Source organism: Solanum stenotomum, chromosome 10, assembly GCF_019186545.1.
Source record: "Solanum stenotomum isolate F172 chromosome 10, ASM1918654v1, whole genome shotgun sequence".
Classification (NCBI taxonomy): Eukaryota; Viridiplantae; Streptophyta; class Magnoliopsida; order Solanales; family Solanaceae; genus Solanum; species Solanum stenotomum.
The window spans coordinates 55705253-55777341 of NC_064291.1; the positions used below are offsets into that span (position 1 = coordinate 55705253).

General features: G+C 31.4%; 7 protein-coding genes and 1 pseudogene across 9 annotated transcripts in view; 4 read left to right on the top strand and 4 right to left on the bottom strand.

Moving 5' to 3' along the window:
• LOC125841309 (uncharacterized) overlaps positions 1 to 1569 on the bottom strand; it is a 4395-nt gene extending 2826 nt beyond the window's left edge. The window contains exon 1 of the mRNA XM_049520417.1: positions 1276 to 1569. Within this exon, the coding sequence (XP_049376374.1) occupies positions 1276 to 1389 (114 nt within the window). The 5' untranslated portion in view covers positions 1390 to 1569. The remainder of the gene's footprint in view (positions 1 to 1275) is intronic.
• Positions 1570 to 7324: 5755 nt separating this feature from the next.
• LOC125843215 (uncharacterized) lies at positions 7325 to 9461 on the top strand (annotated as a pseudogene).
• Positions 9462 to 11831: 2370 nt separating this feature from the next.
• Positions 11832 to 14535, top strand: LOC125843216 (uncharacterized). Its single transcript, XM_049522427.1, has 8 exons — positions 11832 to 11993; positions 12062 to 12154; positions 12246 to 12440; positions 12639 to 12692; positions 13457 to 13612; positions 13729 to 13782; positions 13907 to 14047; positions 14164 to 14535. Exons 1-8 carry the CDS (start codon positions 11832 to 11834, stop codon positions 14533 to 14535), a joined length of 1227 nt encoding a protein of 408 aa, XP_049378384.1.
• Positions 14536 to 16237: 1702 nt separating this feature from the next.
• On the bottom strand, positions 16238 to 25006 carry LOC125843362 (puromycin-sensitive aminopeptidase). Its single transcript, XM_049522609.1, has 31 exons — positions 24508 to 25006; positions 23975 to 24052; positions 23795 to 23839; positions 22840 to 22980; positions 22681 to 22756; positions 22379 to 22455; positions 22152 to 22265; positions 21968 to 22042; positions 21774 to 21881; positions 21466 to 21678; positions 21312 to 21373; positions 21157 to 21184; positions 20980 to 21066; positions 20853 to 20878; positions 20435 to 20498; positions 20270 to 20350; positions 20081 to 20128; positions 19943 to 19978; positions 19486 to 19542; positions 19277 to 19386; positions 19112 to 19192; positions 18700 to 18883; positions 18383 to 18531; positions 18158 to 18296; positions 17926 to 18072; positions 17753 to 17834; positions 17497 to 17669; positions 17211 to 17321; positions 16913 to 17029; positions 16546 to 16617; positions 16238 to 16443 (listed from the first exon to the last, which is right to left on the bottom strand). The coding sequence occupies exons 1-31, from the start codon at positions 24583 to 24585 to the stop codon at positions 16363 to 16365; spliced, it is 2940 nt and encodes a 979-aa protein (XP_049378566.1). The 5' UTR covers positions 24586 to 25006; the 3' UTR covers positions 16238 to 16362.
• Positions 25007 to 35982: 10976 nt separating this feature from the next.
• LOC125841856 (uncharacterized) lies at positions 35983 to 40477 on the top strand. 3 transcript variants are annotated; one of them, XM_049521040.1, is made up of 4 exons: positions 35988 to 36344; positions 36447 to 36545; positions 36587 to 36673; positions 37182 to 40477. In XM_049521040.1, the coding sequence occupies exon 4, from the start codon at positions 37246 to 37248 to the stop codon at positions 40237 to 40239; it is 2994 nt and encodes a 997-aa protein (XP_049376997.1). In that variant the 5' UTR covers positions 35988 to 36344; positions 36447 to 36545; positions 36587 to 36673; positions 37182 to 37245; the 3' UTR covers positions 40240 to 40477. The 3 variants fall into 3 exon arrangements, with proteins under 3 accessions (XP_049376995.1, XP_049376997.1, XP_049376996.1); XM_049521038.1 differs by having other exon boundaries at positions 35983 to 36191; positions 36447 to 36673; XM_049521039.1 differs by having other exon boundaries at positions 36286 to 36369; positions 36447 to 36673.
• A 2516-nt stretch (positions 40478 to 42993) lies between these two features.
• On the bottom strand, positions 42994 to 48485 carry LOC125842576 (ubiquitin-conjugating enzyme E2 5). Its single transcript, XM_049521884.1, has 6 exons — positions 48348 to 48485; positions 47944 to 48023; positions 47126 to 47240; positions 46964 to 47016; positions 46727 to 46855; positions 42994 to 43309 (listed from the first exon to the last, which is right to left on the bottom strand). The coding sequence occupies exons 1-6, from the start codon at positions 48389 to 48391 to the stop codon at positions 43179 to 43181; spliced, it is 552 nt and encodes a 183-aa protein (XP_049377841.1). The 5' UTR covers positions 48392 to 48485; the 3' UTR covers positions 42994 to 43178.
• Positions 48486 to 59975: 11490 nt separating this feature from the next.
• On the top strand, positions 59976 to 68047 carry LOC125842440 (cyclin-dependent kinase D-3-like). The gene is made up of 8 exons (XM_049521732.1): positions 59976 to 60274; positions 64037 to 64335; positions 64418 to 64526; positions 65328 to 65453; positions 65932 to 66167; positions 66242 to 66553; positions 67476 to 67590; positions 67692 to 68047. The coding sequence occupies exons 1-7, from the start codon at positions 60158 to 60160 to the stop codon at positions 67534 to 67536; spliced, it is 1260 nt and encodes a 419-aa protein (XP_049377689.1). The 5' UTR covers positions 59976 to 60157; the 3' UTR covers positions 67537 to 67590; positions 67692 to 68047.
• A 2567-nt stretch (positions 68048 to 70614) lies between these two features.
• The window catches only part of LOC125842635 (AT-rich interactive domain-containing protein 2-like), a 5306-nt gene continuing 3831 nt past the window's right edge, over positions 70615 to 72089 (bottom strand). The window contains exon 3 of the mRNA XM_049521957.1: positions 70615 to 71860. Within this exon, the coding sequence (XP_049377914.1) occupies positions 70982 to 71860 (879 nt within the window). The 3' untranslated portion in view covers positions 70615 to 70981. The remainder of the gene's footprint in view (positions 71861 to 72089) is intronic.

Below are 72089 nucleotides of genomic sequence, written 5' to 3' on the forward strand. Positions count from 1 at the left end.
GAGTCGAGCAAATTCATTATTTTGGAATAAAATGATATCTGCATCTGTTGAATCTGGAACTTCTGAAATCTTATTATGCTAACTTGAAAACGACAAATAACTCAACCGGTCAACCCTCTGAAACGCATAACAGAGTATTGCATTACTGCATCCATTTAAGAAAGAAAGAATAACTTCTAACAACACTTTTGGCTAGATAGCATTTGGAAAATACATTCAGAAAATCACTCCAGTTAGACATGGCTGCAGATGCTTAGATAAGAAGGAAAGTGGCACTACCTCAAAAGTGACATATTTTCCAGAGTTCGGATCGATTCAGAAAAGAAAGAAAGCAAATGATTTATGTATTACATCACTGTCTTTACTAGAACTCTTGTTTCTCACACCAGCGAGTAGCATTTTACCGGTTCATCGGAAGAGGTTAAAAACATTCATTGCTTTATCTCCTTGTCCTTTTCTTCCCCACTTCAAACATAATTCAAGCATTTGCAACCATATCTCTCTGAGTCCCTACTCTCTCACTCACTTGGTCAAACAAGTCATATGTACACGCGTTGACAGCACACGTATCAGGAGCAGTGAACCAAATTATCCAACTTCCTGGTAATTACCTGATGATATATCATCACACCGCTTTCCAACAGGGCACAAAATTACTAACACACTTTCTCCATGATAACACTAACTTTCTCAAAAAGTTCTACTATTTGCTATACAGGATGAAAAGTGCAGATTTATCCCAAATCCAGGCAGCGGAGACAGAATTCATAACAATTACAACCTCACACCAGGATGATACCAAGCAATTTCCAACCCAAAAATGAAATATGCAACATCACTCTTCGTTAAACGTAGCACACATCTCTGCTCTTAATACAAGGAACAAAAACTATACACAAAGTTCCGTGATCTATGAATCTCACTTGCAATTCTAGCTAAAAGCTTCAATTAAGTCAACTCTGAGTACAAAAATACTAATCACAATTTACAAATTCCACAAAAGGAAGAAAAAAAACTGTAACCAGATTCAAATCAAATTAAATCACCAAAACGATCTACATATTCCACAAAGAAGCAACAAAAAACTATAACTAGATTCAAATCAAAGTCAAACTCCAAAACTATAACCTGATTCAGATCAAAGTAAAACACAAAATAATTCTCAAATTCCTAAAAAAATGTAACTAGATTCAAATCGAAATATACCACAAAACGATCTATGTATTCCAAAAAAAACAAAAGTTTTAACCAAAATCAAATCGAAATGAATTATACCTGAATCGAGGCTTGAGGAACACGATTTTCAACCGAAGCGATTGCAGTAGCAGCAGCGTTTATAGTCTCCAAAGTGCTATCAACTCCTCTCTGCTCTCCGTTCACTCTACTCATCTTCTCCTTGCTTTTACACAACGAATCACCTCAAAATTTCTACACTCCGACGACTCCTCCTCAGCTCTATAGCATCGCCGGAACTCACTTTTCCGATCGAAAATCACAAACTTTTTCCGGTAACCGAACAAATTTACAGAAGAAGAAATCAATAACTATAATATATAGCTCTGTAAATACATATATATTAATAGATTTATTTTTATATATAGTATGAATTTATATGGTGGCTTTGGAGGTCAAACACGGCAATGACTTATAATAGGGTTATTATTATTGGTAAAAGGTAATTAAAAGGTACTTTATTAAAGGTTAAATTATAATTAATCATTTTTAAGGATTGTGAAATTACCATAATGGGCTTCTTCTTTTGGAATTGAATAAGGGCATGATGAATTGGGTGGTGTTTCACCTGAATTTTGCTAGCCACATTTAATGTAATTTAAGTTATTGTTTTTTTTTATATATAGAAAAAACTTCCAATTTTATTTAAGATTTTGGTTTTCATTCTTAATTATAGGAGTAATTATTAGTTGTTGTATATGGTTTGATTCATTTAATTTAGTAATGATACCTTGAAAGAGATAATATATTTTTTATTTACTTCGAGAACTATTTTAATTACATTTTTATTAATCGAGGGAATGTCAAAAACAATTTGTTTATCCTTCTTCCAACACCATTTATGAATTTACTCTTGTTGTTCTTGTTGCTATTATGACAAAATAATTCAGTATCTTTTGTTATTTTGTTAGGTTTAAACTTTAATGTAACAAAAATAGTAGTAATATTTTATTATTGTCGAGTTATCTTGTTAAACCGATTAAATTACAGTAAATTCTAAAATTTAAGTTTGAGAGTGAATTTAGTGTTATATGTATATTTTATATCTTGGGTGCCGCGTATAAATTAAAATGAAGTCCTTTTGATTATAATTACACTATATCTTGAATTGATCATAAAAGAAGCAAGCTATTCAGAAACATTTGATCGTATAAATTATATTAACTTATTTTAATTGAGTAATACAATAAAATGACAAAATATATCATGTACTAGTTAGGATTTGATGCAAACACTAATATAAGTCTTTTCTTTAACCCTTACATGCTTCATTTTAGAAAGAAAAATTAGTAATATATTTCAAAATTTGAATATTCTTTGATATCTTTTAATTTAAAATGGATCAAATGCATGATAAAAATCAATTCCACCTTATAGTTGAATTATACAACCCGTCACAATTTTGACATGAACTTATTAAATAATGACTATCTCATGGGATTCATATGACATTAATAGCAAAAAATTCACTTCAATATAGAAAAATTATTAAAGACCAAAAATATAAGTAGAAAATAATTTTTTTGATGGTGACAATTCTAGAATTAAAAGAACTATATTAAAATATTAGTGTGCTACTAAAAAAATGCTATCCTTAACTCAAAATATACTCTCTTCACTTTTTTTATTGGTCCATAATAATAATAAAAATATTTTTTGCTTATTCATTTTAATAAAAAAAAAAATCTATCTTTAAATAATTACCTAAAATACTAGTTAGAGTGTTGTTATTGTTTTCCCCCCATAAACCTACATCGAAAGTGTTTCTCTTAAATTGAACAGAGTTTGTTTGAAGCAACATCTTTATCGTACAAAAATAAGAATATAATCTGCGTATATTATTTTTTTAGATCTCGTTTTGATTATTATTGTTGTTGTTCTATATATTGAACCATATTATTGAGGGTAATTTGGTCTTTATGTGGACCACACGTTATTGACTAAATATAATAAAGGAAAAATAGACTATAATATTATAAATTTATTATAAGTAGTTTAATTTACCGATGAATACTTTTTGTTAGGGGCAATGAGTGCGCACGTGTGCACATCTATTTACTCGATGGCTTTTTAATTAATTTATCATGCGCACCCTTCCTTGTTCCTTCCGCGTAGGTTAGGGACCCACCTTGAAAATTCCTCTCTCTTTTACTCTTTGAACTAACGTGCACGCTTGGCTCATCGTTTTCTGCATATTTTTTTAATAACAATAAAGTCGATATTATTATTTCCTTCTTTTACTAACTACTCTTTCTTTATTATATTTATCATAGACGTTAACGAAAGTTACTTAGCTTGTAATGGAATAAGCGATATTCACTTACTCGATTAATTTAAATTAGAAAGATATATATTAATAAAAAATAAAATTATTTTTCATTTGGTGTTCGATATTTAAACTGGAGTCCTAATTTTGAATTCACGCTAAAAATCTTAGTGAGGAGTAAAGTACTCCCTAACAAAGGTGATTTCGTACCTAACGGAATTTGAACTCAAAACTTTTAATTAAGAATGAATAAGTACTTATTAGTTTAGCAAAATCTTCGATATGATTTGACAAAGTTAAGAGACACTTGGGGATAATAAAGAACCTTTTTCAAAACTATAGTTTCACCTTTTCAATCAGATCTTTTCAGTATGATTTTACACATAAAGATTTAAAGCTACTTTTCAAGATTACTACAACTTTTTTTCTAGGAAAAGCTTCTAGGGGTCATCAATAGAGATGTGCTTTAAAGAAGAAGAAAAAACTTTCTTATGTTTGTTTGGAAAATAAATGTTTTCTGATGTATAACACTAGTTGTATTTGATAAAACAAATTTACATAATAATAATAATAATAATAATAGTAATACAAGTGTTAGTTGGAACGTGAATATATATATATAAAGAGCGACGTTATTTTTCTCTTCTTGATGAAAACACCAAAAAATGACTTTCTTCGAAAATAATATTTTGTGTAAAAATGTATTGTACCAAACGCACTCTAAATAGGAAAAGCTAGTTTTATTCTTTAATACACTACAACTGAAGAGTAAATTGTGATTATTGTCCAAATCTAATTATGATGACCATCATTTTTAATAAAAGAGCAGATCGTTAATTAAAAGTTTCAAATTTAAGTACTGAATATGAAATTATAGTGTCTTTAATAAAAAACGTTTTACTCCTTAAATTGATACTTTTTGATGCGGACCAAAAATATGTATCGAACATTGAATAGAAATCAACAAAAGAAAATGAGCAAATCTGAATTATTGTCCTAACCTAAATATGACTATCATTCGAATATTATTTTAAATGTATCTTTAACTTTTAAATTTGCCCTCGTCATAGAAAAGAAGGATATATTATTATTTCGTCCTTATTATATAGAAAGAGACAATAAAATTATATATGATATCTTTAATTAAGTCGATATCATCCTGTCATCTTATAAAATTCTATCTTATTCACAACTACACGAGGAAAATGAAATATATATTATTCATCAAAATAGTAAATTCATTTTTTGTTCTTATTTTTCCTTTTGTCCGCTTTTTTTCAAGGACAAAAGGAGGACCACTATAAGGAGTGTGATTAAATGATTTGGAATCTCTCCGTCTCTAATTAGAGATTTCTATTTTAAATTTTAATGATAAGCAAATTAAATATTAATTCGAATTAGTCGAGTCGACATATTTCAAAATGATTTATTTTATTTTATTTTTAAAAGGAGGAATATGTCACAATTTAAAGTTTTGCTTTTTTTCCCCTCATGTATATTTTTAAAAAAATTAATTTCTCTTCTAATAAGCCAAGTGTCAAAAGCTAGTTAATATTATTATTAAGAAAACAATTAATTAAGAGATATTATAGAAAGTTGGTGGAGGAGGATGAGTATGTAGACCTAAATTTAGGCAATTGATTATGACTTTACCCATTTTTTATTCATTTAGACTCAGTAAACCATTTAAAGTGAAATTTGAAATTTATGGTTCGAAATGTTAATTATCATTATTTTTTTTATTTTAATTTATGTGATATTTTATTTATTGTTAAAAAAATGATAAATTTAAAATTTTAATTTTTTATTTGACCATTAATTTTTTTAATAACATAAATATTAATTTAATATTAGAAATATTATTTTAAAAAAATTAAATACGATGTTGATCAAACTATATCATATCGATAAAATAGAAGGAATAATTTATAGTACAAACAACTGCTACTTGTTCAAAGGCAGCTCTTTGGTTTCAATATTAGACCAAAATATTTGAAAGCAAAGTTAATCCGTAATCGATACTCATGATAAAATATATATATATATACTCGATAAAATAATTGATATGCGAAGAAGTTAGTCTATAGACCACGACTAAAAATGAGGAACTTCACAAAAAGTAACAAATATATTCTTGAAAACCAATTCCTATTTGAAACAAAAAAAAAATCTCTAAAAAGGTCATATAAATTAAACACACAATTGTTAATTCCCCAAATTTTAAAAGATTTTCTAAATTTTTATATTCCAAAGATTTTAATAAATTCACAAAAATATATTGTACAACTGTGTAGGATCCTAGAGAATTTGTTTCCTAGGATGCCCACTATTTGCAGTTTGCTGTCATTATAGTGTACTTTATTATCCACGAATCAATGTTTGATATCTGTATTGAAATTTGATTATGTTCGTAATGTGCACTGCAAAGCCTATTATAGAGATCATTTTCATAATCAAGACTCAAATTCGGTTTTTAATTAAAAATAAAGAGATCGTAATCATCTTACCACAAACTTTTATTGATGTTATTTTAGTAAATATCTAAGATAATAATTGAACTTTCTTGTCAAGGATGAAATTTCTTGTATCATTCTGTAATTACTAGATGTCACTTTCTTTCTTTTTTTTCTTTATTGACAATTATGACTACTTCAAACTGTAAATAGGCAAATCGAGATGTAAATTCCTCGATTCGATAATTCAAAATTCAATTCAAATAATTTGATAATGGGCAAATTAAATCGAATTTACATAATTTGATAGCAAATTTCGAACTTTGAGGACTTTATTGATAAAATAAATCTCAGTATGACAATTTATAACTCCAACTGTCATAAATTTTTCTATTTTTTTTTTAAAAAAATTGTAGTAAAATAGTTGCATATTTTATACTCCAGCAAATAACCTCATCCAAAATTGTAATTTTAATCAAACGGAAAATTTACGTGTACATTTTGTTATTAAGTAAAAGAAAATATATTTTTTCGAGAAAATTTATCCTGAAATTATCAAAAACTATTTATTCATACGTACTTTTATAATCTTTTAAGTTTTAACTCCTCTTCACTATATTGGTTTTACTTCACTTTTAACTTTTAAGTCATATCACTTGCTCCCTTCGTTCGAATTTACTTGTCAAAATTTTTATTTGACACATCTATTAAGAACATGATAATTAGTATAGTGAGTTTACTATTTTATCGCTATTATTTGATAGTGTTTCAAATATATTTACTCACTAAAATTTTTCATCAAATTAACTCAATATTAATAAATTGAATGTATAATAAGGAATTAATTTTTTTTTATCCTTTCTTGATATAATGACAAGTAAAAATAAAATCAAATTAGAAAATATTTGATCTATAGTCAAAAATTATTTTTGGATTTTACTTGGAAATGAGCAGTCAACATTTATATATAAAAAAAAGTCTTTTTGTGGATTCTAATGATCATAATTATAAAATTACATTAAATTCCTCACCTAATTTCTATACAACACCTTCATACATAAGATTAGCAAAGGTGAGATGTGCTTATGTAGCTCAACATTCTTACATCTAATTAATCAGGTTAGTACTTTGTTTAGTGTTCTTTTTTTTTTTACCCACCCTAGGAGCTTCCACCCCTTTTTGCTCTTTTGGTGACTTGAACTCGCAATATTTGGGTTGGAAGTGAGGGGTGCTTACCATCCAAGCAACTCCCTCTCGTCTTTGTTTAGTGTTCTCATTTCATGTTAATTAATTTGGTTAATTAAACATTAGTCTTGTGTATATCAACATGTTCATACTTATAAATAAGTTTTATTAAATTTAGGTAATATTGATGCATCAAAGAATTTTTGGAGGATTTTTGTTGGCGCTGTATTTTCTTCTGGATTACAATGGGGTTCAAGGAGAAATAAAGTTGTCTAAATTAGAAGACTTAGAGATAGAGAGACAATTCAAACTTTTGAACAAACACGTCGTCCAAACAATTAAGGTATATCTTTGAAAAATAGAAAAAATTTATGCATAGAATTTTGTTGAGTGATTTTGATTTATAATCAGTGTTTGGTTCACAGACTATATATGGAGATATATATGATTGTGTGGATTTTTATAAACAATCTGCATTCGATCATCTATTACTGAAGAATCATAATTTTCATCCCAAGGTATGTCTCTTGAATGCCCATTTTATGTCAAGCCTTCTAGAAATGTGTATACAACATTGTGAATTGCAATACTTATTTAAGTTTTTAATTGTACAGATGAAACTTACTTTAGAAGGAACAAAGCAAAATGTTGTTAACTCATCAACTAGTTCATTATCAAGGATAAGGTTAAAAGATAACAGTTGTCCCCCGGGAACAGTTCCAATAAAAAGAATTACAAAAGATGATCTTATCATACAAATAAATATGCCACCTCCTAAAGATGTTACATTTAATGCTCAATTGACTGCGGTAAGATAATGTAACACCAATTTAATGTTTTAACTAGAACAATTATACTTACATAAATAGAATTCATAATTTAATTTAAAGAATATAACAATCTAAAAACACAAAATTTACAAAAATTTTTTTGAAGATATTGCATATAAAGATCAAACATGTTTAGCTTTTCATCATTTCAAAAATCTCATATATATTTTGTTGCCTCTTTACAGGATAACAACAATAGTGAGCTAAAAGGAATATACATAGCTTCACAAGGATACAAGGTACATGAATATGAATACTCACTTTCTCATTTTCAAGTTCATTTTTTATTTTTGATTTTGATTCCACCCCCCCCCCCCCCCCCCCCCCCCCCCACCACTTTTACCATGTATTTATTGTTTATCTAAAGATAAATAAATAAAAATCAAGATTTAACAATAAAATATTTCTAATGTGTTGACAAAAAATCATTTACTACATACAGGTTGTAATAGTTTGAACTGAAAATAATTCAGATAATGAATTTGCGGGAGCCGGAATGGTAGCTAGTTTATGGAATCCTCATGTTTATGGTCAACAACATAGTGCGTGTCGATTAAAAAAATTCAAAAAGAATCAGATATTATACAAGTTGGTTGGAGAGTAAGTCTAAAGTCTTCAATAATTCAATTAATTATTTTATTTTAATTGTGATATCTTCAAGTGTGTTAGAATAACTATCAACTCAATCATCATAAAATATATATTTCGAATTCTAGGCGGACCCAACACTCTATGGGGATACCAAAACTAGGCGCTTTATACATTTTCAAGTAAGTTTTCTTATAATTTACTTCAATGATTTATATGTCAATTTTGTGAAGCTAGTATTATTATTATTTTGTTTATTTATGTCAATTTACATATTTAACTTATATATGATATATTTATGTATGTTTTGTAGGCCGGTATTAAGCAATGTTTCATTATGTCTTGGTTTTGTTATAGTGAATACTGAAATATATATTGATATATTATATGAGCGTGTGACACGTCGTGAAGCTATAGTTTCATGGGAAGACACAAAGTTCATCAGTAATGTATATTCTATATTTCTTTTCTAGTGGTTCTTTCAATTTATTTCAACAAAATATTAACTAAGACATTTCTTTTTATAAAAAATATAAGGATCCCGTCAATGAAAACTGGTGGCTTCTTAAAAAAGAACACATACAAATTGGTTTCTCGCCTCAATGGATCTTCACTGACTTGGGTAACTTTGCTTCAAATGTTGTATGGGGAGGAGTGGTATATAGCCCTCCGGGTGTACCTGAACCTCAAATGGGTTCCAGTTATTTTCCTATTCAAAACAATTATTATGATGCTTACTGTAGAGGACTTCAACTTTTAAATGTCCAAGGTGAAACTACAGACGTAGATAGAATAACTATACATGTCGACAATGTTAATTTGTACAAGGTTATTGACATACCACATGCCAGACCTGGAATTTTTCAACATTTTGTGTACTATGGGGGACCTGGTGAGCTTGCATAAATTCAAGTCTTGTAAATTACCACTATCATGGTATTTAATTTCTAGGCCAATGAAATATATAAATTAAGCTCTTTTTCTAGTTATGCATACCTAAAATACATCCATATATTTACTTGCATTTTCCAATTATTTTGTTTGTATCCCAAAAAAAAAACTTGTATTGTCATAAAAATGAGTAAAAATGATAAAAACTAAAAACAAGTTTTTAAAGGATTATAAAAACAAATCTCTCTCTAATTTTGAACAAGTGACTTTGAATAGATATTTATCTGATCTTACATTGCTGTGAATTAAAGGTGTCGAATTTTACCCTTAAGAATATTGAAAAACTTACTAATATGTGCAATTCGTCTATACTTATTTATCTATACTACAAAATGTATGTATAAAAAAAATTACATTGCTTATATGTGTGTATTATTTATACACAACTTTTACATTTGACGACTATTTTATGAAATAGATCATCCAACGATATTGGACTGTAATTATCCCAAAATTATAATCGTTGAACCTACTCGTGTCTAGGAGGGTTTAGCTAGGCATTTATTTATTGTGGGGTGATATGGGGAAATCCAAGTTAGCTCATATACATATATATATATAAAGTTCAAATTGATATATCAATACGAAAACTTATAAAAACATGAATGAAATAAATATTTTTGGGCTTTGTTGATTAGATATAGTAAATCCCAATTCGATTTGATAATACGAATTTCGGTGATTTATGCTCACTCCTAATTCCACCCATAAAAGTATAATCACCTCTTATTTTCTTATGGATGATTTTAATTAAAACTCATCGTTCATTTATCTTTTAAGTCTTAATCCTCATCAGATAAATTAAAATGTTGAATGATGATCTATTTATTAATTTAATTGTAGTCAGTGTTTATATTTCTCGATTTAATTGTAGTCAGTTTTTATATTTCTCAATTTAATTGTAGTCAGTGTTTACATTTCACCATTTAATTATAGTTAATTAATATACATTATTAACTCATTTAATCACTTATCATGGACCATAACATTATTTTACAGACTAATTATTTATTTATTAATTCAATCTATTTTTAACTGCAAAATTGTGCATTTATTATTATTTTTTGCTACGTGCTAATAGTGATATTTTAGTAAGATATGTCGACCTAAATTATTCTATCGTGTGATATATTAGTAGTACAACAATAAAATCATATCCATCGAAATTCACAAATGAGGTCAGAGGAAGGTAGAATGTACGCTGACCGCTGTTAATTTTTGATAAAAAAAAGTTATTAGGGAATCTTCATTCCAACAAGATATATACAAACAGTATATATACAATATATACACAAATAAGATGGTGAATTTAGGCCCAATCAAATCTTCCAGGCCCAATGATAATGGGCCATGTACTTAATTGGATCACTTTTAAAAGGCTGAAGGGGATGCATTTGGGCCTAATGGTCAAGCCCAGGCCTCGGCAATAAAGTGTGATAGGATTAGCATGTGCAAGGTTATGCATTTAGGCCTAATGGGAAAGATCAGCCCCCATTCAAGCAGCAAGTTAAAACAAGGAAATTTCACGCAAATCTCATTGTGTGAAGAGCTAATTACATTATATTCTTATTCTTTTCCAAATTACAAAAATCTCTTCAATTTGGTGGAATCTGGATACATCCCAAAACGTCACGATACATTGACGATTTCGGATATATCTCTCAGTCCCGAATACATCGTGTCTCAGTTTCGGATACATCACTCAACGTTTTGATACATCACGTATATCATGATACATTGCGTAAAATGATATATCTAATTGATACATCGCGTAAGGTGATATATCCATGGTCAAATAAGTTGTGTATTTAAATAATTTTTCCTTGACATTCGAGTATTTTAAATTGTGCTTCAGCCATTTAAGTTAGAAAATTCGTATTTATATTACTTGAATTCGAGTGCTTTATTTTTTTTTATAATCAAACGCTAATTTTGAAATAAAATAAAAAATAATAATCTTATAGTCAAATGGATTCCAGTAGAAGTCAAAGAAAATTTGTATAGATTTGGTTATTATATAATTCTAATGTGAAAATGACTCATAGTCATAAATAAACAACCAATATTTATTACGAGAAAATCTGTTTGTGAATTTAGTCAAAAATAAATAAATTAAATCCATCATCTCTCTATATAAAAAACATCTTCAAAATATTAGAAAAGATGATATACACTAATATCATTGTAATTTTTCTACATCTAATAAATCAGGTTATTTCTCTATTTGGTGCTTTTATTTTATGTGAATTTAATTTTTTGCTGAGCTTTAGTCAGATGTATAACACCACATTCATCCTAATAAAATAAATTTGTGAATTCAGGCAAATGTTAATGCATCAGAGAATTTTGGGGAGACTTTTGGTGGTGATATATTTTTTTCTGAGTTATAATAATGTTCAAGGAGAAATAAAATTGTCCAAATTAGAAGATATGAAAATGGAGAAACAACTTAAATTATTGAACAAACCCGCTGTCAAAACAATTAAGGTATTTCTTTGAAAGTTCACAAGCATTTAATTCTTTTGAGTGAACATTACATATGTGTTTTTTCACAGACTATATATGGAGATATATATGATTGTGTGGATTTCTATAAACAACCTGCATTCGATCATCCGTTATTGAAGAATCATAATTTTCATCCTCAGGCATGTCTCCTGAATGTATTTTTTATGTTGATCTTTTCAAATACACATATATGATTCTGTGATATACACAATTTATATTTTGAATATACAGATGAAACCTACTTTATTCAGAACAAAGAAAAAATCAGAAAACTCATCAACTACTCCGTCGTCAAGGACGTGGTTAAAAGGTAAAGGTTGTCCCCTTGGAACAGTTCCAATTAAGCGAATTACAAAAGAAGATCTTATTAGACAAAGAAGTATGCCTCCACCAGAAAATGTCATATTTGATGATCGATGGGCTACGGTAAGATAATGTTACACAAATTTATTATTTTAGCTTGACTAATTCACTTAAGAATTTAGAAATCTATAGATCTATTTATAGAATACTAGTTTTAAAAAACTCAAAAATTACAATTTAGAAAAATCGAGGCTTCATGTGTAAAATATATTTAATTTATTATACTTTTGTAATCTCATATATATTTTATTCTCTAAACAGTCTAACAATAATAGTGAGCAAAAAGGAATAAACAACTCTTCACAAGGATATAAGGTACATAAATATATCAATTCCTCTTCTCATTTTTTATTGTGTTCTTTGTCCTTTAATTGAATTTGAAACATAATATTATATATATATATATATATATATATATATTGAAATATGCTTTCATTGTTTTTTCTTTGTTTTTTTTAGTTAGGTTTACATGAAATAAAAATAGTTAAATTTCCCAATTTGAGTTGGGTTTATTAGGAGTATTGACCACAAATTATTTGTGTTAATTATGAGTCCTAACTATTCGCTCATCAAGTTATAAAATATATACAAAATGTATCGGTAGTGTATAAATATGTATATCATATGTATGAAAATATATATATATATATATATATATATATATATATATATATATANTATATATATTTTCATGCATATGATATACATATTTATACACAATATATACACTAATAATGTATACATTGGTCATTATAATCTAGCTGTCAAAAGATATATATCTGTAACTTTTTAAAATTAATTCTCAAATTATCTTTCATTCATCCACTATATATATATTTTCCTGCATATGATATACATATTTATACACAATATATACACTAATAGTGTATACATTGGTCATTATAATCTAGCTGTCAAAAGATATATATCTGTAACTTTTTTAAATGAATTCTTAAATTCTCTTTCATTCATCCACTATTTCTATAGACTTATATTTTACTCAAAGATATATAGATAAAATTAAGATTTACGAGAAAATATACATTACAAGTTAATGAAATAATATTTATTACATACAGGTTGCAATAGCTCGAACTCCAATTAATCCAAATAATAAGTTTGCGGGAGGTGGAATGTCAGCTAGTATATGGAATCCTCATGTTGAAGGTCAACAACATAGTGCATGTCGATTGAAAATTCAAAAAGAACAAGATATTATACAAGTTGGTTGGAGAGTAAGTCTAAGCTCGTGGACAACTTAATTAGTTATTTTATCTTAGTTTTAAAAGTTTCTAAGTGTGAAAATAACTATCAATTAAAGTCATCATGATATCTTTCTTTCAAATTGTAGGTGGACCCAATACTCTATGGAAATACTCAAACAAGGCTTTTTATACATTTTCAAGTATGTTTTTATAATTTACTTTAATTATTCCTTTCTCAATTTTGTAGAATTAATAATTTTTTGACTTATCTATGTACCTCAATTTATATATTTATCTTGTAAATGTGATATGCATGTTTTGTAGGCCGGTAAAAAGCATTGTTTCAATATATTATGTCCTGGTTTTGTTATAGTGAGCCATGAGATACCTGTTGATATGTTATACGATCAAGTTTCACATCGTGGAGATAATACATCATTGGAAGACGAAATGGGGATCAGTCGGGTACATGCTAGCTATGTTTTCTTTTAGTGCTTCTTTTAATTTATTTCAATTTGTTCAATAATTAATAGTTGAAATATATATATAAAACTAATTCATTGTTTTTCTAAATATATAAGGATCTAGTCAATGGAAACTGGTGGCTTCTCATGGAAGATAATCATATAAAAGTTGGTTTCTGGCCTCAACGGATCTTCACTAGCTTGACTAGCTTTGCTACGGATGTTGAATGGGGAGGAGTAGTATATAGCCCACCAGGTGTACCTGAACCTCCAATGGGATCGAGTTTTTTCCCCATTAACGACACAACTTATGATGCTTATTGCAGCGGACTTCAAGTTTTAAATGCAAAAGGTGAAATGATAGACGTGGATAGAGTAATCACACATGTCGACGATACTAATCTATACAAGATTGTAGACTATCCACATGCTAGTCCAGGAAAGTTTCAACATTATATACTTTATGGTGGACCTGGTGAGAACGCATAAATCCATGTCTTGTAAATTACTACCACCATGGTACTTAATTTTTATACCAAAATAATATATATATAAGTTTTTTATTTCTAGTTATGCATGTCTAAAATACTTTCATAAGTTTACTTTCATTTTTTAATTATTTTGTTTGTGTCCACAAAAATAATCATGTTGTCAGTGTAATTGTGCGCCTGTATAAAGTTTAGGTTTTTATGTATTAAAATGACATAAAAATCTCTATAATTTTGAACATGTGAATTTGATTAGATATTTAACGGTCTAATTTTTAGTGAGAATTAAAATTATCGAATTTAATCGTTAAAAGTACTGAGAAACTTGCCAAAATATTTAGTAAAATCAAGGACAAATTACTTAACTAGTCTCCTTTACTTACCTTAATATTCATTTATCCCTACTTATTTCAAAATTTTCAAAAATCCTTTACTTTACCTATGTATCCCGCATGTATCCCGTGCACAAAACTATGTATCCCACTATGTGTAATGTATCAAACGCTATGTATCCCGTGCACAACGCTATGTATCCCGCATGTATCCCGTGCACAACGCTATGTATCCCGCAAACATCATTTTTAAGGGATTTTTGGTAAATAGAAAACTAGAAGGGATAAGATATTATTTAGTACTTATAATATGTGGTTCTTATAATTTATACTAAAATCAATACTATCTCAAGTACGAACAAATAGAGAAATTGAGCTTTTAAGCCCAATCTCACTCCTTTGGGCCTTAGGCCCACCTCCCTTATATTTTCTGTTGGCATGGTATATCAACCTTTATATAGAATTGACATAAAATAACAAACCTTTTCACTATATAGTTAAAATTCACGTTTTCGACTATTTATTTATTTATTTTGTATTACATGACTCACAGATTTACCCTATTTTTTAGCTCATTATCGAGTTGTTCAATGTATAACATGACATGCTTTTTGGAATATACATAATTCTAGTTAGGTCGGTTCGCAAGATTTGGACTGGGATATTGGGCATAGATCAGTCCATTAACTTGGTTAAGGGGCTGGATGATATTGGACTTAACAAATGGGCTAAAACATTGGGTTTATAACTTTCACATATAGCNTTGCTATTATATACAATTTTCCCGTAAAATTGTATATTCCATTCGACCCAAAACTTATGAGTTGAGATAGCCTAAAAATGGCCCAAATGTAGTCTGAGTTTGCTTTAGAATGTAGCTGATATTCCAATGATATACACTATTCGATATTTTTTATTTTTTTTCGTTTTGACTCAATTTACAATTTGGTTCAATTTCATAACCGCCCACTTTCAACTATAGAAATCTCACAATAAAAAAGTTTAGTCGAGTAAACTTAGTGTAAAGCCCAAAATTCTAATAATATGCAGCCTTTTTAGCTCTAGGAACATTAAACTTTTCGAGTCCTAGAGTTAATTTAGTTTACACTGAAATCTTAACTTTATAAATTAATAAATAATTTAAAATAATTATTTATAATAATGTTAACATGTAATATACGACATGAGTACTTTTAAGTTCCAAGTATACACTATAAAATGCATTACTTGTACGAATTGGTCATTCATTCAAAACGAGAATTGAACTCTATAAGATACCCTGAAGAATATGAATCGAGACGAAAACTAATGCAAATTGCAGGTATAAATATTAAATATAACAAAAAGGACTTGTTCATAAGAGCTGAATATTAAACTAAGTTTGTGAACTAGTTTTAATGTTTACTGAAACCATTACATAATTATAGACTCTTTAGAACAAATGATACTGTTCGAATAGCTGAAAAATATGAAACCAAAACAATGAAAATTAAAAATCAAGCTGCCAAGCTCTTCGATGCGATTTCGAATACATTCTCTGAGAGTCCCTCAGTAGACAAGATCATCTCCAATTGTTCCTGTTAAAACACAACATATTTCTTTAGTTCCCTCCCTTCTATGCAAACACAACACTCGAATTTTAGTTCCCCAGAATAACGTCTGAGGAAGCAACTACTAACCTTCGCGAGACTTTGTCGTGTTTCATCATAACGTTTCCACCTAGAGAACGCTGAAACCATTCGTGAGGCCACCTGCCATCCATTAGAAGAAAAAAAACTAAGACACACTCTCATACTACTGGAAAACCGTCCTATAGTTCAAGATCGGATTGACCAAGATGGATCATGTGTATAGAAAATCGAAAAATGTCAGTAGTTGTGTTCAAGCATTTCTTTCTAGTTGTTTATTTCAAGAAGATACGAGAGTGTTGAGAAGGAGAGGTGCATGTCTCGTGAATTACTTCTGAATAAATTAGAAATTCAACATGTATGAACAAAAACGTTTCGTGATTCATTGGTAAATTGTATAAAGAACAATTTAAGAGACCTGTGGATTCATCTTGTCAAGCTTCACCACTAGTTCTCCCAAAAACTTGTACCCGGAGCCATCCTTGCTATGGAAGTTGACAGGTGAACCACAAAATCCTCCGATCAACGAATAAACCTGTGCATTTGTCCAAAATAAAACATCATGTCTTGTAATTGACATAAACTAGAAAGCTATATGTTGCTAATGTTGCCCTACCATGTCAGATCCTCCAAAAGTGTGCCCCTTTTGGAGGATCCGGCACATCCAGTGGCTTTTTTTGAAGAGTACGAAAGACATCAAACTCGAAAGAACATACCTTATTTGGATTACGTAGGTCAAAGGCTGTATGGTTTAGAAGTTTCTTGACATTCTCAACATTACCCGGCATGTCTGACATAGCTTGAAGAGCAAGCCACTTGTTCACAACCTAAGGATAAATAGAGTGAGATAAAAGATTTTTTAATTTTTGACTTAGTTATGAATGATTCAACGTCATGCAGGTTACTCAACAATTTGAAGGCAAGAACAGGTCCGGTAGGCAAGAATTACGGTCAAAGATGATATCAAGCAATAGTGCAGGTATTAGAGGCATAGAGATGTACCAAGTAATCATCCTGCCACTTGTTATAGAAATCAGCCAAAATTTCTTCACGAATTGCAGGTTGCTGATCGATAGCCACTAAAGCTGCAAACTGATCTGTCATGTTTGTGGCGTTTCTGTATTCATTCAATAGAAGTTCTGTGATTTCTGGGTCTTCAAGCGATCCAAGATAAGCTGTAGACAAAATAGGTCAGTGGAATTGTAATTTGTCAAATTCTAAAAACACTCTATCCAGAGATATAAGAAGACAAACGGACCAAGAGCAATATTTTTAAGAGCACGCCGTGCCATATTGTTATGATCAAACTCATAAGCACCAGAGCTCCTGTTGTTTTTAGCCTGCAAAGTGTATTTCAAGGTTTATTTTCATTAAGAACATTTTCAAGTTAATTGAGAAAAGTAACATTTTTAGAGTTTGAGAGATGATTACAGTGATAAGGAGCTCTTGTTTCAATTCAGAAGCCAGTTGCTTCCTGATGAAAGTTCGGACTGCATGAACGGCATCTGGATCAGCAACTGTCATCATGTCCATGATTTCTCCTATACCTGGCAAAGTTATTGCCTTTGCAATGAATTCCTGAGAAAATACGACAGTAATTAGCGAAATATTTTTCTTCCAACGTGAAACATAAATATCTACAAGAAAAGAGGTGGGCGAGCACCTTATCCAAGCTTGAGTCGGTGAGTATGCTTTTGATCCCCTGCAAAAACTGAGGGTTAAGAACCAAAGCCTTGTTCTGTTGGAAATCAGCTACCAGGCTGAGCATTAACTTCCTTGCCAACACTTGTCCCGCCTCCCACCTAAGAGATGGATCATATTAATCTTTGACTATTCAAATTTGCGATCAGCTAAAATGTATTGAACGAGAGACTTAGAAAATACGCACCGGTTAAACTCATCAGAATCATGAGCAAGAAGGAAAAGTAGATCGCTATCAGTGAGATCAGACTCAAGCCTGATGGGAGCACTGAAGCCTCGTAATATAGATGGTGTTGGCCTCTCAGATACGTCATTGAACACAAATTCCTCCTCCTTCTGCACAGTACAAGAGAAAAATCCATTATTACATCCTTATTACGTCATAGGAGGAACAAAATGTCGGATAAGCATATATATTTGATCAAAGTTAGCATTGTGCTTGCATATATATAGTTTAATTAAGTGGAATTGACTACACCAGTCCATCAAAACTTCAAGGCTAACCTTCGTTACGCGGATAACTGTGGTGTATACGTTTTGACCACTGCTAGCAAAACTCTCCAATTTCCCATCATGATGAACGGAAGATAGAGGCATGTCCTTACCACTTGAATCCAGTAGACCTACTGCAACAGGAATAAACATAGGTTCTTTTGCAGACTGGCCGGGGGTTGGAGGCACCTCTTGACTGGGAAAACATTAGGTGAAATATGTCAGCCTAAACGATAAAGGTTAGTACATTTAGAGCCTGTTTGGATTGACTTAAAAAAAGTAACTTTTAANTGACTTAAAATAAGTCACTTTAATAATTGTCAAACACTCTAATAAGTCAAAAACTAGCTTTTCAGCCAGTTTGACCAGCTTAAAAGCCCATCCAAACAGGCTCTTAAACAAAAATCCATTTAATGTTTTTTACCTAAACTTGAGGGAGAAAGTGCGCCCTTCAGTATTATAATTTGTTGTAACCTTCACTACAGGTGTTCCAGCTTGCGAGTACCTGCAATTATGTTTCATTTAAAAGCTTAACTTCGAAGGGAATCAAGAATTCTGGTTCGACTAGCAGGAAGGAAGAGTCGGTTACCATAACAAGAAATTAGCAAAATCTGCATTGTTGGCATCTCGCATGGCAGCAAAAAAGTCTTCACATGTTACTGCTTGACCATCATGCCTCTCGAAATATAAATCTGTGCCCTGAAGAGAAAAGGGGGTATATCAGATTCTTGAGACTCTGAAGTTCGGAAATCATTTGTCAGTACTACAAAAATAGGCAAGACATTATCATTTTCTTACTTTTCTAAATCCTTGGCTCCCTAACAAGGTTTTGTACATCCTGACCACTTCAGCTCCCTGATAACGGAAATAGTGATTAAACCAATGGTGAGTCAAAGCACGAAATGATTTCAAGGTCATGGATGTGGTGGCACGGGAAAGGGAGAAAAAAAGAGAGCCACAAAATGCCACATGAGGAGGGGCAAGGGAGGAAGAGCATTACCTTCTCATATACCTGCAAAAGAGAAAATGGAAGAAAGGAACAATAGTTAATAAATACCTTGGGAGACTAAAGGTACCAGGACATGAAAGTTAGAACACTGATAAAACATAATTATCAGGATCATACCGTAACTGCATGTCCATGAATATTCAAAGCCAGACCAGCCGTCACAACCAAACATCAGTAACAATCAGTAACAAAATTAATCATCAAAATTGGGCTCAAAAGAAATTAAAACTCCTCTTCAATGCAGACAGTTAACTGAAACTTGCCTGTGTAGAAGTTATCCATCTGTCAACATAAAAAGAGAGAAAAAGAATGAGAAAATCTTCCAAGAAGGTGGAGCCAGCATTTTCTAAACAAGGATCATCCGTATTCAAAGAGATTATCTACCTTTATATAAGAATGAGGCCGTACAGGATGAGCCATTGGACCAGCATCCTACAAAATGATAATAGTTAGCAAATTTAACTAGTCATCCACAATTCAGTAGCTCATTGTGGAGCATTATGATTTGGCAATCCATGTATATATAAGAAGTAGGAATATTATCATGAAAAGAACTAGAAGAACTCTTTGAACCTGTGGGAACTGATACATCCGAAGCTTTGAAACATCAGCAATTCTTTTCACAGGACGGCTTCCCAAATCAGACGAAAACTCCTGCATGAATCATTCAAGAACCTTATTAGCTAAGGCTACCAGAAAATTGTTCGTGTACCCATCATCTACAGGAATAAATCCAACCTGATCACGGAAAACAGTAAGTCCTTCCTTTAAACTGAGCTGGAACCAGTCACGACATGTAACTCTGCATTGAGCTCAATAGTTAATAGAAGTTTCTAACAACGAGAATACTCTCAAAGTACACAGCAAACAAGTACACTCCTTGTATTCAAGAAATAAGTTTAAACTTCAAGTGTTTTTGAAATTAACATATGAAACTTTATTTCTCATCAGAAGCAGCAACAATAGAGAGCTACAGTAATTTCTTAAAGAAAAGGCTAATAACTCCTGATGTGTTTTCAGGAATTTGAGTATATAATCGTCCATTATACACCAAAAGACCTAGAAGATAAAAACAGTAATATAATGGAATACATAGCTACTATATTAAACAGCTTTTTATTTTCTGTGAGAAGGAAAGATTGGGTTATGGACAAACCTGTTGCCTGTCCAATTGTGGAAGTACTGCAACATGGACAAGAAATGGTGATTTGCTCAGTACTCAAGAATCAGTAAGCAAAATAAAGTTCATAAATTTCAATAGCTTATGAAAACATATCACACACCTCATGTCCAATCACACCCAATATTGCTGCATAATCAGCATCTGTTGCAGTTTCTGGGGATGCCAGGACAAGCTTGGAATTGAATATCTGTTGAAAACAAAGTCAAATAATTAGGTGATAGTTAAGAAAAAGTCATAAACAGAACAATACAATGCAATAACATCTCAAATCTCATACATTCAAGCTCTTGTTTTCCATTGCTCCCCTGGAAATGAAATGAAAAAAACCAGTTATTATCCATAGAAAAAATTAGGAGAGTGGATAAACAAAGAGAAGAAAAGAAAAATGTCAAAGAATAAAAAATGACAAAGTGAAGAAAACAGAGAACTAACATGTTAAAATCTGGAACAGCAACAATATTAAAAAGATCCAGGTCATACTCCCGCCCGAAAACCTGTTTGAAAATTTTAACAAAGAAATTGTCATAAGACCATAAGACAACAAAGATAATTAGCTTGATGTACATCAAAGTAACTAAAATCTCACCTCTTCATCCCACTTCATAGCTGCCTTGAGAGAATACATAGCATGTTCTGTCTTGGGCAGATCTTGTGCAGGGGTCCAGATTCTAAGGGAGACCTTACGGCCTGAACAGGTTGTAAATGTGTCATCTCTGCTCTCCAACTGACCAGCAACCAACGCAAAAAGATAACTGGGCTTCTTGAAAGGATCCTCCCAAAGAGTAAAATGCTTTCCCCCCTGCAAAAAAAAAAAGAGAATAATAATTTGATGAGTTGCATAAGGGTTACTAGAAAACAACTTTCAACAAATAGTACAGGAAAATCCAAATGTACCTCAAGATCTCCTTGCTCTATAAGGTTTCCATTTGACAACAATACAGGGTACAGGGATTTGTCTGCCTCTATGCGACAAGTGTATTTTGCCATAATGTCAGGGCGATCCTAATGGAGAAAATGACAGCCATTAGCAAGCATTTCAAGAAAAGACGATAACATCCTAGAGGCCAAACAATAAAAAGAAGGCATACCTGATAGAACGTAATCTTACGGAAACCCTCAGCCTCACATTGGGTGCAGAAATTCCCTGATGACTTGTAAAGACCCTGAAGTAAATATAGATAATGTTACCACAAACCCATTTCACAGTGCTACTAAAATTCGAAGTGCAAGAAAAAATTATAAATAAGACAAAATCCTGCCCTTCTATTTCACCTCTAAGGATGTGTTCTTCTGAGGATATATTTCTGTCACAATCTCCAAGGTGAATTTGCTACTTGGAGGGGATTTCAGAGTCAGGTGGCGCGAGTCCACGTGGAAATCTTCCTCCTAAAACACATTAGGTGCATCATGTATGAGTAAAAGTATCATCATGTGACATATTATGTAAAAATTAAAAGACATCTTTGAACGTTCTAGGAGCAAGACTCTGATATAGGTACCTTCAGCGGATTGCCATTGATCTTAACTGATTGCAACTTCAGATCTCGCCCATCTAGGACAAGTGGGGAAGACTGACCTGTTCAAGATATATTAGCAACACATTGTGAGTTCTGGAATAAATACAACTATCAAAGTTTTGAGAAACTTCAATCAGGTAAGAAGGATGTGTCATTTAGTTTAAATATATCAACCCAGAGAAATGTGAAAGAAAAAAGTGTGTTGTGGATGATTCCATTTTATTTTTTTCGCGAAATGAATTGCAGATAAAAATAAGAAAATCTGAAGGGGTAACAAGATGTACCTTCAACTCTGGGGTTGACAGCAATTTTGGAAGCAACAATAGTACTTTCCTCACCCAATGCGAATTTCAGATCCAACTAAAATAGTAATTTGATTTAGACGCAAAACTTGAAGAAAATCCAAACCTTCACCTAGATAGAAGAAGAATCAAGGGATATACCGTGTCAAAATAGTAATCAGGTTGTTTGTAATCCTTCAGAAAGATTTCCTTTGGTGCTTCCATCTTGGATTCTTCAACTTCTTTTGGTAGAGGTTCAGTTGCAACTGAACAGATTAATCTCCGGTCAATTCTTCTAGGTTGCTGGGAAACATACAAACATACAAAACAAACGTCAGCATAGAAAAGCATTATTGGCAAAATATAAAGTACATTATAATCTNTTTGAACATTATAGGAGCAAGACTCTGATATAGGTACCTTCAGCGGATTGCCATTGATCTTAACTGATTGCAACTTCAGATCTCGCCCATCTAGGACAAGTGGGGAAGACTGACCTGTTCAAGATATATTAGCAACACATTGTGAGTTCTGGAATAAATACAACTATCAAAGTTTTGAGAAACTTCAATCAGGTAAGAAGGATGTGTCATTTAGTTTAAATATATCAACCCAGCGAAATGTGAAAGAAAAAAGTGTGTTGTGGATGATTCCATTTTATTTTTTTCGCGAAACGAATTGCAGATAAAAATAAGAAAATCCGAAGGGGTAACAAGATGTACCTTCAACTCTGGGGTTGACAGCAATTTTGGAAGCGACAATAGTACTTTCCTCACCCAGTCTGAATTTCAGATCCAACTAAAATAGTAATTTGATTTAGACACAAAACTTGAAGAAAATCCAAACCTTCACCTAGATAGAAGAAGAATCAAGGGATATACCGTGTCAAAATAGTAATCAGGTTGTTTGTAATCCTTCAGAAAGATTTCCTTTGGTGCTTCCATCTTGGATTCTTCAACTTCTTTTGGTAGAGGTTCAGTTGCAACTGAACAGATTAATCTCCGGTCAATTCTTCTAGGTTGCTGGGAAACATACAAACATACAAAACAAACGTCAGCATAGAAAAGCATTATTGGCAAAATATAAAGTACATTATAATCTGGACATAATTGCTTACAACTAATGGAAAACGCGGGATTTGACACCTCCTCCAATGCGTAACCTAGTTAAAAAAGCAGAATAATTGAATATAAGAAGAGAGAAAAATATGCACTAGACAAAGTAAGACAATACATTAAAAACCAAAAACAGATAACCAATGCTTATTGCAGAAGCCAGCCAAGAAATATTCACAAACCTCCGAAGTGAGGTATTGTTTATATCTGCAGATATCCCTCGAGCGCCCAACTGGAGTAACACGGCAACTTGCCTGAAACTACAGAGATAAAATGGAAATCAATTCTTATGTGAAATCAAGTCATTAAAAGCTAGCTTACACTACCTATATATATACTTCAAAAGGTACCATTAGCATATGAAAGAAGCTAGACAAAGAATAAGACACCAAACGAAAGTCTGAAACTCAAACGAATTAAAATAGAACTGTGGCAGAAAGACTAAAACCAATTATAAGTACTACATAAAGCCAGAATCTAGAAGGATAAGCCTTTCCCAGTGCCAAAGATAGGGATTGATTAAGATTGTGCTTAAGTTCTCAATTAGGTAACAACAACATCAATAAAGCTGCAAAATATCACTTGTCCAGTTGGTGCAGAACCACACAGTTTATCACAAGACCTATACCACTACTTGACTCTCAAATAACCAACACCACTTTCATGTTTTTCATTATTTGCTAATAGAATAAAAAAAAGGGAGTTGAATAATCACAGGAGCATTGGAGATCAAACCCAAGAGACACGTCTTTGACAAACTCGAACCCTTGCAAGGCAGAATCAACCGAGCCATCGGCAAACCACACAAGACCTAAGTAATCTACTGTTGATAATAATAGTTAGGTTCAATCTTCACAGCCAAACCCAGATATAGTTCACTAATCTAACATTCTAAATACAACTCTTCACAAAGCATAAGCCAACCCCAGATTAAAAAAAAAATCCTATAAAGCTTCAATCTTTACAAAATATACGGCAACCCCAGGTAAGTAAATCCTACAAGATTCAATCTTCACAAAACATAAGCCAACCCCAGATGAAAATTCCTATAAAGATTCAATCTTCACAAAATATAAGCCAACCCCAGATGAAAAACTCTATAAAGATTCAATCTTTACAAGTTACAAACCAACCCCAAGTGACTTAATTTGGGAAAAGCAAACCAAAAACCCCTCAGATCAAGAAAAGACTATTCCTACTCCTACAAACTACTAAGCCAAATGATATAAGAGAAGCAATGGCTCTTAAAAGGGTTTGGGAGATATATGGATAATCTAATAACATGGACTAGAAAAAATCAATAAAATGCACATCTAAAATCAAAAAAATAAATCTAAAAAAAATCAAAATTTAGTATTAGTGGTTTTACCTCTATTGATGATTTGCAAAAGGGTTGATCAACAAGAACACGAAACTATTTCTTCTATAATCTTTTTATAGTGGAGTACTAGATATTTTCAGTAAAATTCAGATTTTGCTCTATTTGTTTTTTCAAGAAAAAGAGGGTCCCATTTGTTAGATAATTACAATTGGATTGGGTTATTTTTGCGGTTGGTTCGTTTTATTTCTTTTTTTTTGCTCTTTTCTTGTATCATTTTTTTTTAATTTAGGTTTAGAGGAAACATATAAACAACAAAAAGTGGGCTAAAAATATAATTGGATAGTGTATGATGATAGTGTATATATCATGGGGTAAATAGTAGTTGGTCGAAGTGTTTAAGGTAATAACTAACTCCATTCAATATAAAACTGACAACGTGTTGTAGCAATGGGTTTTAAGTACTTACAAATACTTTTTGGAAATAAAAATAATTGATTTGTATGTTCTATTATTATTGAAACCTTTGCACGCAATTGGAATGAAACGTAGTATAAATTATGTTTAAATTTATCTTTATTGTTGAGCAATTGATACATGACGTCTTCCTGAGACGTTTATTTTAGAAAGACAATATAATGTAATGCAATTAACTTTGGTATAATTACTTTTTACAAAATGACACAACATGACAACTTTATAGGTTAAATTGGCAATAAAAGGTTGTAAAAAATGAATATGATAACTGGATAATCCACACGGCCCAATCTTTATAAAGTGTGGGCTTATAACATGATTGCAAAGATACAACTTGCGTAGACCATTGGGCTTCAGGCCCATTTTCATGCAAATAAAATGGAGAAAGGCAATTGAAACTAGGGAAAATACATAAAAACCCCCCTGAACTTGGCACGAAAACTTACTTTAGTACTTAAACTTTACGGGTAATTATTTACCCCCCTAATCTCTTTTCAAGTAAATTTAATATCACCCTAAAATTATAATACCAGTCTCACAATGGCAAGTGCATTTCACACGCGCCACGTCATTGATATGTCAGCGCCACATCATTGCCACATCAATGCCATGTAGAACATTATTTAATATTTTACTTTTTTAATTCATTTTTTTTTGTTTCTTTTTATTTATTCATAATTAAATAAGATCCATGTTCCTCAACTCAATCACGATTGCAATTTTGACTGAAAATTTAATTTGAAATGAAGAAATTATAATTTTTCTATTAAAAAGAGCTTCAAGTTCATCACATTCAAACACTACCATAAATAATAATTTTGAAGCAAGAACAAATTGTTGGCTTTTCTATTTTTTCCCTATTCATCACACCTTTTTACGGATCCAAAGGGACTGGAGGTGGGGTGGGGGCAGTTCAAAGAAAGAGAAAGAAGATGGAAAGTTCAATGAAGAAGAAGAAAAAGAAAAGGGCGATGCAGTGGTGGTTGAGACGGCAAATCTGAAGAGAAAGAAAGAGGGTGAGGCTTCTAAGAGGAGAAATAGGGTTTAGATGGGGGTTTCGAAGAAGGAGAAATTAAAGAGGTGAGGGGTTCGACGAAGAAGAAAGAGGTGGTACAAGTGGTGGTGGAAGGCAAGAGGGGTGGTGGGGTGTGAGGAAGATGAAGGAAAAAAAGATTGTTGGCTAAAAAGAAAAAAATGGGGCCCACTTATTATTTTTCTCTTTAACTTTTGATATTTACGCGCAGTAAATTTTTTGACTTGCCACGTCAGCTGTTTGGGGGATATTAAATTCACTTGAAAAGAGATAAGGGGGGTAAATAATTACCCATAAAGTTTAAGTACTAAAGTAAGTTTTCGTGCCAAGTTCAGGGGGGGTTTTATGTATTTTCCCTTGAAACTATAGTTTAAGAGTTAATTACTTAAATACACTCTAGTTTGTAATATTACGTATCTTATCAGATTTTGATATGTCTAGATACGTCCAAATACATGTATCTTGGATTACAGTGGGTCAAAATTAAGTACATTTGTTCTGATACATTGTATCCAAGTGGATTCGCATGTATCTGGGATACACAACAAATCTCACTCTCTCATGTCTCGCTCACACTCTCATATGTATCTGGAATACATAACAAATCTCGCCCACCCCCCTCGCCTCTCTCCCGTCTTGCTAACACTCTCAGACGTATCTGGGATACATAACAAATCTCGCTCGCCCTCCTCGCCTCTCTTCCGTCTTGCTCACCACTCTCATATGTATCTAGGATAGATAACAAATCTTGTTCGCCTTTCTCCCTATTTTAGTCTATCTCATAGCAAAAATATGTGTATATAAGTGTATCTTCATTAATATATGGTAGGAAACTCTTAATTAGTGATAAAATACGTAATATTTTAAAAATATAGGTAATAATAGTATATATGGTAATAGAGTAAGTCTAATTATGTAGTTTCTCCAATATTTTTAAAGTCGAGATTACGCTCTTTTCTCCTCTTTGATTAGTTTTCATAGCATAAAATATGAATCTTTTTAATCATGTAATCTAGTCTCCATCTGTCAAGGAAAATCAAATATGAATCTATTTTTCTAAAAGATATATATTATCCTTCACATCGAACACACATTATATAGATCAAAGTTTTCCCACTTATTCACCAAATTCAATTGTAATAGCTTATGTAGCTCTTCGGGTTCATCAAATCCAATAGTTTTTTACAGGGAGCATATAAAGAAAAAATAAATAATTTTTTCTTCCTTCCTCTTAAATGCGAATTTAAAATTTAAGTTCGATAGAAAGATTTTACCAATAAATTCACTGAATTTTAAAATTATAATATCAAAATTTGTATATATATATATATATATAGATTATGCTTGAAATAATGAGACAGCCCATCCATTACTGTTTCACTTCAAATAGAAAAGATTTTGACACTTTACAGTCAAATTAAATTATTTATTAGACATTTTCCTTTTGTTGACCAATTTAGACTTCCACAGGTCCACAAGGGTGTTTTGTCAAATATTTTTCCTACAAAATATTTTCTTGTTTTTTTTAGAAAAATAAATAATTTATTTACTTATTTTTTTGTTTTTAGACGATAATTTTCTTATAATGTAGAAAAATATCACGATAGGTGGAAATGAAACATCCTAAAAAAGATATATCCCAACTCTTAATACTATTAAGATAATTTTCTTATTCACCTATTAACTATTTGGGGAAAAAAAATCAACATTCTACATTTTGTGAGAAAATGTATATTTTTTTAAACTTATAATTAAAACACCTATGAAATGCACTTATTGAATATAATAAAATGTTGACCATAAGAGCTAATAGGACATATTACTATTACTATATATTAGAAGAGTCTAGGATTTACTACCATTGTTCCAATTAAATCATTACAAATGTCCAATACTTACTATATAAAATATATAAGTCGGCCCCACCTCCTTCCACTTAAATAATATTTTTCAACCTTATCATGATAAAAGTTGAATTTATTATCCTTTTCATTTAATTTTATATGATATTGTTTTTTCTATAAAATCATTATATATGTTTTAATAATTTAAATTTCAAAAACATTATAATTTAACTTTAAAGATTTTATTTTATCAAAATCTTGTACATTGAAATATATAGTTATGAATTTAAAATATTTTTAAAATCATATAAAAATTTCAATAACTTCTCAAATTCCATAATATAACACTTAAATACTACATATTATATATTAATTACTATACTATAAATGACTTAAATACTCCATATTATCTATTACAATAATTAACAATTATTTGACACTTTAAATTCTATCAATGCCATATAAATTAGGATAAAAAACCTAACATATAATATTTAAATATATTTAAAAATAATATAAGTAATACTATACATTACAATAATTAACAGCTTAATTATTTAAAACTTATATAAAAAATTTAATTGACTCTCTAAATTCTATTGGTACCACATAAAATAGATTATATAATAAACATATATTGTTTGAAATTGACGAAAAAGAAACAATAAATTACAATAATTAATAAAAAAAAAGTCCACTCCAAAAAATCTATCAATTAACAACATATATTGTTTGAAATTGACGAAAAAGAAACTATAAATTACAATAATTAACAAAATAAATCTCTCGACTCCAACAAATCTATCAATTAATGCCACATAAATTGGGACATGGCAAATAACATATAGTATTAAAAAATTAGGTTCAAAATGTACTAAAAAATACAATAATTAACAACTTAATATATTAAAGAGACATAAAAAAGGGTTAATATTTGAAATTCTGCATGTGCCACATAAATTAGAACAAATAGAGTAATAAATATTACTTTCAAAATTATGTTAAAAAAAAGTACTACAAATCACAATAGCTAACAATTTAAAATATTTTTAAAATCATATAAAAATTTCAATAACTTCTCAAATTCCATAATATGACATAAATTTTAAAAAAAAGTGTTATAAATCATAATAAATAGTACAATATTTAAACTACTTTAAAAGCATTATAAATTGTAATAAATAATACAACAATTTAAATTACTTAAAATTTAACGACTTAAAAATATTTTTTTAAATGTATTAAAATTTTGGTTAATTGTCAAAACTTTACATGTGCCACATAAATTGGGACATGGACAGTCACACATATTTTTTTAAAAAAATTACATTAAAAGTATTCTATCAATTAACAACATATATTGTTTGAAATTGACGAAAAAGAAACTATAAATTACAATAATTAACAAAATAAATCTCTCGACTCCAACAAATCTATCAATTAATGCCACATAAATTGGGACATGGCAAATAACATATATTATTAAAAAATTAGGTTCAAAATGTACTATAAAATACAATAATTAACAACTTAATATATTAAAGAGACATATAAAAAAGGGTTAATATTTGAAACTCTGCATCTGCCACATAAATTAGAACAAATAGATTAATAAATATTATTTTCAAAATTATGTTAAAAAAAGTACTACAAATCACAATAGCTAACAATTTAAAATATTTTTAAAATCATATAAAAATTTCAATAACTTCTCAAATTCCATAATATGACATAAATTTTTTTAAAAAGTGTTATAAATCATAATAAATAGTACAATATTTTAACTACTTTAAAAGTATTATAAATTGTAATAAATAATACAACAATTTAAATTACTTATTACTTAAAATGTAACGACTTAAAAATATTTTTTTAAATGTATTAAAATTTAGGTTAATTGTCAAAACTTTACATTTGCCACATAAATTGGGACATGGAGAGTCACACATATTTTTTTTAAAAAATTACATTAAAAGTATTCTATCAATAAACAACATATATTGTTTGAAATTGACGGGAAAAAAAAATATAAATTACAATAATTAACAAAATAAATCTCTCGACTCCAACAAATCTATCAATTAATGCCACATAAATTGGGACATGGCAAATAACATATATTATTAAAAAATTAGGTTCAAAATGTACAATAAAATACAATAATTAACAACTTAATATATTAAAGAGACATATAAAAAATGCTTAATATTTGAAATTCTGCGTGTGCCACATAAATTAGAACAAACGGAGTAATAAATATTTTTTTCAAAATTATGTTAAAAAAAAGTACTACAAATCACAATAGCTAAAAATTTAAAATATTTTTAAAATCATATAAAAATTTCAATAACTTCTCAAATTCCATAATATGACATAAATTAAAATAATAAAATATATATATATATTGGGCCCCGTGCTGGCACGGGTTCCTATATCTAGTTGCTATTACAAGAATCTTTCTTCACCAATATATAAGATGTGCATACATGATATAATCTTAATTTATATTTATATTATCAAACAAAAATTTAATCAATCTAATTGTTAATTTCTTTTATTTATTTAAACAAAAAAAATAGAAAATACTTTAATTAAGACAAGATCAAAAAAGACATGGCTGTCTCTAATTTAGTATTACAAAAAAGAAACATGCTTCCATGTTCAACTCCTTCAAGGTTATAGCCTTTTATTACTAATTTATATTTGTATCGCATAAAACTTATTATGAAAAAAGGCTTTCCTATAAGAGTTTTTTCTTTATCAAGACTCGAACCAGAAATTTCAAATTAAATGTGAAGAAGTTTCATTCGTATCTAAACATATAGATAGAAATGGTCCTAACAAAAATATAAAACTAAGTTTTGGTCCCCCTTTGAACAAAAATAATACTAGTTCTTCATTAATGACAACTCTCCTTTTTTTTTTTTTAATGGTGAAACAAAATTGAGAAAGTGTTAGGTTATATCCATTATGATCCATCAATAGTTGTTTCTTTTTTTTTTTCTTGATATTGTTTCCTTTTTTTTTCTTGATATTGTATTATCCTATTCGATTCAGATATCAATAAATAGAAATTAACAAAATGATGGTTCTTTAATGTCAGGTACTCGTATTGGAGTTCGATTATTTCGAATTCGTGTTGCAAAGTCGGAGGAAGCTCTCCCTGCCAAGGATTTTTTCATATACAAGGCACAAACTCGAAAACTCTGATTAAGGAAGGAGCAGCTTCATCCGTCACATCCTTTGGTGGTGATACTTTAATTAATTAGTTAATTTAGACATGTTAAAAACAAAATATAGTTACTGAATGACTAATGAGTTTGTCTTTTACTGTTTATAAAAAATTACCACACATGGTTTTTGAGAACTGAGCTAGAATTATTTTTTTAATTAATTAGCAAAGTTGGATTAACCTCTCTTGGATTATGTAAAAGTTTGAAAATTTTCAAACCAAAGAGAATAAACAATTAAGAAGCATATGCTTGATTGATATTAAATTAATTGTTTAATGGTGTAGGCCACCTTGGTTTTGCAAAAATAACTAAGCAAGAAAACAAAGTTTATTCTTTTTATTTTTAATTTTTGGCTGATTATGGGTCTAATTATGATGAGTAATAAAAAACTGTGCAATTAACCTAATCATACTTCTTTTGAACACTTTCCAGGTGGATTCCTAGTGCATGTGCTTAGCATAGATTACATGATTAATAATCACTAAAAAAATATTAGATTTAAATCAAAATTATTATGAAAATTATACTAGAGTAATATGGCTCCGCGAAGAAAAGAGATTGAGTTAAAGAACATTTTCGACATGGTTTTTTTTCTAAAATTTGTTCGATTAAAAAAACATGAATTTATTTTATATTGTAGGCGACGATAATAAAAGTTAGTTTGGTGAAGTCAATTTTATTTCCTATTGTTGGATGGGAGACATGCTGCTTAAAAGAAGACAATTGTCAAATCATAATATGTACTTTGGATGGCTTTATGATTCACTAAAAATATATATATATACTCACTAAGAAATGACAACAATTATTTTCCTCATCCACTTTTTTGAGGAATAATAAAACATGGATGAGAAGCATGTACATATAATTAATTGTGGGTCCAAAAAATAAATGAAATGAATAAATCAATACTTAAACAAAATGACTTTGTGAACTTATTATTTTAAGCCATTTATCCACCAAGCATCATAAGTAAGAGAAGTAACATCACTATACATTGTATATGTAGGTCATTCCTTAAATGTTGTTGCAACAAGCAATTTGCATATTCTAGTAGTTTCCTAATATGAGTTTATAAGTTAATTTATATATGCTAAGAAGATAAAATGATTAAATTATCAGCAGTAGCAAAGTCAGATTTTTCATTAAAATAATTTAACATATACCATATAAACATAAAAATTTTTGTATATATAAATCTAGCAAGTACATTATGAACAATTCAATTCATCAACGGATTTTCTTACAATTATTTTGTTACGATATACGACTTCAACCCCAATCGAAAACCCTCATCTAAGTCATCTTCCCTGGATTGAATTCCTAGTTAAAGAGTGGACTAAGTTAAGCTTACATAACACTATGGAAACAACCTCGAGCAAGTACGATAAATGGATTTGGAAGCATGTTTCTAGCTTCGTTTCCAATTAAGCCCCCCTTCCCTACTAAAAACACATGAATTTCTACCAAATCTTTTTGAAAAAGATTGGATTTTCAACAAACTATATGTCCATATATTAAAACTTTGATAGACCTCTTTCAGAAACTTTCACCAGAAATTTTCAGGTCTTTGATACTGAATTTCATCCCTCTAGCTCCGCCCTTGATCACCAGAATATTTAGTATGTTAAAATTTGCATTTTTGATTTAATTTTGGAAGAAATAATATTTGAAACAAAAATATCTAGAGTTTGGTACAAGGTTATAAGATCAATATGTGTGAAAGAGAGATCAAAAGTCATTCATAGTATGGTTTCTCACATGGAAGCATGTGCCCATAAGTACTAACAAAAGAGTGTATTTTTGTACTGATGTTGAAAGAACCAAATGTAGTGTCATTTTAGTCAACTTACTAGTTCTTTTGGATATTGAGATATTATCTAATTATATCAATCATTTTGTAGAAAAAAAAATCATTGATGTATGAGTTTCATATGTATCAAATAATGGGATTGGTATGTTTGTTTTTTTCTATGGTGTATTGTTCAATGAATATAAAGTGGATGGATACAAGTTATGTCTTTATAGTTTGCTCATGTAGTTTTCTAATTAGTGGAGTGACTCTAGATAAAATTTTAACGTGCTTGAAGAATTTATTGATAATTTTGGGTCCATAAACATTAATATAAAGTCTCCTTTATTATTATTTTTTTTTTAGGTTGATAGGCTTTTTATTAGTTGAAATTGTCAATTATCTTGGTAGCCTCTATAGATATTTTTTTTCCACGTTACGTATGCATGTTTGGTGTATATCGTATTCATTCTAGTACTATAGTAGGTAAAATTAAAGGTTTAAGGCATATAGGATCTCAATTTTGTAATTTTAAGTCAAATATATTATATGCCACTATGAATTCTTGAAGAAAAAAAAAGGAAAAAATTAAGGAAACAAAATTCCATATATAATTTTATTAATTAATTAATGACAACCATATCAAAAGAGGAAACATAAAACAATTAAAGTTTATACCAAAATTGCAATAACTGGATGGAATAAATATAAAGTCCAATAAATTACGAGCACAACAACTTTGGTTGCCATATGATTAATAATAATAATGGCACGTATAATTGTAGTTTTAATTTCGTTTACTTACAAGTACTATTAACAAATAAAATTTTAATTGATTAACCGTTAATTACACCGTCTATAAATCTTTAAACTCAAAACAATTATTACAAGAATTATGAGCAAAGTTGGCTCTACAACCACATCAACTTAATTACATCATTACTACATGTATATTAATACTAATAAAATTATAAAGTACCACATCTTTTATTCCATATTAAGTACTCTATCTACTCCAAAAATATTTTGATTTTTCCTTCTTGAATTCACGTACTATATATATATATATATATATATATATATATTTTATTTATTTTTTATTTTTATTTTTATTTTTTTTGTCATTTCAACGTGAAAAAATATTAATTATGTGTAGGGATGACAAATGAGATGGAGCGGTTGCCAAAATTCACATAAATCCAAAAAGATTTTAATCCATCCCGCATGTATAACATTGTGTCAATTCAACTACCGACATCCACGATGAATCAAGAGGAAAATCGATTCTCAATAGTCAATACCTTCTTTTTTTTTTCCTTTCGTTTAATCATTTGGCATCTGAAGTTTATTAGCTTAATTAATATTTTTTTTATTGTATTTATCCACTAAAGTGTATATAAAGTTCTCTTGATTAAAGTATTTTATTTTAAAAATTGAAACTCGATATATTTAATGAAAAGTGAAAGAATTTCAACTATTTAATTATTCTTGTACTGATCGGAGGTGAAGCTAAAAGATGGAAATGATCCATCCAATTACCTTCTTTTGAAAAGTTACATTATTATTGTATATAAGGTTTAATTATTTTTAATAATGTATATATAGTATATATTGAATCAACTTTATTTATTTGTTCTTTATATTATAAACTCGTTTAGTAAATTAAATTTTTATTATCGCCATGTTCGAGATTGAATTGATACTAAATGTATTTAAGACCGAGCCGGATGATTGGTTCAAGAAAAAATCAACTCGACCAATTTGAAGTTCAGGTTCATTATCAAGTTGGGGGATCGTCTCCAACTGGAACTGAATTAATATGATTTACTTAGATTCGTGCGAGACCGAGTTTATTGGATTGAGCTGACCCATTTTTTTTAAAAATATGAACTTAAAGCTAACTGTTGAATCGGGTTGAACCGGTTCAATTGACCAATTCTGCATCTAATAGTATTTTATTGAGGATGCTCAATCCAACCCAACCCTATCCCTCTTTATGAGTCGGTCTAGCCGGGCAAAAATCAGATTCAATCAATTTTTGGATCAGCACAACCAATTTGTTATATAACTCAACCCAACCCAATCCTACCCCTCTATATGAGCCGGTCTGGCTCGGGCAAAAACCGATTTGGTTCGATCCAATTTTGGGTCAGCCCGACCCGATACCTTGATATATTTACCAACAGTAGTATATAATTGTAAATCCAAAGTATAGACTTTGGAAAAAAGGCTTTTTTGACAACACCATTCCTCGTCAGATCCGTCCTTTCTTGTTGGGTCCCATTTTTTGTCAAACAACCCACCCCCACCTAAAACCACCCCACCAAAACCCCTGCACCCCCACCCCCAAAACCCAACATATTAGCAGAAAACAGTAGAAAAAAGAACCCTTCCCCGTCTCTAACGGTGCTCCTCTTTCCTGTCAGCTCACATTCTCAGTACCCTCTGAATTTTTTTTTAACACAAAAAGATAGATATTTTGAGTTTTTACACATACCTATGTAATAAATGAAGTATTTTGTAAGATGGGTAGTGTGAAAAAAATGAACTTTTCAAAGTTTTGTGTATAAATTTTTTGAGTTATTGAGTAAAGTTTGAGTCTTCGTAAAAAAAATCAAGAAAAGAAAAATATATAAGGAAACAAACAGCTTCATTGTCATCTCAATAACACACTGAACCCTTTTTAGTTATTCTTGAAAAAGGTAAATCAATTTTCCCATTCATTCCTTTCTTTCATTTTCTCATCAATCAAATCTTTACTCTTTTGTCTCTTCCTTTTGTTCAAACTTGGGTCTCTCTCTAGTTGCTAATATTGAACTTATTTTCCTCTATGTGACTTCTTGATCCATGTACAAGTATGTATTGTGTGTTTTTGTACATGTATGTTCATTTTAAAATGTTTTTTTTGGTGGTTAGTAGATGTGTTTGAATATTTATAGTTTATTTTGTTTTGACAGGTTCAAGAAGATATTGGTTGTGGATGCCACTTAGGTTTTTATTTTATTGGGATTAAGATTGGTTTATAAAAGAATGGTCTTTTGTGTTGATTGAAGGGGAAAAGATTGAATCTTTGGACATTTTGTGGTGATTGAAGTGAAAAAGATTGAATCTTTGGACATATTGTGGTGATTGAAGTGAAAAAAGATTGAATCTTTGGACACCATCATTGCTAACTTTCCTTCAAGTAAGTATATGTTGGATCTGAGTTATTGTAGAATTAGAGGCTTGCATTGTTGTATTGTTCAAATTGTGGTTTTGAAGAAAATGCTTTGTGGTTTTAAATTCTTCTGTAGATCTATTGCTACAGATTTAGGAAGGCTGTTTGTTTCCCTTCTAGGTTTTCTGTTTGTAATGGAGCATTAATTATCTTTACTTCATTGCTAAATGTGGATTATGGAGTCAAATGACAAATTAGTATTAGACATTAATGCTTTTATGTTAATCTAGATATGGCATCACTTTAACTAATTCTCTTTTTTCAGTATGGTATCCTGCATTTTTGAAAAATAAAGCAATCTTCATTTGGAAAACCTAGTTAAAATTTAGGCAGACCTAAGTCCAGTTTGAAAAAAATAATATAAAAATTAGGCAGACCTAAGTTTACCTTTGTTCTTATGGCTGCATACAGTTTGCAGTTTTATGAATGGAGATTGTCCCTTCACTGACATTTTGATTTTTTTTTTCAATTTCAGAGGTTTATCTGTTTTCCTGGAATGCATGAAATTTTCTTGTGAATGGGAGTGAGTAGTTTTAACCATGGATCTCCGGGAAGAAAGCTCCAGATTTGGCTCATTACCAAGCACAACATCAAGAAACCTTTCTTCTTCATCGTCGACTTTCTTTTCTGCGAACCAGTCGCCATTCTTCTCTCCTAGATCACCCAAGTCCCTGGTATCAGCATGCTCGGATAATCAATTTCGTGATAGTGATGTTACCTCTGCTGCCTTAGATGCTAGTTTGGGCATTTTAGGTCCAGAATCATTTGCAAATGCTAGATTGTCAGATGCTTATCCTGTTGCATTAGCTAGTGCCGCGAATGATCTCCAGAAGTTGGATTTTGTATCTTCTTCGACGTCAAATTCTAAGAGCACTATAGCGAGTTATAATGTTGGACCTGAACATGAATATTTGCGACCTAAAGGAAAGCAGAAAAAGAGTGGAAGGACGCAGGAAACTTGTGTTACTCCAACATCGACTTCCTCCCTATCCAACAGAGTGAGGAGCTGTGATGTGTACATTGGTTTTCATGGCCGCAAACCTTTACTGCTCAGATTCATGAATTGGCTCCGTGCTGAGCTAGAAATCCAAGGTCTTAGTTGCTTTGTTACTGACAGATCAAGGTGCCAAAATACTAGAAAGCATGGCATGGTTGAGAGAGTAATGGATGCTTGTACATTCGGAGTTGTGATCTTAACCAAGAAATCATTCAGGAATCCATATACCATAGAGGAGCTGCGCTTCTTCGCTAGCAAAAAGAATTTGGTACCAGTGTACTTCGATCTGAGTCCAGAGGATTGCCTTGTGCGAGATATAATTGAGAGAAGAGGAGAGCACTGGGAAAAACATGGTGGTGAACTTTGGCTACTTTATGGGGGATTGGAGAAGGAGTGGAGAGATGCTGTCAATGGTCTTTTGCGTGTCGATGAGTGGAAGCTAGAGGCTCATGATGGCAAGTGGAGGGAATGCATATTGAGGGCTGTAACTCTATTGGCCTTAAGATTAGGGAGGCGAAGTGTTGTGGACAGACTATCCAAGTGGAGGGAGAAGGCAGAAAAGGAGGAGTTTCCTTTCCCTCGAAATGAGAATTTTGTCGGCAGAAAGAAGGAGCTATCTGAGCTTGAGTTTCGGCTTTTTGGTGATGTTAGTGGGGATGCAGAGAAAGACTATATTGAACTAAAGGCTAGACCCAAGCGAAGGAATTTGACAATTAGTTGGAGTCGGAGTAATTCAATCAACGAAAGACGGTTAGAGCGTCCTAGTGACAACAAAAGGAAAGGGAAAGAGCCAGTGACATGGAAGGAATCTGAGAAAGAAATTGAAATGCTAAATGCTGAAGTTTCTCAAACCCAACAGCATGCACCAAAACCGAGGAACTCTAAGAAACATGGAAGGCGAAACAACTCCTTGAAAGTTGTCTATGGAAAGGGCATTGCTTGTGTGTCTGGGGAACCAGGAATTGGCAAGACAGATCTACTGCTTGAGTATGCTTATCAATTCCATCAGCGCTACAAAATGGTCCTTTGGATTGGAGGTGAAAGCAGATATGTTCGACAAAACTACTTGAACTTGTGGTCGTTTTTAGAAGTTGATGTCGGGGTAGAAAATTCACCTGATAAAAGCAGGATTAAGAGCTTTGAGGAGCAAGAAGAGGCTGCTGTAGCTAGGGTTAGGAAAGAACTCATGCGAGACATTCCATTCTTGCTGATAATTGATAACTTGGAGAGTGAAAAGGACTGGTGGGACCATAAACTTATAATGGATTTGCTTCCCCGTTTTGGGGGTGAAACACATGTTCTCATATCCACGCGCCTCTCTCGGGTTATGAATATGGATCCTATCAAACTCAATTATCTGTCGGAGATTGAGGCAATGTCTTTGATGCAGGGTGCTGTGAAGGATTACCCGATTGCTGAAATTGATGCCTTGCGAGTTATTGAGGACAAACTTAAAAGACTGACACTTGGCCTTGCCATTGTTGGAGCAATTCTTTCTGAACTTCCTATAAATCCTAGTAGGCTTTTGGATACCATCAATCGTATGCCTATGAAGGAAATAATCTATATTCGTCGGGAAAACCATCCACTGAGGCGAAACAATTTCCTTTTGCAACTTTTTGAAGTTTGTTTCTCAATATTTGACCATGCTGATGGACCAAGAAGTCTAGCAACAAGAATGGCCCTTGCAAGCGGTTGGTTTGCTCCATCACCTATTCCAGTTTCTCTATTAGCTCTGGCAGCTCACAAGATACCAGAGAAATACCCACGTCAGAGGATGTTGAAGAAAGTTTTATGCTCTTTAACTTGTGGTTTCACATCATCATATGCTAGAAAATCTGAGGCAGAAGCCTCTTCACTTTTGTTGAGATTCAACATTGCAAGGACTTGTAGAAAGGAAGGCTACATTCAGTTCCATCAGCTTATCAAAATGTATGCTCGAAAAAGAGGGGTCACTGGAGTTGCACAAGCCACAGTACAAGCTGTTATTACTCGCGGTTTAATAGCCCAGCACTCTGAGCACATATGGGCAGCATGCTTTTTGCTCTTCGGATTTGGGAGTGACCCCATGATAGTTGAGCTTAAAGTTTCCGAATTGTTGTTTCTTGTGAAAGAGGTGATTCTCCCACTTGCCATTCGAACATTTATTACATTCTCACGCTGTGCTGCTGCTTTAGAACTTCTACGGCGTTGTACAGATGCATTAGAAGCGGCAGATCAGGCATTTGTCACACCTGTTGACAAGTGGTTGGATAAATCCCTTTGTTGGAGACCCATCCAGACAAGTGCCCAATTAAACCCTTGCCTTTGGCAGGAACTTGCTTTATCAAGAGCTACAGTGCTCGAAATCAGGGCAAAGCTAATGTTAAGGGGTGGACAGTTTGATATTGGTGATGATTTAATCCGGAAGGCTATTTTCATTAGAACTTCAATCTGCGGTGAGGACCATCCAGAAACCATATCTGCTCATGAAACGCTCAGTAAACTTACAAGACTCCTTGCTAGTGTTCAAAATCATACATCAAATAGAAGTTAATTGTTGTAGTTTAGCTAGATTTATAGAAAGTAATTGGAATAAGCTGGTTTAACAGTTCAAATGATAGCATTTTTTTATATTAATGAGCCATACATCTTATTCAAATTCTTTCCATTTCTTTTTGATATGCTAATTTCATTTCTATTTTTGCTTATGATGTTGCTATTCTTATCCTGCTTCCTATTTATTGTTGATGGTTCATATGATATCTTTTGCTTCCGCTTGCTGTTTGTTAGATCTTATTTCTTCTATTAATAAGGTATGGAAATAGTGTAATCAGCCACTGGATGTTCTTAATTGTTAAGTATTCCGTGGGTAGAGGATTTTATATCATTATCCTCTTCAAAAGGAAAAAACCTTAGAGGAAGATTGCCTTCTCAAAAGGACTAAACAGCTTGCATATAGCTTATCCAGCCAATATGGAGTTGTGGCATGGTTGATTAATTATATCCGCTTCAAAAGGGAAGAAACAAAAAATATAATTCAGTTGCTTCAAGAACCTCATGCACCTGACGGCTTAGTGTGAGAACTTGGCTGGCTTAGATATGTGCAGAAGATATTCGGCACTTCGAGACATTTCAAAGTGGCAAAAACTGTCAGAAGTTGAGAGTCCAATCACTTGAAAATGAGCCAAGGTAAGACTTTAACGCCATAACATTTGCTCCTAATATGTTTCTATTTCACTTTTTTTTCAGAAAAAGAAAAATGTTTCTATTCCTTATAATTGTTGCTGCTGACTATTATCTATGCATCTGTGATATGTGCCATCACTATTTCCAAAACTCACTAAATGACTTCAGCAAAAGTACACAAATTGGAGATGTCTTGCTAGTTGACCAAATTCTTTAGATCAATCTTGCCACTAAAAGATTTTTGAACCTGGGAGTGAAAAACAGTTAATTATCTTTGTGAAACAGTTAGTTATCTTTGAACTACTCTTCAAATGTCTCTAAGAGTTCCAGATAAGATATTAGATGCATCGTCAGGATTATATTTATCATTTGTTTGATTTATCTTGAAAATCAGCTGGTTCTTAGATTTTGCAGGGACCGAGCTTTTAGAAAAATTCTTTCCAATGAGTATTATGATCTAGACTAGATTTCAATAGTCATATTTTTGATGTTTTAGAGAAAATCTGCAGCGCCAATTGCATTATGCATGCACAAAAGCTAAAAAAGAAAGATTCTCTATTGTTGCTGACATTTTTTCCTTGCCTGGTGTTTTCGGTCTTCTTATCCAAGAGGGAAGACTTAGAATTGTAGCTGCATTATCACAAAAATTAGAACATTATCGACCTCTGCAATATTCTTCTTTTCTTTGGCTACATGGAAGTAAATGCATTGTCATCCACTCATTCTCTTTGACCACTGAAGTCTATACTTGTCCAGAAACACCTGTGCAGTTCATTGCTGCCCTTTTCTTGGAGTTTGCCCAATACTTGTAGTATGTCTCTTCTGATTAGATTTTCAAAGCTAGGTGCCTAGGACAGTTTGTCTAGTCAATCCCACTAGATTGCTTCAACATTTCATGCTGTCTGAACCGGGCGTCATGAAGTCAAGGAAGCAGAATTAGAAAAGAAATCATAGTCGTTGCTAACTGGTCTTATGACGGATCCAGAGAAGAGGAGGTTATGTGAAATTGTTGTTTTTGCCGTTTGTAACGAGTACTGCATTCTTGTTTTGTGTTCATTTAACATCTTCTATATCTGAACTTCTTTTTGTTTGAAGATAAAACACTGCTTCTTCATTCTTATGTCAAGATGGATAACTTCTCCAAAGTTTCAGTGTGAAGTTTGTACCATACTAGTTGAAAATGTCAAGGATTCAGAAAACACGGGCATTATTATTACTCAAGAGACATGGTAAGCTAGCGTAGCACGTGAACTATTTTCAGCAGCAGTGCTTGGGTGTGAACAACATGCAGATTCATGTTATGGTATACATCCATGCTGTGAATGCCTGGGATGATGGTTTATGTCCAAATATAATGTTGAAATTCAAAACTTTATTTCTCTCCAGTTTAGTAAAGAGGCACCTCCAGCAGTCAGCCTGCCCCTAGAGCCCATGTAATTGTCATCGCCATAGGGCTAGACTCTGGTAACTAGTGGCAGATTCAAAATTTAGACCTTTTTTTATCATTTAACTCAAAGCACCATCTTATTTGTTATCTTCTTTACTCAAAGATGTGAATGTAGTACCTATAATGCCAAGTCTGTTCCAAAGATGGAGTGTTTTAGAATGTTAAGAGTTAAGTTCATGTTGTAAGATTTGACAAGATTATAAGTCATGTAATTTGTTAAGGAAGCTAATAGCTTGAGATAGTTTGATCATGTCTTCGGTAGACATTCAAATGCATCGAACTGTAAATGATGTCTAAGGTGTTAAAAGAACAAGATAAACATCAATTACATAGAAGGACAAACGCAAAGAATGTGACAAACGCATATTTCTAACTGATAACACCTCATGAATTGGCAGTGTGAAACTTTTTGTCAAGACTTGTTACTCATATCTTCCCCTCTTTCCCCTCTCTTGACAAGCTATTAGTTGACAAGCTGCATTAGTACTAAATAGGTACACTTTATCAAATGTAATCCCATAAGTCGGGTCTGGAATGGATAGAATGCACACAAATCTTACCTCTATCTTTGTGGGATAGAGAGGTAGTTTCTGACAGACCCACCGCTCAACAGATTGCCGCTTGATTCTTATCTAGATATATAGATATATAGAAGTGCAGAAATCAAATTACGTCTAAAGGTTCAGATGAACTTTTGAGGAATCAGGACACAATGTAACCACAATAACAGTACAATTCAGATTGACAGAAGAAACAGAACTATTTTCTTCAAGTAAACCATGGACAAGATAGGTTTAGAAGTTGATATCATGTACAGACATTGAAGGGGGTTATAATATTGTCCATGATGTGCCAATCCCTTAGGGATCTGCTTTTCCAGCAACTTCATCATCACTGGAGACATTTTCTTCTTCACTCAACTCTTCATCACTAGATTTCTCTTCAGGTGGAGCCCCAGCATCTTCTTTCTTCGCGTACTTCTCGCAATACTCTGAGAAATATTTAGGCCATAAGTAATGAGGTAACATAAACTGAAGTAAAAAGTTCGATAATTTGGAAACGAGGGCACATAATCACAGCACAAAGTTGAATACATAAAAGATGCAAACTATGGGCAATCAAAACTTTTGCAACCGGGGCAATGAGATACAAAATAAGTAAAGAGTACCTACAGGTGTTATAACAGCATCACTGAAATTCTTTGACAAAATAAAGAACTGAGACAAGGAATACCATATTTCTGATGGACAAACAGAAAAGCAATCAACAGATACAAAGGAAAAGATGGCTGTCGATTTTGTTAAAGTGGAGATCCGTTTTCTAATGATTCAAGATATAGCGAAGACATAGTCCCCAAGAACACAATTTCCCAGCACGTCAAGGGAATAAGAGATGTAGTATATCTGAGATAACCCCAAAAACAACACACTTGATTAGAGCTTTCTTTTGGGACTTAAAAAAAAGTTACTCCCATTTGTGGGTTGGCGCCAGTAGCTAAGAGTAACAGTAACGGGAACAAATTGGTAACAAGGGAAAAGTAAAGCTAAAAGCAACAAGATGGTAAAATTTCTCATTTACATTTGGATTTAATTCTAAATCTGACAGATACATTTGAATGAGAACCATCGGCAAAAAAAAAGTTTCTTTTCTCAGTTTTCTTACCACAGGAAAGGATATATGAACAGAGCATCATCTGCTTCTCTTGCTCTAACATCTGATTCATAAATGCTAAATAGATTCTCATGTTGTTTCCTTTTCAAACTACATCTTGTCCTCCAACTTACTATACACAAATGCGGCAATTGCCTTTTTTTCCTTTTAAATCTCGTAAGTTTGTATTCTTCAGCATTACAGATATGCTGGCACCTCAAAAATACATAAACTACAGGCTCGCTTTCAGGTCTATAATCTGGACAGTATCCTCTATACATAATTGTTTACACCAAAAAAGTAAAGATCTAATACAATTCCATTTAATTTTGTGAATGGAACGGAACTATCTTCAAAACATCCATTCTCCACCATCTCTTCTGGATCTTATTCCCCTCCCTCCCCCCTCCTTGTCCAGCCAGCTAAGAAGGTCTGATGTATGCTCAGGCATGGTCCAGCTATTGCTGATGATGTTGAGAAACAAATTCCACAGCTGAGCAGTGTACTTGCAATGCAAAAAAGGTGCTTGTTTTTCTCCTCAGTCACCATACACAGAGAACACCTGGGAACCAAGTGAAGCACGCTTTGGTAGGTATGTTGCTTTTCCAGAAGTAATTTCACTTGAATTGATCATTCTCATTATTCACCTGAACCCCTCTTACGTATTATCCCATTTTATTATGTTTCCAGAGAGCTCATCAGCCTCTGTATTACTGATAGAAAATTTCCCTATTTTCCCAGTGACAAGGGTACCCTCTCCATCTCCCAAGCATTTAGAAGCCTCCTAAAAGGGATATCCCACCCGTATGGACCAGCACTCCTGGAATGTCACCTCAGGATCTACATAAAAACGAAATGGGTCAGGGAATGCCTCCATTAGAGAAGTTTGTTCAATCCACCTATCTCTCCAAAATTTTGTCCTTGCACCATTGCCAACCTGGAGGCAGATGTTGGCTTCCATTGATTTCCATAAGTTCCTAATTGTTCTCCACACTCCCATTCCATAGGTATCAGTTACCATTTCTGTGCACCAGGGGCTAGCTTCACCATACTTCGTCACAATGACTTCCTTCCACAGTACCCTGTCCTCACTGATGCATCTCCATAAACATTTCAACAGCAGACACTGCCTTGTATTTGGCCCCTAATGGGAGACCCAAGAATGTGGTTGGGAATGTTCCAGTACTACAACCCAACCAAATATGCCTGCCGGATCATCTATGTTTTGCACCTCATTAACAGGGAACATTACACTCTTGAGCATGTTGATACGAAGACTTAAACTGCTTCATCTATGAGCTATGTAAGGTTTAGATAGAGGACCTGCTCTCTTTCTGCATAAAGTAGATGCAAAATGTTGACTGCTCTGTCCCTTCCTATATCAAAACCATTTAGTCAATGCTGTTGTTTTGCTCTATCCAACATTCTACTCAGCCCTTCAATGAATGAAGGGAAAAGGTGAAAAAGGAGTCACCTTGTCTTGGTCCTCTTTGCGGGCAGAAGAATCCTACAGGGTTCTTATTGATTATGATTGAGTACTTCACCATAGAGATGTTGAATTCAATCCAGTTTATTCACTTGTCACCAAACCCCATGTGCCTTAGAATAGATATGACTTATGAGATAAGACCAATTCAATTGGTCAAAAGCTACCTCAACATCTAGTTTGCATAGTAATCCAACATTCCCTTTCTTCAATTGTCAAACAAACACCTGATTTGCTATGACTGAGACATATGTGATCTGCCCCCCTTTTCATGAAAGCATTCTGTTGATTTAAGACCAGTTTCCCATAACTCCTTTCAGCCAATCTGCAAGAACCTTTGCTATGATCTTGAATATGCTCCTAATCAAACTAATTGGTCTATAATCTCTGAGCTCCATTGCCCTTTTTTTCCTTAGGGATAAGTGTTATGAATGAGGCGTTGCAGGACTTAACCCTTCAGCAGTGTTGATGATAATACTGCATAGCTACTAGTAATCTGTCTTCATAAAGACCCAAGAGCACTGACAGAAAGCCATAGTGTACCTATCATGCCCAGGGGCACTTGACTTAATGGCTGCTAACACTCTCTCTTCTTCAAAAGCTATTTCTAGAGTGTTGCTTTCTTCTCAGGCAATTCCATCAAAATGGGGAGAAGGCCTCCAACTTTCTTGATTAGTATATAAGCTTTCAAAGAATTCCTATGTCTTCCTTTTGATTGCCTCCTTATCTTCAATAATCACCAGAAGTCTATCTATGCATTTGGATCTAATCTTATGAAAATATATGGTGTTTCTGTCCCCTTCCTTGAGCCAAAGGCATCTAGATTTCTACCTCCAGGGGATAGGGGGCCTCTGTATGAATTCTTTACATCTATCACGTTCAATTTCGTCCACTACATTCCAATATTCACAGCTAAAGCTATAAATACTAACACATGTCTTTTACGGCAAATTACAGGTTCTCTAAATCTAGAAATTTTCTATATCAGACTTATCACTAACCAAATACAAGTATTCAGTTGAAAGAAAAACATACATGTCCTTAACTAAAAATAAGTTTCATGGTAAACACCAAATTCTCTACATAAGATATTTTGGTAAAGCTTCCGATATATCAGACGAGCTCACTCAATCAACCCATTACACTGCATACTAAGCAGCAAATAAAATTTGGTGATAGGCAAGGCAGCTAAAATATGGATATGTCACATTTAAGGCATCATGCGAGTCAAATCCACTGCAAGTACTAGATTGACAATTTGGAGGTTATTACCTTTCACCCTTTGATCATAAGTAGTACGATCGCGCATCATGAGAGCTGCAGCCTCTCCATTCAGGGGATCCGATGGGTTAGGATATAAAAGGAGTTGGGGAAGGAACACTTCAAAAACATTTACAAGATCTGCAAAAATGAAAAAGATAAACATAAAACTATTGAACCCAGAAGTATCACTCAAACAAGGAGTAGCAGAAATTTAAAAGGACGGGAAACTGAAGAATGCCAAAATACCAAACATGGGGCTCCAGGTTTGATTGATAACATCTAAGCAGACTGAACCAGACCTGGAATTCAAAGAACATGAAAATGTAGATTTAGAAAAGTCTTTCATCGGTGTCAAATTCCATGCCAAAATATGAAATAAATAAGCAAGATAGTTGCAGCATCACTCACATCTCATCCACATTCGGATGGTAAATCTTGTTAACAAAACCAATGGATGGTGACTTGTAAGGATAGGCATCTGGGAGCTCTACCCTCACTTTCCACACACCTCCCAGGTAAGGACCTATTGTAACCATCAAGAAACAAGATTGTTAGAAACAATCAAAGACAGTCACATTTTGTGATCAAACTTCCAAAAAAATCTCAAAAAGCAAGCAGCTGTCACTAAATCCTAATTCAGAAAAATCAACAATCTTGCATACAATAACTATCGGCGCAGTAAACTATGAAATACATGAAGGCTGAAGCTACTACAAAGATTCATACCAAGAACAGGGTTCTTATTTTGCAATCTGAACATAATCTAAATTCAGTAGCAGCAAGAACAACTCCCAAATGTTTTTTTCCAAATGTTGTCTAAAACGCTAATTCACAAGTGAACATAGATTAATGTGATCAGTTCTCTACAACATGAATGAAATGATATGAATAGAGTGGAGCAAATATAACGGATTCATATAGCTGACCCAACTGCAATAGAAGCATAGTTGATGAATTGACAGAGCTCTACAACATAAACCAAACTATTCACACAAAAGCAAGTCTTTGGGTGTAAAATTAATCTTCTTTTAAGTGAAAGTCCCTATCTTTACAGCTAAATCAAGAACATATAAACTAAACACAGCTGACCAAGAAAGATCAAAGCCAGAAACAAGAGAAAAAAACCCATCACAGATATATAAATAAAGTACACACACATTTGCACAGAAAAAACCACAAAAATGAGCCCAAAAAACTCAGAAATGGTATAAGAAATTGATTTTTACTCTCTTTGGGTCCATGAAATTCCACAAAAAATTCTTGCATTCCGTCATTGATCATCTCCACTTTGTAGTCACTCATCATCCTAAAAATTTTCAAAGAAAATCAATACCCACTTAGATACAAACAAAACTAAAACAACCCACCAACAAAAAAATCACAACTTTGAGTTCCAATTCACAGTTTCTTCACTCATCATCCTAAATTTTTCCAAAGAAAATGAATACCCACTTAAACACACACAAAACTAAAACAACCCATCAACATAAAAATCATAAATTTGAGTTCCAATTTACAGTTTCTTCACTCATCATCCTAAATTTTTCCAAGAAAATGAATACCCACTTAAACACAAACAAAACTAAAACAACCCATCAACAAAAAAATCAAAATTTGAGTTTCAATTTACAGTTTCATCAAGTCCATCTCTCTGCGTTTGCTAGGGGAAGACATGATTCCGATTACTTCCTTATTCTTTCTTCCTTTTTTTCCCTCTTTTTTGCTTTTATCGATTGAAATAATAGTGTTGCACTGCAATTGGATTTCAGATTATGGGTTTTATATATATGTGTGTGTGTGAAGAACTGAGAAGAAAATGCAAAGAGAAATTCGAATAGGGCGGTTTCAGACATGATTGATGAAAAAGAGGGACTTCTTGTGTTAATTTTTCAGTGACTAATTCTTACTTTTGAGTCCTTTAACTATTAGCAACTGTACACTTTTGACCACCCTAGCTATTTTACAACTTTTTTTACTCTAAAGTTTTAATAATTTTATTTTTGGAAGTGTGAAATATCTAATGACTTGGGGGGAAAGTAATTTTTTTTAATTATAAGAGATAACTATCAATTTAATTAGAAGGAAAAGATCATTAAATTAATAATTACAAGGAGCATGAAATTGGTCAAAATTAGATTTTAAAAATTAAGTATGATAATTTACTCTATACATATTTGAATATGATTATTGTCATTATTCTAATGTCGAGAATAAATTTTTCGATTGAAAATGAATAAAATGCTGACATTTGTTGGACCATATCTTAGAATTTTGTGGGGAAAAAAATCTTTTATATTAAATTTAGGAGAAATATATATATCTTCGCGGAATAACGTTAAAGTTATATTTCAATTTCAAAGAATAATAATTATATTATAAATCTTATATTTATTTTTATGAGATAGAAAAATTATTTCCGATAAACTCTCACTCAAAAAAGTAAAATAAATAGAGCAAAAAAAAAAACCTAATCGTAAAAATGATGTAGAATATAATTAAGATACTACACGAATAGTTGAGTACTAGCTAATGCTACCAAATAAGGAGAAAATGAGCAGCCTCTTGCCTCTCCCAGCCTAAAAGACGATAACAATCGACTATCTGCTATCCTTTTATTTCTAATTCTCGATTTTCATATTATTATTTTTTATAAAATTATATCTTCAGTAATTTGAAAATGTATCTACATTTTTTTAGGTGTGTCACTGCCTTTAGCACCTAGACATGTGTCATTGCCACCATTGCACAATGTTGAAACTAATCCACTATAATAATAATCTTTAATTACCTATAACCTATGCACTCATAATTTATGTCAATTGTTCCCATTGTAGTGAGCATAATTGAGTATTCCAACAAAAGAAAACATTAGATTAGTAGAAGAAGATATAAAAAATATTAGCAGTACCTAACTAGTAGTAATAATATGGAAGCATATGAAGAAGGGTGGAGACATGGGGAACTAAAAAAAATATTGTAGTAATACTTTTTTTTATATGGGTATGATATCAATGAGATAGCGTTTGTTGATCACTATTCAATTCCGTTTTTAAAATATTTGTTGTCATAAAAGTTAAATTTTACAAGTAAAGCTTCATGATAATAGTATGATAGAATCATCTATATCATGTCATATGATTTAATATACATCGAACTATATATTATATTAATTTATTTATTTTTATGTGAATGAAAGTGTTTAATGGAAATTGCGAAAGAAAATTTAAAAACTCCAATAATTTTTCCAAGTATTGAGTAAACACAAATACATATGTGCTTATTAAATCAAATAAACTCAAAATTGACTAAGTTGGCCAAAAATATATAGACGTTCTAGAACCTCAATTGATTTGTGTTGTATATAGAGTTATTATTTTGTTTGTATTTCATTTGTTTCTTTTGAAATCGAGACGAAATAATCGATAAAAGAATTTGATTAAAGTAGCGAATATATATATTGTAGAACCAAGGTTGATTTATCATATTTAAGTTTATTAAATAATATAAAGTTTGTTTTCGATAGATTTTTTCGCTCAAACAAAATATTTAACTGGACATATAGACATATTTAACAACAAAATAATAATGCTTATTGAATTGACCAGTATATTATAATATAACAAATTAAATGGGATTGTAGACATGTTTAAGTGGTCACATTAAGCAATATATGCTTAATCCACCAAATTGCTAAATTGATAAACAAAAACAGCCAAAATTAATAAAACTTGTTTTCTGTACAAATCTTTAACATTAGTCTTTTATAAGCAAAAAAACACATTTTTATCTTGCATATATTTGGCAGGCATCTATGGTCCACATTTTGCTTGAGATCAAACACACGATTTTGACTAAAGTGATTGAGCTTCATTGAATTCATACTTTCTACTTTGTCTTCCGTCTCTAATATTGATCTCTGTCGAAGGAGTTTCAATTTGATTCTTTTTATTGAAAAACTGTTGCATAGATTAAAAAAAAGATTATCATGTATATGAAAATTGTTGAAATTCCTAAAATACATAAAATAAATTATTTTTCTGAATTTCCTTGATGAAATTTCTGACACATTAAAAAATTACATTATAATTTGAACTCCAAATTAAATAATACATACCTATCAAAGTGCCATGAATTTCTTCAGAATCCCATAAATAGAATCAAGACAAGATACTCACTATCAGATACCAAATCATAAAATCAAAAGATTTCATCCTTTTATATAAGAATAGAAAAAAAGGTATTAATGCAAAGTCAATGAATATATATATATATATTACTATATATTAGAAGAGTCTAGGATTTACTATCATTGTTCCAATTAAATCATTACAAATGTCCAATACTTACTATATAAAATATATAAGTGGGCCCCACCTCCTTCCACTTAAATAATATTTTTTAACCTTATCATGGTAAAAGTTGAATTTATTATCCTTTTCATTTAATTTTATATGATATTATTTTTTCTATAAAATCATTATATATGTTTTAATAATTTAAATTTCAAAAACATTATAATTTAACTTTAAAGATTTTATTTTATCAAAATCTTGTACATTGAAATATATAGTTATGAATTTAAAATACTTTTAAAATCATATAAAAATTTCAATAACTTCTCAAATTCCATAATATAACACTTAAATACTACATATTATATATTAATTACTATACTATAAATGACTTAAATACTCCATATTATCTATTACAATAATTAACAATTATTTGACACTTTAAATTCTATCAATGCCATATAAATTAGGATAAAAAACCTAACATATAATATTTAAATATATTTAAAAATAATATAAGTAATACTATACATTACAATAATTAACAGCTTAATTATTTAAAACTTATATAAAAAATTTAATTGACTCTCTAAATTCTATTGGTACCACATAAAATAGATTATATAATAAACATATATTGTTTGAAATTGACGAAAAAGAAACAATAAATTACAATAATTAATAAAAAAATAGTCCACTCCAAAAAATCTATCAATTAACAACATATATTGTTTGAAATTGACGAAAAAGAAACTATAAATTACAATAATTAACAAAATAAATCTCTCGACTCCAACAAATCTATCAATTAATGCCACATAAATTGGGACATGGCAAATAACATATATTATTAAAAAATTAGGTTCAAAATGTACTATAAAATACAATAATTAACAACTTAATATATTAAAGAGACATATAAAAAAGGGTTAATATTTGAAATTCTGCATCTGCCACATAAATTAGAACAAATAGAGTAATAAATATTATTTTCAAAATTATGTTAAAAAAAAGTACTACAAATCACAATAGCTAACAATTTAAAATATTTTTAAAATCATATAAAAATTTCAATAACTTCTCAAATTCCATAATATAACACTTAAATACTACATATTATATATTAATTACTATACTATAAATGACTTAAATACTCCATATTATCTATTACAATAATTAACAATTATTTGACACTTTAAATTCTATCAATGCCATATAAATTAGGATAAAAAACCTAACATATAATATTTAAATATATTTAAAAATAATATAAGTAATACTATACATTACAATAATTAACAGCTTAATTATTTAAAACTTATATAAAAAATTTAATTGACTCTCTAAATTCTATTGGTACCACATAAAATGGATTATATAATAAACATATATTGTTTGAAATTGACGAAAAAGAAACAATAAATTACAATAATTAAAAAAAAAATAGTCCACTCCAAAAAATCTATCAATTAACAACATATATTGTTTGAAATTGACGAAAAAGAAACTATAAATTACAATAATTAACAAAATAAATCTCTCGACTCCAACAAATCTATCAATTAATGCCACATAAATTGGGACATGGCAAATAACATATATTATTAAAAAATTAGGTTCAAAATGTACTATAAAATACAATAATTAACAACTTAATATATTAAAGAGACATATAAAAAATGGTTAATATTTGAAATTCTGCGTGTGCCACATAAATTAGAACAAACAGAGTAATAAATATTATTTTCAAAATTATGTAAAAAAAAAAGTACTACAAATCACAATAGCTAACAATTTAAAATATTTTTAAAATCATATAAAAATTTCAATAACTTCTCAAATTCCATAATATAACACTTAAATACTACATATTATATATTAATTACTATACTATAAATGACTTAAATACTCCATATTATCTATTACAATAATTAACAATTATTTGACACTTTAAATTCTATCAATGCCATATAAATTAGGATAAAAAACCTAACATATAATATTTAAATATATTTAAAAATAATATAAGTAATACTATACATTACAATAATTAACAGCTTAATTATTTAAAACTTATATAAAAAATTTAATTGACTCTCTAAATTCTATTGGTACCACATAAAATGGATTATATGATAAACATATATTGTTTGAAATTGACGAAAAAGAAACAATAAATTACAATAATTAATAAAAAAAATAGTCGACGAAATTGACGAAAAAAAAATTATAAATTACAATAATTAACAAAATAAATCTCTCGACTCCAACAAATCTATCAATTAATGCCACATAAATTGGGACATGGCAAATAACATATATTATTAAAAAATTAGGTTCAAAATGTACTATAAAATACAATAATTAACAACTTAATATATTAAAGAGACATATAAAAAAGGGTTAATATTTGAAATTCTGCATCTGCCACATAAATTAGAACAAATAGATTAATAAATATTATTTTCAAAATTATGTTAAAAAAAGTACTACAAATCACAATAGCTAACAATTTAAAATATTTTTAAAATCATATAAAAATTTCAATAACTTCTCAAATTCCATAATATGACATAAATTTTTAAAAAAAGTGTTATAAATCATAATAAATAGTACAATATTTTAACTACTTTAAAAGTATTATAAATTGTAATAAATAATACAACAATTTAAATTACTTATTACTTAAAATTTAACGACTTAAAAATATTTTTTTAAATGTATTAAAATTTTGGTTAATTGTCAAAACTTTACATGTGCCACATAAATTGGGACATGGAGAGTCACACATATTTTTTTAAAAAAATTACATTAAAAGTATTCTATCAATTAACAACATATATTGTTTGAAATTGACGGAAAAAAAATATAAATTACAATAATTAACAAAATAAATCTCTCGACTCCAACAAATCTATCAATTAATGCCACATAAATTGGGACATGGCAAATAACATATATTATTAAAAAATTAGGTTCAAAATGTACAATAAAATACAATAATTAACAACTTAATATATTAAAGAGACATACAAAAAATGCTTAATATTTGAAATTCTGCGTGTGCCACATAAATTAGAACAAACAGAGTAATAAATATTTTTTTCAAAATTATGTTAAAAAAAAGTACTACAAATCACAATAGCTAAAAATTTAAAATACTTTTAAAATCATATAAAAATTTCAATAACTTCTCAAATTCCATAATATGACATAAATTCAAATAATAAAAAATATATATATTGGGCCCCGTGCTAGCACGGGGTCCTATATCTAGTATATATATATAGTACTAGTATTTTCTTTTGGTTGCTCACCTTGTGTTCAATATCCATTTTAGGTATCTTGCTAATTCAAATTCACCGCGTAAAATTCATTAAAAGGGAAAAACACTTCTTTATCTTTTTTTATTTCAAGGTTTGATCTCATCCCATCACAATCTTCAGTGATAATATATAGAAGAAGAAAAACTAGTAATTTTTTTTGTTATTAGACGTTCGATACCTCATTTAGGACTCGATGATTGATTAGAAGTTAAGACGCATAAAACTAATTAAATGACAAAAACATTTTTTATCACTTTTTTCTTCTCAAAGATCGATTTTGAAACCTTCAATTAAACATGAAGAAATTATATATGTCCATCCTATCATTACCTAGAAGAAAGAAAAAACTAGGTTATCAAGTGTAGAGCTCCCTTCATTCCAATAAGGATCCTAGAAGAGTAAATGCAGCTCCTAATATGTGCAAATCACAAAGCTATCTAAAATTAATTTGAGAATAGATAGGACTGAGGGATCCATAGATCAACAGCTCAATTTTCCCTCTTAGATCCTCCTTGGAATTCAGAAGAGCTCTACCTTCAAAACTCTAATCTTCCTCGAACAAGTTAAAATCAACTATATAAATATTAGTATAATCCACAAGCAAAGTATGCAAAAGATAGTATATACGCAGACGTTACATCATCCTTAAAAATGAAGAAGAAAGTTCTCAAGGACTGATCCGAAGTTACAGCATGTAAGACTAATTAAAGAACATAAAGACGTTTTCTATCAAAGAAATTTGTTTTCAAAGATCGAATTCAAAACCTTTAATTAAACATGAGAAAATTATATATGTCCATCATATCATTACATAGAAAAAGATTAGGTTATCAAGCGTAGAGCTCCCTTCATTCCAATAAGGATCCTAGAAGAGTAAATGCAGCTCCTGATATATGCAAACCACAAACCTATCTAAAATTAATTTGAGAATAGATAGGATTGAGGGATCCATAGATCAGCAGCTCAATTTTCCCTCTTAGATCCTCTTTGAAATTCAGAAGAGCTCTACCTTCAAAATTTTAATCTCCCTCGAACAGGATAAAATCAACTATATGAATATCAGTATAATCCACAAGTTGAGTATGCTACTCAAAAGATAGTATATACGCAGAAGAAAGGTATATCAATCCCATCTAAATGAGGAAAATGGTAAAACACATTAACATGCAAAAGTAATAACAACTAAACGAAATAAGAAATGTATACTAACACCTCTAGATGACCTTTTATCATCTAAAACATTACATATATGGAAAAAAATATGAATCAAAAGTATAAAATTATATATGATGAGCAAAAAATGTTGCTATACAACATATATTATTATATACAAGGAAAAATGAATGTTTAGAATGAGAATACGATGAGAAAATACATACATATTTATAGGAGAAGTTTGAGTAGTTGGGTGTGAAATCTCATTAATTTTTTTTTGCTTTTCAATGGTTAGGCCATTGCCTTTAATTATCTCTTTGGAAATCACATGCATCCCCCCCCCCACCCCCCCACACACCCTTATAACACTATGTAATTAATTAAAAAAGTATAAACAATTAATTTCTATTTGCATTATATTATTTTTTTTCTCTTATATAAAAGAGAGTTTCAAGTTGAAGCAAAGCAGTCTGCAAGATATTTTTGAAAAAATCTTTAATTTAATTAGTATATAATTTTTCGAAATTATGAAATCCATTTTAGCTATTTTTAGTTATAGCTTTATTATTTTGAATGTCAGTGAAAATCATTAATCGATGATGATTTTTTTTTTTTAATTATGGATATCTCAATGGACCTCTACGCGCAAAAAGATGAAACGATTCACTACCACACAAATAAATATTATAATTTATTTCGAGTAAAAATTTAAAATCATCTAATCAATACCTTTTAAAATTTATAAATATTTATAATATTTATCAAGTATTTATTTGCCACTTAATAAGATGATTTTTATATCATTTAATTAATACCATTTAAAAAATAAAAATAAATTTTCTTGGAAAAATGAGTTATTACATTGATTATTTTCTTGGAATTTGTTTTTTCTAAATAAAAATAAAATTTAACAAATTGATTTAAAAAAACATATTTTTTCCCACCGTTTATTGCTTAAGAAGGTAATGCACGTTTCTTTGTCAAAACAATACAATTACGGTTACTAATCAAACAATTATTAACATATATTTTCTATACGTTACGAACCATTTTTTTTGGAACTTTCGATGTAGGCAGGCCTTATGTGAGCCTTTTATGTAACTGAACATTGAAATTTTGAATCGTTCATAGTTTTTTAGTTTGATACACAAAATATTTCATGTTCAAGCAATGTCTATAGGATCACATGATTCCCGATGAAAAATATCGTAACGTAAGTATTAGTGGATGATTCCCCGACTCAAAGTTGTCACATAGAGACAACTTTTTTCTAATACTTGATAGGGTCAAAATGAAATGACTATATATTAATTTATGGCAAAAACAAGCTCAAATTAATGAATACCCATAAATACAAGAGAAAGGCAGAAATAACAGTAACATATTTAGTGTAATTTTATATGTGGATTAATTTAGGGAAAAACAAGCACAAAATAATGAATATCGATAAATACAAGAGAAAAGCAGAAGTAACAATAACATATTAAGTGTAATTTTATATGTGGGGTATGACCCATACCGTATGAGGATGATATAATATATGCAACCCTTAATTACCCCTGTTTCAAAGGTTGTTTTCGTTAGATACTCGATTTAAATAAAACATTTCAAAAAAAGTAAATATAAAAACGAAAGCAATAACAACAATTAAATAAAACGAAATAAAGAGAAGTATACAACATACAAAAGAAATAATAGTAATGACAACGAAATAACATGATAATCGAAACACTAAAAACGCAATACACTGTAATAACAACGAAAGAAAGCGAAATGAAAAGCAATATACAACATATACAAGAAAGAACAATAATAACGATGAAATAATATGATAATCGAAGCACTAAAATCGTAATCAGGAAAAACTCGGAACGAGTACATAACATAACAAAAATAAAATTAAGATGCATGCAGGACTTGAACCTCCGCGGGCGAAGCCCAACAAATTTCAAGTCTGTCTCCTTAACCACTCGGACATACCGACTTCGATGGCTGGGCTACTATAAGATTTTAATAGATATTTGTTTTTATTTGTTTTAAAAATAGATTTTCATTTTATCGGTTGTTTTTAATATATCAAAAAAAAAAATTATTTTACCCTTAATATTAATTAATATGTGTATTGAATAAACTACACATTTTAATCATTATTTATTAAGGAACATGCAAAGTTTAAAATAGATACATGAAAACAAACTAAAAAAGTATTTTGTAAAGAGCATATTCTTCATATTTATTACATGTTACTCTCTTGTATTGATTACATTAAACTATAACTTAAATTTATCTAACCAAAACCATTGATTGATATTATGGATTCACATATACATAAAACTAGTAAAATTATCCGCGCCGCGCGTGGAAATTTAATGGCACGAAATTTATAAAATAATATTTAAAACCTATTAGACATTAAAACTAAAACACTATATTATCTTACATACAAGATTACGTAGTAACAAACATTAATAATGTAAAGGAAAATGAAAATTATTATATCTTATCATTTATCCTTAATAACATAAGCATAAATTAATGATTGTAAAAATACATACAAGGATCTGTAACATAAGCAATAAGCAATGGTGTCAGTGAACCACTCAACCGGAGCAAAATACAGAAATATTTAATTGTGAAGAAGAAGAAAAAGAAGAAGAGGTTTAGAGTTTTCGTTATTTTAAAATGACGGGAAATTCCTCTATTTATATACAACAAAGAGTAGTGTGAACAAATGTTTATTCTGCCTTATCAGAAAGGTTATAACTATTTAGAAAAGTTGCAACCCTTCAGGAAGGTCACAACATTTCATAAAAGTCACAATTTTTCATAAAAGTTGCAACTCTTCATTAAAGTCGCAACTTTTCATAAAAGTTACAACTTCTCATAAAAGTCACAATTTTTCATAAAAGTTACAACTCTTCATTAAAGTCACAACTTTTTATAAAAGCCACAACTTTTCATGAAAGGGAAAGACCAGTTTTGAAAATAAATAAATAACAAGGAATTCTGGTTTGTGGTGATGCCAAATAGACGGGCCTAAGATTCTCATATATATATATGATATTTACACTTTTTATACTATGAAATGCTTACATTTACATTCCCTGTAATGTTATTCTAAAGACGTTTAAGTCTTTTTATAAAGTGATAATCATACGAAAATGAAACTTCCATCAAATTCAGAATATTTTAGATAATTTGAAATAGAATGGTAAATATTTTTTTACATAATAAAATAATATAATTAAAAAAATAACAAATAACTTAAATCAAAGTATAGAAAAGTTATTATTAATAGTCGGTATATTTTATTAAATACTTTATATTCATTTCCTATTCGAAAGATAAACATTTTAAAAAAGATTTGTTATTTTTTCTTTAGAGGCATGAATAAAATTTTGCGTCGACATTTAATCTTCGTCTTAGAATTTCATAAGAGAAACTTTGTAAAATGTTTAACTTAAAATATAAGTTCGTCATTTAATTTAATTAAAATACAAGTGGTACGTGTAAAATTGAGTCATATTATATGAGTGTTTAGTGTAATTAATTATAAAATAATATAATATTTAATTTGGTCAAAATTTATAGATATACACTCAAAATTAGAGAATGCCATTGAATTTCTTTAAAAAAAAAAAAGTATTTTCATCTAAAATAGGAAACTCCACGCCCTCTATTCTTCTTCTCCCCAATTCTGATTCCGCTATATATCTTTAATGATGCAATTTCAAATTACGTAGAGAAAAAAATAATTTGTGATAAATGTAGAGAAAAACGAATAATAACGGAGAAGGATATCAAAAAAGCGCGTTAAAAATGGAATAAATACACATAGATTATAAGTGCTAGAATAAAATTTTACGTATCATTTTAAAACAAAAATAGATTGAAATGACATTTCACATGCTCAAACATGAAAATAACGCATATATTGTGTCAGGTTAGATTCAAGTCTTCACGAGACTCATATGTATTTACAGACAATTTAGAATTTCCTCTAAATTAGAAATTCTTGAATGTCTTACTTCTCCCGATATATAAATTCCCGAACAAAAACCCAATCATCTTAGAAATAGCTAGAAAAGTAGAAATTTCTCGAACAAACCAACTTCTCCATATACGTCAAAAATCCATTAATGAAACTATAACGACATCAGAGCTAAAAGTTACCTACTTTCAATATTTACACTAATTTAATTACCACACCAGACATTTCTCTTTGTACATTCTTATTTAAACTATTATCACTATAATCTCTTCTTACTCTGTATATTCTATAACTTAATCATGATAAATTAGTATGATTCGATAACACACAACATGCATATCATTTAAAAGAGTATAGACTATAGATTAAAGGTGTGAATACAAAATTTCATGTAATATTAACACCTTGTTTTAAATTAAAGTGAAAAATGAATTCTCCATTATTTTATAAAAAATAAAAATAAAATCATATACGCTCCAATTTTTTTTTTCCCTTTATACTCTTTCAGTGAGACATTTGAACAAACACTTTGTTAGCAAATTCAGAAATCTCATAAGCAACTTACCAATTCAATGGTATGTTGAGCATATATATACTTCGATTAGCTGTGTAGAACAGTTTAGCAGTGCGGCGGATGCAAAACCCATAAAAATTTGTGAATAATCGGAAGAAAACGATGTCTGAAGTGGAGAAATTGTTGGCTATGAATAGGAAAGCTGCAGATCGTTATCTGAAGCGAGAAGTTCTTGGTGAAGGTACTTATGGTGTTGTTTACAAGGCTATTGATACGAAGGTAACTTTTTTGTGTATACATTTTGTGGGTGTTTCTCTGTTTTTCATTTGGAGTATTTGGTTTTGTGGGTTTTAGGGTTTATGTTTAAATTCATGAGGGTGGTTTGGTTTTTTTTGAATTTTGATATTTCATGTTGAATTGTTGATGATTAAGGTTTGTTAATTTTTTTTTGGCAAGGGGAATTGAACCATCAGTTAGGCAACCAACTGAGCTGTTAAGATTGATGGTTTGTTAAGTTTTTGAATTGGAAACAAAAAGGAAAAGCTGTTTGTGTTAGCTAAATGAATGCTATGGTATCCAAGCATCACATAGTCCATTTGAATTTTGATTTTTTTCATGTTGAATGGTTGAAGATTAAGGTTTGTTAAGTTTTTATTTTATTTTTGAAGGGGAAATGGGGGAGGGGATTACAAGGTGAGGAATCGAACCCTCGTCAATAAGGTGAAAGTTCGTGTAGGAAACCAACTAAGCTATTAGATTACCTTAAGTTTTTGAATTGGAAACAAAAAGGAAAAGCTGTTTGTGCTAGCTTGTGGTGTGTGCATTTTTTTCATTTAGCGACATTTGGTTCCGATAATTATTGGATTTCTATAATAAATGGGTGCCATGGTATCCAAGCGTCACGTAGTCCATTTGAAATTTGGTTTTGTCATGTTGAATGGTTGAAGATTAAGCTGTGTAAGTTTATGAATTGAACTCAGTGAAAATGCTGTTAGTGCCATCTCGTGTGTGTGTATTTGTTTTTCATTTACAATATTTGGTTTCGATAATTCTAGGATTTCTATGATTAGTGAATGCCATGTTATCCAAGTTTCAACATAGTCCATTTGAATTTTGATTTTGTCATGTTGAATGGTTGAGATTGAGCTGTGTAAGTTTATGAATTGAACACAAAGAAAATGGTGTTTGTGCGAGCTCGTGGGTGTGCTGTGTTTTTATTTTGCAATATTTGGTTTCGGTAATTCTAGGATTTCTATAACTAATGTCGTGTTTGTTGATATCTATATCCAAGCTTCACATTGCCCGTTCGGAGCCCTGTTAAAGAAGTTCCAAGTCCTGTCTCCGTAGGATGGCTGTAGGTTGAATTTCTGCATAATCATCGTTGATTGACTGTTCTTTTGTTGATGTTTATGAAAACTGCAATGTGCTTCATGTAATTTAAAAGAAAAGGAAGTGTAGAGTGAAGGTATGAATGGCAATTTCATGTAATTTAACACTTGTTTTAAATTTAAGTAAGTGAAAAATGAAATCTCCATTTAAGAAATCCAATACACTCCTATTGCTTTTCCCCCCTTTATACTCTTTCACTGAAACACTCGAACAAACATCTTGTTACCAATTTCACAAATCTGATAAAAACTTAGCAATTTCATCGTATGTCGAATATACATACACTCATTTTTTTTTTGAAACTAGTAACATTACTCTATTTATCCACACGTATACTACAACCAAAAGTGTAGTTCCCATTCTGCGTAGAATAGTTTAGCATGAGGTAAATGCAAAACCCGTAAAAAAATTTAGAAGACGGAACAATGTCAGAAGTACAGAAATTATTGGCTGGAAAAGTAGTAGTTAATTACCTGAAACGAGAGGTTCTCTACGAAGGTACTGATGGTGTTATGTACAAGGCTATTGGTAGGAAGGTAACTTTGTGTATACTCTTGTGGGGTGTTTCTCCTTTTTTCTTTTGGAGTATTCGGTTTCATGAATTCTGGATGAAATGGAGGCTCGCCTCTGGGGTCTTGTGTGATAAGAAAATTTCACCTAGACTTAAAGGTAAGTTTTACAGAGTGGTAGTTAGACCGGCCTTGTTGTATGGAGCGGAGTGTTGGCCAGTCAAGAACTCACATGTCCAGAAAATGCATGTTGCGGAGATGAGGATGTTGAGATGGATGTGTGGGCACACTAGGAGTGATAAGATTAGGAATGAAGTTATCCGGGAGAAGGTGGGAGTGGCCTCTGTGGTGGACAAGCTGAGAGAAGCGAGACTGAGATGGTTTGGACATGTGAGGAGACGGTGCGCAGACGCACCAGGGAGGAGGTGTGAGGGGCTGGTTGTAGAGGGTACGCGGAGGGGTAGAGGTAGGCCTAAGAAGTATTGGGGAGAGGTGATTAGACAGGACTTGGCTCAGCTTCGCATTACCGAAGACATGACTCTAGATAGGAAAGCGTGGAGGTCACGTATTAAGGTTGTAGGTTAGTAGGGCTAGAGTGTTGTCCTCCCTTGCGAGAGTATGGGTTGTTAGCGTTTGTAGTAGTCCTTGCCTTACACTTGCAGTTCTGGTTTGTGTTACATATAGTCTTCTGGTTTTTATTGCGTTTCACTTCTCTCATTGTTTTATTGATGTTGTTGTCTCCTTGTCGATTATAATTATCTTTCTTATTGGATGTGATGTTTTACACAATGTTTTCCTCGCCTTTTACTTGGTTTTGATGTACTTGAGCTGAGGGTCTCTCGGAAACAGCCTCTCTACCTCTACGAGGTAGTGGCAGGGTCTGCGTACACTCCACCCTCCCCAGACCCCACCTAGTGGGATTTCACTGGGTATGTTGTTGTTGTTGTTGGTTTCATGAATTCTGGGGTTTTGTTCAATTCATGATGTGGTTGGGTTGATTCTATGATTTCATGTTTTTTTTATTGTTTAATTTTGATTTTGTCATGTCTAATGGTTGAAGATTATAAGGTTTGTGCTAGCTAGTTGGTGTGTCTGTGTTTTTCAATCTCCATATTTGGTTTCAATTATTCTAGGATTTATATTATCAATCAATGCCATGGAATCCTAGCTTCACATAACCCATTTGAATTTTGATTTTTTTCATGTTGAATAGCTGAAGATTAAGCTGTGTAAGTTTATAATTTAAACACAAAGAAAATGATGCTAGTGTGAGCTCGTGTATGTGTTCATTTTACATTTGCCATCTTTGGTTTCAATAATTCTAGGATTCAATAATTAATGCCATGTTTGTTGATTTCTATCTATCTCCACGCTTCACAGAGCCCATTCGGATCCCTAATAAAGAAGTCCCAAGTCCCGTCCCCATAAAGGAGGAGGATTGTTGTAGTTTGACTTTCAACATAATCATAGTTGACTGATTGATTTATTATTGATGTTTATGAATTCTGAAATGTGTTTCATTTAATTTTATCGTGCAAAGTTGAATTGTAAGTTAAGGTAAGCTTTAGAATTGCACACAAAAAAAGGAAAAAAAATAATATTTTGTTAGTGCTAGATCTTGTGCTAAATCTTAGATGTATTCTGGTGATTTTTGAATTCCTTTTGTTAATAATCTTGAATTGAGCCTTGGGGTATATGGTAAAATTGTTGTCATGTGACCCAGAGGTCATGGATTTGGGCTGTGGAAACAGTCTCTTGCTGAAATCCATGGTAAAGGTGCGTACAATAGACCCTTCTAGTTCTGCCCTTCCCCGGACCTTACGCATAGCGAGCTTAGTACACCGGGTTGCCTTTATTTGTTATTAATCTCTACAAGGCATAATTTTCTAGGCTATATAGATAAGCGTGTGATTTTGAGAACCTCTTAACATAGTGGTTAATTGCCTTGAAAGACAAACTATTTAGAAGTATTGCAGTGAAATGAGCTTGGATAATGCGGAATGGTTTAAAGGACTCATATAATGGGCCCCAACTAGTTATGATTTTGGATCAAGGCATAGTAATTAACTGATTAAACATTTAGTTGCATTTTGTATTGAAATAATGATATATCTGATGTATGCTTTAATTTCATTTTCTGCAGAGTGGCCAGGTTGTTGCTATCAAGAAAATTCGTCTTGGGAAACAGAAGGAAGGGGTGAATTTTACTGCCCTGAGGGAAATCAAATTATTGAAAGAGCTGAAGGATCCCAGTGTTATCGAATTGATTGAGTGCTTCCCACACAAAGGAAACTTGCACCTTGTGTTTGAGTTCATGGAGACAGATCTTGAGGCTGTGATTCGTGATAGGAATATCTTCCTCTCACCTGCGGATATAAAATCTTATATCCAGATGACATTAAAAGGTCTTGCTTTTTGTCACAAGAAATGGGTCTTGCATAGGTATTTCCTTGTATATTCTTGATTTCACTAGATTCCAACTTGTGTTCAGCTTCCTTAAATATTTGCTGTGTTTTCCTGACAGAGATATGAAACCAAACAATTTACTGATTGGACCTGATGGGCAGCTTAAGCTTGCTGACTTTGGATTAGCACGTATATTTGGTAGCCCTGACAGAAGATTCACACATCAGGTATGCTGGCCTATTCTACTTGAATGATCAAATGTGAAGGTTAACCTTGCAACTCTTGGAGCATAAATGTCAAAAGTTACTTTTCTATCTTGCTATTTTTTGCTTCAAATTATGGTTCTCCTAGTGGAAATTTCTTCGGGGGGGGATAGTTGATATATGAGCCACATAATAAAATTACCCTTGATTTATTTCTTATGGAAGTGGAGTTATTAGTTTCTCCCAGTGTTCTAATCAATGGAGGTATCTGTTTTTGAAATTTAGACTTTCTTTAGAGGATGTCTAATATACCAAATAAGGGTTGTCTTTGTTCTTTTATCAAAATGTCTAATTCAAAAAACAAAAAAACGAAATGTGATCCAATGCTACACCCTTTTATATTTGTGATGATCAAAGTTGACAAAGTTACTCGTATCTTTCTATATAGCCAGTGTTGAACAGTACACGATTTCAATTCTTGTGTTAATAACTGTTGTTCACAGATTTGTATGTATTCACTTATTTGGTGTATGCATTTCATTCTACTGTGAAAAATACATGCAAATTATTGAATATATGACCTTGTTTTTGGAGAATTAGGAATTGTTGTATTGTGGTATGCGTACAAATTTGAGCAGGATGTTGTCAAAATAGTGCAGATATAGCAGTAGAATCCTGTTTCTTTATTCTTTCTTTATTTAATATTTTAAATGGGAGAGTTCATAAATCATATTTTCCATTTTCATATAATGCTCTCTCTACTTCTTTTACTGTTGGAAATAGTCTAAACAACATTTACCTTTTAATCTGGTTGGATACTTTTAGGTTTTTGCCCGGTGGTACAGAGCACCGGAGTTATTGTTTGGTGCGAAGCAGTATGGACCTGGAGTAGATGTTTGGGCCGCTGCATGTATCTTTGCAGAGCTTCTCCTGCGGCGACCATTTTTGCAGGTGAATGTCTATGTCATGATTATACTTCTCCTCTGAAGCTAAATTGGTCTCTTGCTTGTTTTGGTTAGTGGGTTTTGCAATGGAAGACATATCATCCAAATGTTCATGATCTGCCCTGTTATTATTCTTTGAAGAACTTGCCCACTAATTTTCTTTACTTTGTCTTCCTTTATGTGTTCTCGTTAAATTTACAAAAGTTTCAGTAGAAGAATAAAAGCTGTGAAGTAATTGTCCTTCCCGTTCTGTTCTAGAAAACTTCATGTGCAGTTGAAAATGAAGCCATAGTGAAAAGCAAGTTACTTATTGAGCTAGACTGAACATTTTTTCGCTTCCATGTTCCTATGATGGTCCTTTTTTATGATAAGCTCTTCAATAACTATTTGAACTTCTGTTGCACTTTATATGCTACGTTCACTACTCCTATCTGCATGTTGTTATTTTAGCCAATAATTTGTTTTGAAATCTGTGACTATATTAGGGAAACAGTGATATTGATCAGCTAGGGAAGATTTTTGCGGCCTTTGGGACCCCAAAGCCTTCACAGTGGCATGATATGGTCTACTTGCCGGATTATGTTGAGTACCAATATGTCCCTGGACAGCCATTCAAAACACTGTTTCCAACGGCTACTGATGATTGCCTGGATCTTCTGTCAAAGATGTTTACTTACGATCCAAAAGCTAGGATCTCAGCACAGCAAGCATTGGAGCATAGGTATGTTTATTCTTCATCTTGTTTAGTTTGCACACTTGCGGTTGATGTGGGTTCTGAACTTTTCCGTCCTTTAGGTACTTCTCATCAGGACCTCCACCTACGGAACCAGCTCTGCTTCCAAGACCTCCCCCTAAGCGAGAGCCTGGAAATCCTAAGGTGTCAGATCTCAATCCACATGATGGTCCTGTGGTATTGTCTCCACCAAGAAAGTCAAGAAGAGTGATGCCTCATCGCGAAGGATTCGAGGCAAATGTGCATCCAGAAAAGATGGAGGACCATGAAAATGAGATCCGACATTCTGCTGGTGAGAGGAGTGAACAAGTACCCATGTCACTGGATTTCTCAGTCTTTGGGATGAAACCACCTACTAGACCGACCATTAACAGGTATTAGCTGATATGCCTTGCAATAGCTTCTACTAACCATGGCTACATGTGTTGTTCTTGATTGATAATATGCCATTGTTGTTATCCTGTTGGCTTATGTATTGCCTTTGAACTCACACACTGGTTGTGCTCAAGTAATCAAACTATATTGATTCTCGGATCAACTGGAGCAACGTACTAGAATAGTTGATTAACAAAATCATTGTTTTTGTCTATTTTACTGTTGAGTTCATTCTAACTAGGAACTATTGCAATTTCTCCCAGCTGTTTGTCATAGAATCCATGTAGGGAAATAAGTCTCGGATGCATATTTTTATTAATATATGAGCTGTTCTATTAAGAGTTCAAATTTTTTACTTCAAAATTTGCCTTCTTTTGTTCATTAGTGCGTTGCGAAATTGTTAATTCATTAGACAGAAGGGCAATAGAAGCAGTATTGTTTTGGCCTTGTAGCCGACCTTGATATACTCAACTTGTGCAGGAAGATACCATATGCACGTCTTGGTTTTTAGTTTGTATACATAGCACGGTATTGTTCACAAAAAATGGGACTTGTGTTCTTCGAAACCACATGTGTAGGCGATAACAGGAAAAAATGAGGGGAGGGATGTCCATCTAGTGGTCAAGTTACTGTAGCTCCGAAGGTATAAGCTTTTTTCCATAAAAATGTAGACCTAAAACAGATGTTATTTTGGTGGATTATTTTCTAAGGATATATCTGGTGTGTGCTACCATTACTAAGATGATTGCTCTTGAGATTCTACGCCAGGCAACGAGTATATATGAATGCTAATACTGATACCACTAACAATTAACAAGAGCTTCGATATGCATGAAGTTGTTATTTAGTCATTTTATATAAACCTTTTACTACTTTGATGTGCTATCATTGTAAATCTCCTCAACATTTTTTCACCTGCAGCGCTGACAGATCGCATTTGAAGAGGAAATTAGATCTTGAATTCCAACCCGAAGAGGAATAACATATCTTTCTGAATCTTTTTTTCATCTGGATGAAGGCTGCTATATAGTTTAAGGTGTGTGGTAAATATAACACCTGTATATTTTCATTCCTTCTGAATTTGTTTGCTCTTATATCTTGATTAATCTAAACTTGAGGTGTTTACCAATTTACCAGGCCATAATTTTGGTGAACAAGGAAAAGAATCTTTATTTCAGGTATATCGGTGGTACATTATTGCATCAAATGTCCCCTCCTTTTCTTCATTTTGTGCGATGATCGCCAGTATAACTAGTGATCTTGGAGAAGTACATTGAACCATGGCAATAAAGCTTACCTAGTTCAATTCTTTATCGTCGAGAGGATGTAGTTGTAATGCGGGTATACCCACTCTAGCATTCATATAAACTCAATTTTTTAATGCTGTTTGTAGAGAGACATAATTGATTTTCGTCTGTTCGAGTTTATATCAAACTTGAGTTTGTGAGACAATGCATTGCTTTTTGGAATTGCTAGTTTTGATTTGGTGGATAGTCTTATGCAGAGAAATCTTGAATTTTTACATTGCATTTTGATCACATTTTGGTAGTGATATGGAAGTGAATTTAGTTACTTTCGTTGTATCAACTACGAAATACCCCGTGTTATCCCGCAAGTGGGGCTAAATGAGGGTAGACGATATGCAGATCTTATTCTACCTCGTAGAGATAGAAAGATGGTTTTCAATAGACTCTCAGCTTAATTACTTTCATTGGTATAATAGGACTTAAACTTGAAGTACATCCTCGTGATATATAAGTGAACAAAAGATATCCTTGCATTATCCAAAAAGTTGCAAGATTCATATTTCTGTCTATTTTTTTAAGGAACTCACACCACCAACAAAAAAATGTGTAAAGTCGAATGAATATATGTACACACGGTTAAGCTAGTCAAGTTGGGTGATTTTTCTAATTTTTAGAAATTGAGGAGGATTTAGATCATATTCATACAAAATATATCCAAACTCTATATATTCTTTGTAAAAAGTATGGCCAAATACAACCCGAACTTCAAAAATTTCAAATAAAATAACTATTTTTTTATTTTCATAACTAAACGCCTACGTAATTTCACTAAATTTCCAGCATTTTGTACATTGTATAAAATGTGAATTGCATTGTGTATAATGTACATACGTACTAAATATTTTATTAAAGAAAATCTTTAAATAGTTGGACGTAATATTTTTAAAATGAATTTGTTTAAATAATCTTTCTAACCATCGGAACCTACTGTATAAATATTTCAAAACTTATGTATTGTTGCAAGTCAATTTACTTGATGATGCAAAAAACATATAAACTAACAACACACATAATTTAAATTCTGAGAGTGAAAGATTCATTTCCTATTCATATCTCATTTTTTTTAGGTAATTTTGATCTTCTCGTCATGGCTAAGACATGACCAAATTATTTTTTTATTATTGGTTCAATTAGTTTCTCAACTAAAAATAGACTGGAGAATGATTCTTGTTATTTTTTGGATAGTATAAGGATGTTTTTTGCTCACTTAGATAATATAAGAATATACATTAGATTTGAGTCATAGTTGAGGGATGATTTTAGCCAAAAACTCTATTATAACTAGTCTAATATAATATTCTATTTGTTTGTATTTGTCTTAGTTTAACCACGAAATTTAAGAAATAAAAAGTTTGATGCATGCATCTTGTTCCATTGAGCTAGTCACTCAAAGTTAAAAGGAAAATCGTGCCTTAAAAGCAGTTAAAATCAACTATATGAATCATCATTACTCATTTCGTTCTATTTGAAACAATTACAGTCCAATACTCCATAGATTGACACTTCAACACAACAAGTTATATGTATTTTCTGTTAACCTACTATTTTTTACAAAATACAAAAAAAAAAAAAGTCCATGACGAATAAAAAACATAAATGTAAAGTCTACCAAATCAACTAGTATTATATAGTGTGAATCTTTTAAAATAATTTTCTTTCATGTAATTTTGTTGGTCTACTTTACCTTTCGACATTCTCAAGCATCTATATATATATATATAAATAGAAAAAAAATATAAACAATGAAAAGTTTGTATGCAAACGTATTACTTCCCACCTCGATATTCGGAGCCCGTATTAGAGCTTTAACTAAATTCGAATCACGCACTATAAGACTCATTTGAGGGTAACGCTCCCAAATCCAAATCGTGCACTGCGGGGCTCATTTGGGGTAATGCTCCCAACAAAAAAAAATTCATACCCAAGAACCGAACCCAAACCTTTGATTAAGGGTAGAACAGTCTCACCACTGGACCACAACCCGTGTTGATAAGCGTAAAACTTACTATTGATGAAAGTGTCAAGTCGTACATAAAAAAAGTTGGGTTAAAAAAAATGAAAATTGTGACAAAGTGTATTAAAGAGAGTTGGAGACAAGTGTTCTAATGAAATTGAGTGTTGGTGACAAAGTGCGCCAACAAGAGTTGGAGGCAAGTGTTTCCACAAAATTGAAAGTTGAAGAAAAATGCTCGAACAATTGGAAAGTTGAGAAGTGCTTTAAATTTAAAGACAAGTGTTACAACAAATGAATGTTGATCAAAAGCGCATCAATCGAAGGTTTTCAAAACAATTAATGACACATTTTCATCGACAAGATACCAGTGTGATTCCACAAGTGGAGTATATGGAAGGCAAGGTGTAAGAAAATTTCCAAATAGACCCTCGAATCTCAACGCAAGAAAAATCATTTTTGAAAAAAATACAAGAAATCATTTTTGCAAAAAAAATCATTTGAAAGAAATGCAAGAGTAAAAGCTATGATGAAAATATTACGGAAAAAAAACAGTTAAGGGTATAAGACATAACTAAATTGTCTAAAGCAAGGGTGTAAGAAAATCTTACCCCATGTTGTTTCCAAATAGACCCTCGTATCTCAATGCAAGAAAAATCATTTTTGAAAAAAAAATATTTTGAAAGAATTACAAGAAATCATTTTCGAAAAAAATCATGTGAAAGAAATGCAAGAGTAAAAGCTACGATGAAAATATTACGGAAAAAAACAGGTAAGGTTATAAGACATAACTAAATTGTCTAAAGCAACAATCTTTCATTTTAAACTATCATATGTGCTGCTAAGATCAGAACTGATCTAGTCTAAACAGCACATTGCACTTCAAACAAATATTAAAGAAAACTTTGAATCCTTGTATGTAACTTGTTTAAACTATGAAAATGCAACTATTTGCCAATAATCTAGAAATATCTTTACATAGCAAGATAATCACTTCAGTCTACTAAGTAAATATTCCCCCCTGCTCCACCATCTCACTTGATGTTCAACCAGATGAGACCTTTATATTATCAAACTTACCATCAACTGCACTCAATTAGTCTATCAAAAATTGTAAAGCAATGTTGTAAGAAGTGCCTGCAGTGCTCAAGAAGCTTCAAAGCTACATGTCACTGAAGATCAGTGCAGACCTTATTCTGGCTGCATGTCAGTAAACGGCTGGAGGATGGTCCACGAACTGCACAGTCACCAAAATTGCCGCCAACACAACCAAGCTCTTTTTCATCATCATCGCTATCGAGGTCTCTTGGAGTAACCCGGTTTTGATAGCTCCGACGCTTGATAAGGAATACATTGAAGTAATAGCTAACCAGCATATTCCTAGTCTTGGATGGGAATAGTTTCCTATAGTTGCTCCACACATTGTTTTTTAGTGAAACACTTGGCCTAACCCAAACTTTGAACCTTTCTTCCTCCTTATCTGTCCATGAAAGCAAAACTTCCTCCCCCATGTGGTCAAACCTCCACCGGAAAAACAAAGGGCCAAGCTCACGCAACAATTTATACCTCTCCTCTGCAATATGGAACCTGTTGCATTCAGTAGATTGCGGGAATGGACAAGCACATGAACTTTGTCTTCCCTTTCCAATAGGATCTAACACAACCAAAGAGTTTGTTTTTTCCACTTCTGGAGGCCACATTCGTGTGCCCAACCACTTGGCATCGCTCTCAAAAATCACACCAGTCCATTCAGGGACTTCAATGTGGGGGTCAGGATCCACTTTAGGTACTTTTTGTTTTGGGAGTTCATAGGCAGCTTTAGGTTTTTCTGTTACTGATACCTCAACACTCATAAGATCTGGCGCAATATCATCTTCTTTCTTCTGATAAGTTTCAACTTTGTTTCGAGAGGTCGGACACAAGCTGCAACCTCGACACAGAGTGTGCTTTTGCAAATTAGGGATCCTTTTGCTGCATCTTAGGTTTTCTGCAGGTTGATTGTTAAGTTTTTCTTCTTCATACATGGACGGCTGCATCCTCTGCTTCTTCTGTTGGTTACATCATGACAAAATGTACAACAAATTACTCTCAATAATTGTTTCTTGATAAGTCATACAAAGACAAATTATACAAGATCAAATTTTTGACAAGCAGGAAAAGACGTGTGACAAAACAAATCACACAGTTTGATTCACATAAATATTTAGGTGGTGAATGTATCACCAGTAGCAGAAGTTTAAGTCTGCCATAGTGGAGAGCCTTATACTGTACGTTTTA

Coding starts and splice junctions, on each gene's coding strand:
- LOC125843362 (XM_049522609.1), bottom strand. CDS start 24,585: ATGGCTCGGTTGATTCTGCCTTGCAAGGGTTCGAGTTTGTCAAAGACG. Junction 20,879..20,979: donor TGGGTGTGATTGGACATGAG/GTGTGTGATATG, acceptor TCCATGTTGCAG/TACTTCCACAATTGGACAGG. Junction 18,297..18,382: donor GATTCTGATGAGTTTAACCG/GTGCGTATTTTC, acceptor TCCATCTCTTAG/GTGGGAGGCGGGACAAGTGT.
- LOC125841856 (XM_049521038.1), top strand. CDS start 37,246: ATGGATCTCCGGGAAGAAAGCTCCAGATTTGGCTCATTACCAAGCACA.
- LOC125842440 (XM_049521732.1), top strand. CDS start 60,158: ATGTCTGAAGTGGAGAAATTGTTGGCTATGAATAGGAAAGCTGCAGAT. Junction 60,275..64,036: donor ACAAGGCTATTGATACGAAG/GTAACTTTTTTG, acceptor CATTTTCTGCAG/AGTGGCCAGGTTGTTGCTAT. Junction 66,168..66,241: donor CAGCAAGCATTGGAGCATAG/GTATGTTTATTC, acceptor TCCGTCCTTTAG/GTACTTCTCATCAGGACCTC.
- LOC125842576 (XM_049521884.1), bottom strand. CDS start 48,391: ATGTCTTCCCCTAGCAAACGCAGAGAGATGGACTTGATGAAACT. Junction 47,017..47,125: donor CATCCGAATGTGGATGAGAT/GTGAGTGATGCT, acceptor TTTGAATTCCAG/GTCTGGTTCAGTCTGCTTAG. Junction 46,856..46,963: donor AACCTGGAGCCCCATGTTTG/GTATTTTGGCAT, acceptor TCATTTTTGCAG/ATCTTGTAAATGTTTTTGAA.
- LOC125843216 (XM_049522427.1), top strand. CDS start 11,832: ATGTTAATGCATCAGAGAATTTTGGGGAGACTTTTGGTGGTGATATAT. Junction 12,441..12,638: donor TTGATGATCGATGGGCTACG/GTAAGATAATGT, acceptor TTCTCTAAACAG/TCTAACAATAATAGTGAGCA. Junction 13,613..13,728: donor TTATACAAGTTGGTTGGAGA/GTAAGTCTAAGC, acceptor TTCAAATTGTAG/GTGGACCCAATACTCTATGG.